General features: G+C 39.8%; 1 long non-coding RNA gene across 1 annotated transcript, besides 5 other annotated features; it reads right to left on the reverse strand.

Annotated features, from left to right (window-relative positions):
- Positions 3,450-3,499: an enhancer, noted in NCBI's record as "active region_24873". NCBI's record gives its function as "activates an Ori minimal core promoter by ATAC-STARR-seq in GM12878 lymphoblastoid cells {active_cell/tissue: GM12878}" and the evidence as "EXISTENCE:reporter gene assay evidence [ECO:0000049][PMID:35858748]".
- Positions 13,227-14,426: an enhancer, noted in NCBI's record as "MED14-independent group 3 enhancer chr6:106048698-106049897 (GRCh37/hg19 assembly coordinates)". NCBI's record gives its function as "activates an origin of replication core promoter dependent on BRD2, BRD4, P300/CBP and CDK7 cofactors, and independent of MED14, by STARR-seq in HCT116 cells {active_cell/tissue: HCT116}" and the evidence as "EXISTENCE:reporter gene assay evidence [ECO:0000049][PMID:35650434]".
- Positions 13,798-14,377: an enhancer, noted in NCBI's record as "active region_24874". NCBI's record gives its function as "activates an Ori minimal core promoter by ATAC-STARR-seq in GM12878 lymphoblastoid cells {active_cell/tissue: GM12878}" and the evidence as "EXISTENCE:reporter gene assay evidence [ECO:0000049][PMID:35858748]".
- On the reverse strand, positions 24,915-44,733 carry LINC02836 (long intergenic non-protein coding RNA 2836). The gene is made up of 6 exons (XR_942833.3): positions 44,540-44,733; positions 42,305-42,432; positions 35,135-35,192; positions 33,892-33,978; positions 31,738-31,866; positions 24,915-25,196 (listed from the first exon to the last, which is right to left on the reverse strand). It is a non-coding gene; the product is annotated as a long intergenic non-protein coding RNA 2836 (long non-coding RNA).
- Positions 56,408-56,647: an enhancer, noted in NCBI's record as "active region_24875". NCBI's record gives its function as "activates an Ori minimal core promoter by ATAC-STARR-seq in GM12878 lymphoblastoid cells {active_cell/tissue: GM12878}" and the evidence as "EXISTENCE:reporter gene assay evidence [ECO:0000049][PMID:35858748]".
- Positions 59,215-59,404: an enhancer, noted in NCBI's record as "active region_24876". NCBI's record gives its function as "activates an Ori minimal core promoter by ATAC-STARR-seq in GM12878 lymphoblastoid cells {active_cell/tissue: GM12878}" and the evidence as "EXISTENCE:reporter gene assay evidence [ECO:0000049][PMID:35858748]".

The following is a 72,089-nucleotide window of genomic DNA, read 5'->3' on the forward strand; positions in this document are numbered from 1 at the left end:
AGCGGGCTGTGATTCACTCGGGAGGAGGAAGGCCTCGGAGGGCAGCCAATCGAAGACGGACCCAGGGAAAAGTCGCTGGGTTCTTACAGGAAGCGATCTAATTATGTTACTGTAATCCTCAAGCTCGCATTTTTCAGCCACCTCAACACGAACTCACAGACTTCAACGATTATGTAATTACGGAAAACTTCACAACAAACATGAAGATTCCTTCTGGAGGCCACATTGAAGACCGGGATGTGCATTAGAGCGTGGGAGGGAAGCACGCAGCTCACAAAAGGAAGAGCAAAGAGATGTATTGAACTTAAAAGGTTACATTTGAAAAGGGGCCCCTACCAGACCTCCCCTTTTGTGTGCACATTTTTTGCACCTGCAACTGTTTGCGGGCTCGAAAGCAATAGCCCTCCCCCTTCTCCCAAGAGGCCACGCTTTCATGCCTTGGCCCCAAATGTGTCATTTTCCTGCCAGGGGGAGAAATCAAAAGAAACCAAGTTTTTAGAACTTTGCTGTAAAGAAAATAATAGTTTTGAAAAGGATTGGAGCCACATTTTCAGGTTAGACACAGTTGTTAGAGAAATGTCAGAAGGAAAACGTTCCTCTTCACTTTCTTTCCTAGCTCGTTGAAGTTCTTCATTTCACTGGGTTCTGGGTGACATCTGTAGCATCCATTTCAGCGCAGTCTGCAGCAGGCTTTTGACTCCACAGCATGTAACTGTCCTCAGACCACCGTGTTCAAAGTCGAGATTCCAAATGGACCTTCCTGACTCTTCACAGAGAAGATGCCATATAAATCATTTCCATTAAAACAAACCTTTGATACCACCAGCGAATTGTGGAATTTTGATAATGATGCTTGTGAATGAAGTGCTGACAAATGGTCTTGCTTTAGATGGTGTTTGTGGGTGGGGCTTGGGTTAGAGCCAGGATCAACCTTGATTTTGGCCACTGATCCATTTCCTCTCTCCCCACCACCCACCTCATATGTTGAGATGAAAGTTACAGCAGAAAGCCTCTTTTGAACCATTATGAACAATTCTATTCAAAGCAGCATCTGTGAATTTTTATAAGACTGGCCAAGATTGGCTCAATTATTTCTCCATTCTCTCCAGGGGATAGAAAGTTTCCAATCAAGGGTTACAATGGAAGCAAAAATGTTATGTTCATGGGAGGTAGAATGCATTGCTAAATAGATGGAAGACAAAATAAAGTTCCTCAGTATACATAATAGCTCAAGGATGAACTTGGTTGAACAGATTAGAGGAACAGATGCAGATAAAATAAACTTCTCTCTCTTTGGTTTAACTTGGGAGACTGAGGATTTTCTATATGGTACAAACCTTGATGAATGTTGAGGATATAGGGGTTCTCATATATCTTATAATATACTAGTGAGTCATCTGGTGAGATGGCTGGAAGTTTTTTTTTTAAGTAGATATAATCTCATAAGTGAGGAGAAAATAAATCATTGTCTCAGCTAGAGAGAGTGATCCTTTTGAACCCTTATATGGTTCAATCTCATTTTAACATTTTTGAAGCAGGTAGGTTTGGGATTTCTGGTTCCTGTAAAGCAAAGCCCATGATGGTTCTTTGATTCAGTTGTCTCCTGGGGAAAATGAGGGAAGAAGGTTTAAGTGGTTTGTTATCAGTGGCTACTGAATTACACCTTTTACACCATTACTTTTTTTATTTATATTTATTTATTTTTATTTTTTGAGATGGAGTTTTGCTCTTGTTGCCCAGGCTGGAGTGCAATGGCACGATCTCGGCTCAGCACAACCTCCGCCTCCCAGGTTCAAGCGATTCTCCTGCCTCAGCCTCCCGAGAAGTTGGGATTACATACACCATTACTTTTAACGACAAAACCAGCAACTACTTTTGCACCAGTCCAATATATGGAGGGATTTACTGATGTATGAAATATGGGTTGGGGGTGATTAGAAGAGAGAGATGGAAAAGCTGGGATATCAAGAATAAAGCTTGTAGGATTAGAAAAAACAGAAGGAGGAAAGATGAGATAAGGTAAACTCAGAGCAAAGCATGAAATAGGAATTATGTTGGGCTACTCAGTGGGAGAAGTGACACGTGTCTCTTAAACATATGCTGGCCTGACCTTACTGGGGTCAAAGGGACAGTCAAGGAACCTGCCCTGAAAATGCCAAGAGGAGGCTGAGAGCCAAAGAAAGCAAGGGTCAGCCTCCTAGGAGGCCGCCTATCTACACAAATGAGTTTCCCAAGAAAGTCTCATTTATTTTAGGTCTCTTCTGTGGAATAAAACAATTCCCTCTTTGATGGGATTATATTTGTGGGAGGGAAAGGAGCAGGAGAAAATTCAGTGTCAAGGGCAAAAGTCCACTAAGATGATTCACCTGGGAGATATTTTTTGGAAGGTCTGATACCCTTAGGAGCTAGAAATCAATATTCAAAGATCTCCCATTCCAATGTCATTTAGGCTGCAAGTATGCAGATTTCAGGGCCTGTAGGGGGAATTTATCCGGTAGTGGAATCCTAACACATCTTTTCACTTTGTGAAGCTTGTTCTATGGGTAAATTTCATACCGCCTTGACTTGTACGAGTACAGAATAGGGGAAAGAGCAGTGGAATAAAACCTCAACATCCCAGAAATAGTTTAATTACAGTTTCATTTAGAGGAGAAAAGGAACAGACACTTTTTTATTTTCTATTTTATTTTTCTTCATTCTTTGAGAAAGCATGTCATTCATTTGGTTTTGTCTACTTCAGTATTCAAAATTCCCCTCTGGCCAGTACTGGGAGGCTTCTCTTCCAAGGAGAGGGCTCTCCCACTTCCTGGGAACAGGCTTTGTGCGCAGAAGCCCTGGAGAGTTCAGCAGCTGGTGCTGGGAAAGTTGGGGATTCAGGAACCCTGGAGCATCAGCAGTAAGTTCAACAAATAAGGTGTACCAAGGGTTTAAAATGTGCTCACCTTCACTTCCAAGCATAAGAAGAGGAGGCATAGGCCGGGCATGGTGGCTTATGCCTGTAACCCCAGCACTTTGGGAGGCTGAGGCAGGCAGATCACCTGAGGTGCGGAATTCAAGACCAGCCTGGCCAAACATGGTGAAACCCCGTCTCTACTAGAAATACAAAAATTAGCCAAGCATGGGCACATGCCTGTAATCCCAGCTACTTGGGAGGTTGAGGCGGGAGAGTCGCTTGAACCCAGGAGGCGGAGGTTACGGTGAGCTGAGATCGTGCCACTGCACTCCAGCCTGGACAACAGAGTGAGACTCTGTCTCAAAAAAAATAAAATAAATAAATAAATAAATAGTGGAGGCATTAAAAAAGATTAGAATAAAGAGATGCTAGAAGAAGCTATCTCTTCTTTCCATTTTGTAGATGCCATCAACCTGTTCTTGAATTGCATTCTTTTTGTCTTTGGGTCATTTCTTTCTCCCTTTATCCCAGCATGAAAGGGAGAAAGGGTGGTGGGTTTTAAGAACTAAAGTTTCTTTTGTAGGTATCTCTAGTCTCCCTCCAGCCTTGTGAATCTCTCAGCAATCCTGAGATGCTACTTAGGACCCGCCCCCAATGCCCCCTTCTGAAGAATGGCCTGATTTATAGACACTCCCTAACATAGTCAGAGGCTATTAGCAACTCTTCAGTTGCCCCACCTTCTAGATTATCTGTCTGCAGTTGGGAAATTCCACTAGCCACTTCCTGAAAACAAACTTTCTACTCTTAAGTCTGTAGATGACAGCTATTGAGTGCCTGGACAACTTGTCTGCCCCATATGCAGTTGTAGAGAAACACCTGAGCCTTTTGGGCCAGCAAAATCCCTCATTCCTTCTCTGCCCTTACCTAGTCCCGGTCTGTTTCATGGATTTTTCAGCACTTCCCCTATCAACTTGGCTATTCCCTGTTATTTGTAAAAGCCAAGTTGATAATCCCTCAAATTTTGCCAGTAAATTGATGCAAAATAAAAAAGTGAATCATTATGGATATACAGTTCAAGTTTTGCTAATCTATCCACAGTATTTATGGAGTGACCAATGTGTCCAGGAAGGGCCTGGTAGAAGAGGTTTTTTGGAGGCTATAAAACAACAACAACAACCACCAACAGATTAGATGCCTGTTGCAAAATTCAAGACAATCAGGAATCAACTAATACAACATCTATATGGCATAAGAAGTCTTCAAAACACCTCATTAATATATTAACTCACCACAAGTCAGTTTATATTCCAGAGTATAGTTTAATCAAATATTGTTTTGATGTAGCTACACACATATCAAATTTAAAAAATATACATTATGACTTGGTATTCATTTATTTGCCACCAAAACTAAGCTCTTGAAAACTCGGTATACTAAATATGTGTATTTTAAAAAGATGTTGCTTCTCCATCACATTAATAGAAATAATTACACTTGAAGAGACATAAATTATATTAGTTTTTTATATTGATGTTTCCGAATCAGAAAAAAAGAGTAATTGAATTAAATCTAATGTAAGGGAACAGCCTTAAACTCTTGGACTGGGGGGTAAAACCAGCAGGCAGATCCAGAAGGAAGGTTTGCAGAGTGTTGCTCAGGCAAACAAGATACAAAGGAAAGAAAGTCCTGGATGTTGTTAGGTAGAGCAGGATATTAATACCTAAGAACATTAGGTCTGAGGAAAGAGTCTTTTTCAAACACAACTACCTTGGAGAAAATTTGAACTGCCATCTCTCAGTGATTCCTTTTAGGATAATTTCCTGTTTGCATGTTTACCATGTGCAATAAAGAAATAGTTCTGTTAGACTTATAAGAAAAGGGGCTACACAGCTGACTACTGAGACCTACCAGCCCTTCCTAGTCTTGAAACCAAACCTGGCCTGACTCAGAAAGAACTCAGTATTAAGGCATCCCTAAAACTCATCTGGCCAAGATCTCAACTTCTTGATTTATGGGTTTCTGCCTTGTAAGACCTGGCCCCTACCCAGGGATGCCTGAGTCACTCCCAGTAACCTGCCTGTTCCCAGGATTCCTCCTGGCCACTTGGTTGTCCTCCCGGTGAGTGGAGAACCGCCTCCCTCTGTTTCTCATGCCTAGTACTTTGTGTTGGGTTGTGTGCCACTGTCTGCCTCCCTAAACCTCTACCTATCCCCTGGATGCTCTTTCTGCATCTAATAATCATAATTCCCACTTATTGAACATTCAGTGTGTATAGCAGGCACCTTGCTGGGCATTTCACGTATATTGTCTGAACTAAACCTCCAAACAAGGCCATGAGTCATATTATGATTCCCATTTTATAGAAGTGGAATCTGAGGCTTTGCAGGATTAACATGCTAGAAAATGTTGAAACTGGGACTCAAACCCAGATCTGTGTATTCCAGAGGTAGTGCTCTTGGTGGCTTTGCTATCTGCTCTGTCTTCAGTTAGGTGGAAATCTGCAGTGGGTCTCTCTCCCCTCAGCAGTGGGCAAGCTTATTCTGGGTCTTTCTCACTGCATCTGTGTTCTGATATATTACAGGCTCCTTCTGACTCGTCCATGTATTTTATAAATAAATGTGCTTTTGTTCATCACAACAGTCCCTCAAAAGACGTCATAAAAGGAAAAGAATGGAAAATTTTGGAAAGGAAGTTTTCTGAGACCATTTACGTGACAAAGAAGTCAGGAAAATGTGGCATTGTTGTGATTATCTTCATCATTTCAGGATCTGAAGTGGTTTAGAAAGAAAGACACTCTGAAAGGAAGATGGGCTTCCAAGGGATGTGACTCATGAGGAGGAATATAAAAGACAGGAGAAAAGTGACTTGTCAGATGGACAATGGGCTTTTATTTGAAGCATATGAAGCCATATGGAAGAATACACCAAGGTGGAAGTTAGGAAGGGAACAAAGAAGATATAAGAAGATGTTGCCAGCTGGGGCCGGGTGAGGGGGTGGGGAGGGGTGGGGAGACAGAGAAAAGGAAATGAGTGAGGAAAGACACAAAGACAGGAGACCTTTGTGTACAAAGTAGAGAAACAAATGCCCTACTTTTAGCATCTTGAAAAGATGAATGAAAACATGAATGAAAATAAACTTCTCTTAATGCTATTTTCCAAAAAACTCAAAGAGCTTCAGAAACTTTCTGTAATGCTGTATATTACCCAGGAGAAAATCTTAATCTTCTCTTCTTTGATAGGCAAAAGATAGCAGAAAAGAGTTTCCAGTCTCATAAAGGGATGATTTCTGGAAAAAGACATGAAAAATGGGTTTCCTAAAAGAGATACCAAAAGTTTATCTCTTTGAGCTTGTATATTACCTCAGTAAGCCTCAAGTAGGCCAAAGAAAACAAATCTAGGCAGAAGAAGGGAATTGGCTTCCTTTTCTGGTTCATTTCACCACATCTCTACAAGGACATGGTCATTTGTGTGTAGCCTTCTTTGGTGCCACTTATCAGCCCTCACATAAAAATCTGCGGGTGACTTTTCCTCTGTCTCTGAGGAAATGCCTATATCAAAAATCTCTGTTTATAATACCAAGTACCTCAGAAAATGCCATCTGGTGCTCTTGGACTTAACGTTCTTATACAAATTTATCCTGATGAAATCCTTGGCATTTTCCCGAGGCTTTTCTTGCCTTCCTGCCAAATGTTAATTGGTACCTGTTCCTGTAAGTCTTGAATTCTCCTTTTCCAGCTGCAGAGATCAGCCTTAAGGGCTTTTTTCCTTTACTTCTAAACCTTTTCCCCAAAACTGCATCCTGGTTCCCAGCCCTGACTCAAGCCTTTTCTCTAGGCTCTGCATGTTTGGGGTTCTTTCATTGAAGCCCTTACACTGTATTCTTAGTTTGGAAACTTGCTTAGTTTCCAATTTCTCTGAAGTGACTTCCAGTTAACAGAGCTGACCTGCCACGCTGGTTTTTTAAAGGTTTGCAAAATACCTTCAGTAGGTCCTGCTGTCAGTCACCATATGTGCCTGAACCTCCTACAGTATTGCCATCCAGCTCCTCCTAGATTAAAAACCCACACATATTCTTCCTTTAACATCATTCATTTTCATTTCTATTGCTTTTTATGTAACAACTTAGGCCTGTGAAATAGCAAAATGGAGGGGAAAAATCATTGATTTTGTTGTAGAGAGATCTAATTTAAAAAATTCAAGTCCTGGTTTCCTTCCTTATTTTTTATTTTTATTTTTGGCTCATGGAACTTTGGCAAGTGACCTAACTTCTTATTTCTTTCTCTTTAAAATGAGAGTTTTAAAGATGAAATGAGATCATATATTTAGGTGGCTAGCACACAGTCAAGTGTACCAAAAACACTTGTTGGATAAAAGAATGAATAAATTAATGACAGGAGCAGCCAAAAGAGATTTTATGGTTTTTGCGTATCCACAGTGAGCTAGCTCTATGGCAACATTCTCTCTGTTTAGTAAGGGGTAACAGATACTTACGCACAAAATGACCAAGCAATGCAGTAGATGCAAATGATGAAGGAATGTGCAGGAGCTCTGGCGTACAGAAAAAAGGCACCTAACCCAGTCTTAAGATGGAGAAGAACCAGGAAGGAATTCATGACTCACATCTCCTATTAGATCTGTGTCTTTTGGACAATAGCTTTGCCTGCCTATTGTATACTTACCAATGTATTAATATTTGCAGAACAAAATTTTATGTAAGATAGGGTACGATGATTCCATGTTGTATATCACACCACAGAAATTCAACCACCTTGGGTGGTGATGTGTGTGGTGAGGTGACAGCTGGGGAATATTAAGTGTGTCTTAGGAAAGATCGACTTTCTTTCCAGGGCCCACAAAAGGTGTATTTTGAAGACTTGATATGAAATATCAAGTGTGGGGATTTGCATACAATTATGGAACACAGGAAAACAGAACTTGCTCCTTGTTTTATTTCCTATGCTGTGTAGCATCTATTAAGGCAAAGCCCTAATTTCCACATTACTTAGTTTTGCAGGAACCAGAATTGCTAGTGTCATATGAGACAGTGTTAATGATGTGAGGTACAAATACTCTTGGAAATGTCTCCAAAGTTAGCCATTTTCTATAGATAGATAGATTCCTAATCCTGACAGTTATGTGTTACTTCAATACCGCAAAAAGCATGCTTTTCTTTTCTATGAATTTTTAAATGATACATTTTTATATTAAAATAAAGACTTTTCTCCTAAATGAAAGTGCCAAAAATGCTAGAACTGACTCCACAAATATTTCACCCCCAACATAAAATATTTTGATTTAATAATATAGTATCACTTTCTACTGGTAAACATTTTCTTCCTAAAGATAGAGAAAGGCCCTGTGTTGTAGATCAGTACTGTTCCTCTATTTCACAGATGGGAACATTGAGGTATGGGTGTAGCATATCATTTGCCTCAACTTTCACAGCATCTCAGGGGAAGACAGGAAATCTGGTCCACAATGCCTGTATATTTAAGTCTGCTGCTTAGTCATGAGACATAAAGCATCTCAAAAACTACCAATATCATTAAAAATGTCAGTGGAGATCAGTGGTTCCATTCTCAGGATGTGAAATGTGATAAACTGCAGGGAGGAAGATAGATCAACTCAGAACAAAAAAACTACATTTGAAAGCAGCGGAATCTCAACCTCAACTTTGAATATTGTTATTCAAGAACTGGAAATTGATATGAGATTACTGCACTACATTTGGCCACCTTTCAGTAATGCCTATGCTATTCAAATATACTTGTGCAAACTCAGTTTCCAAAAGTTATGAGGGGACTTTTTGTTTAGCAAATTGTTCTTGTAAAACTTGTCTGCTGTTAAACTGTAGACACAGCTCCAAGGAATCTCTTACTAGAAAGCACTGCATTATTCCAACATGAATCACAGATGAAATTGACTATTTTCCCAGGATGTTATAACTGACTGTGGTTCTCAGCTGAGAACTAGGATACTTTACTATGTCTGTGATTGAAATGCCCATTGAATAACAGTTTAACAAAGCTGGATTTAGTATGAGTTTGTTGTATGTGACGGGTACTCAGTGGAATGTGGTTAGGGCAACTTCCAATTCAACAGACTATGAATTAGAATGTGCGTAGGGGACATTGAATACCACACACTTAAAATCACATTTAAAGTAAATCTATCAAACACTTCTAGGACATTCTGCCTTTTGCCATCTGGATGGCACGTGCAATTAAAATTCCAACGTGGAAACAGGAAGTCCCTCTAGGATAAAGACTTATGAGAATGAATTTTTTGTGTGTAGGAAAGTGGATTATGAGCATCATATAAGACTCATTAAGTTCCCAGGTGGCCATTGCACTATAATTGGCAGTGTGTAGATCAGGAATACACTTGAAAAATATTATTGTGTATATTTAAGATATACAACCTGTATATACATACATATATATATATATATATATATATATATATATATATATATATATATTTTTTTTTTTTTTTTTTGAGATGGAGTTTCGCTCTTTTTGCCCAGGCTGGAGTGCAATGGTGCCATCTCGGCTCACTGCAACCTCCGCCTCCCAGGTTCAAGCGATTCTCCTGCCTCAGCCTCCCAAGTAGCTGGAATTACAGGGATGCGCCACCACCCTGGCTAATTTTGTATTTTTAGTAGAGACAGGGTTTCTCCATGTTGGTCAGGCTGGTGTTGAACTCCTGACCTCAAGTGATCCACCCTTCTCCGCCTCCCAAAGTGCTGGGATTACAGATGTGAGCCACCGTGCCCGGCCTCTATATATTTTGATATACATATAAACTGGAATGATAACTACAAGTCGAGCCAATTAACATGTCTATCACCTCACATATTACTTGTGTATGTGTGTGTGTGGTAAAAGCACCTAAAATCTACTCTTTTAGCAAATTTTCAGTATACAATGCAATATTATTAGCTATAGTCCTCATGCTGTACATTTGATCTCTAGACTTCCTCATGTAACTGCAACTTCATACCCTCTGACCAACATCTCCCCATTCCACCCCCTTTCCCACAACCCTTGCCACCTCTAGTAATCACTGTTCTATTCTGTCTTCTATGTATTTGACTTTTTTTATTTTTTAAGATTCTACATGTAAGAAAGATTATGCCATATTTTTCTATGTCTGGTTTCTTTCACTTAGTATAATGTCTTCCAGTTTCACACATGTTGCAAATGGCAGGATCTCCTTTTTAAAGGAATTCCTTTCAAAAATAATATTCTATTACATCTATATATCTATATACCTATCTATCTATCTATACCTATATCCATCTCTATCTGTATGCCACATTTTCTTTATCCATTCATTTGTCAAGGGACACTCAGGTTGTTTCCATATTGTGCCTATTGTAAATAACACTGCAAAGAACATAGGAGTGCAGATATCTCTACAAGGTGCTGGTTTCATTTACTTTGGGCATGTACTCAGAAGAGGGATTCCTGGGTCATATGGTAGTTTGGTTTCTTTGTTTTTGAGACGGGGTTTTGCTTTGTTGCCTAGGCTACAGTACAGTGGCATGACCGCAGCTTACTGCAGCCTCCTCTGCTCAAGTAGTCCTCCTGCCTCAGCCTCCTGAGTAGTTGGGACTACAGGTACATGCCACCACACCCAGTTAGTTTTTTTGTTTTGTTTTGTTTTTGTAGAGACTGTGTCTTGCTATGTTATACAGGCTGATCATGCACTCCTGACCTCAAGCAATCCTGCCACCTTGGCCTCCCAAAGTGTTGGGAATAAAGGTGTAAACCACTCTGCCCAGCCTTTATGGTAGTTTTATTTTTAATTTTTTGAGGGGCCTCCACACTGGTTTCCACCACGGCTATACCAGTCTACATTTCCACCAACAGGATACAAAGGTTCTTCTTTCTCCCCATCCTCCCCAACACTTGTTATCTCTCGTCTTTTTCATAGTAGCCATCCCAACAGGTATGAGGTGACAGGTCCTTGTGGTTTTGATTTGCATTTCTCTGATGATTAGTGCTGTTGAGCACCTTTGCAAACACCTGTTGACCATTTTTATGTCTTCTTGCAAATGTACTTTTACTTCCAATCTTACCCTCATTTTTATTGATAGCAAATGTGAGAGAAGGAAATCCGAAGTAAGTGCCATATTTTTTCATGAAACTACCTAGCATTCAAACAGTGCTTTGTTCTTTGAAGATAGTTTTACACATCCCATTTTCCTCTCACAAAAACTGAGTGCAGTAGTTAAAAGGCATTATCATCTCCACTTTTAAAATAAGGTAACTGAGACCCAGAGGAAGCATGCAAGACATTTGCCTAAGATCAGATAATAAGTTGGCAGCAGAACTTAGACTAAAACCCAGATTTCCTTTTTTTTCATTTTAGTAGTTATTTGATTTTTTAAATCCTATTGTACAATTTTTCTTTAGGTACTTTTAAATAGACTTGATTATTTTATGATCAAGACTTGATTTTATTCAAACAGCAAATATTTGGCAGTCACTCCACATGAATAACTTCTGTCTTGGTTCTAGGAATGGAATACTCATGGCAAACTTTTTATTATGGAGAAACAATACAATGATCTTTATTTCATGGATCCATGAAGTGAAATAGCATTTTTTTCTACAGAAACGTGAAGCTCCCTTTATTGATTTGTCTTTGTTTTAAAAGTTAAAAGATATAGAAAGGTGTAGTAGATAATATAACAAATATGAGTGTACATCCCACACAATTGACCAGTATGGACACATTCTATTTTTGCATTATATATATTAATAAATATGAAGCTGATATATCTCTTCATTTATTCATCTTTTGTGTACTTTAATAACATAAAATTCAGATCTTTTGATCCAGAAGCCAGAGATTGTGAGGTCACACAGACCACATGGGAACAGAAAGCTTAAAGGTCTGACAGGAAAAGTTTACCTTACCAAGCTCCTTCCCCAAGTAAAACAGAACCAGCAGACCCCCAAAATAATGCTGCTGGGCGTTCCCTGAGGCAACTGTTGGGTCATTATGTGCTGTGTTTTTCTAGAAGCTTTCTTCTAAAGTTTTAGGCAGCACCTTGGCCCACACCTGGCTCTCTAAGAGGCTTTGAGTCATTATTTCTTAAAATGTATTTATTTATTTACTAGCTCCCAGTGAAAGGGAAAGGGGAAAGGGCCTCGGGCAAGGGGAGCAACTGTAGCTGTTATTTGTGTAAAGCAGAAATACAATTGGCTGTTTTTTCTTGTCTATTCAAGTTCCCCAGATCAGCTATTAGAAAGGGAGAGAGCTGACTTAGTACATTTAGACACGTAAAGGAAAACTGAGGTAATGTGAGACCTCAGGGGCTTTTCGTTGTTGTTGAAAGATAAATACTATTTTACACTCAAGTCCTGTAATACATGTGGCATAGGAACTGATGAATGACTCATTTGTTGTTGGAAAGTGAACAAACTTGCCTAATGATATAGTTTTCTTTTCACTGTGTGTGTGTGTGTGTGTGTGTGTGTGTGTGTGTGTGTGTGTTGCATATGTGTGTCTGTTCTTTCTGGGCAATGCCTCCCTTTGACTCATCTCATATTTTGAATTATGGCATTTTTTAAAAATTGGCAAATTCATTTCATTCACTGGTTGCTTCTAATTTTAAATATGTGTCTAAAGCAACAGAACTACAAATGAAACCCCAGTCTTTGATTGTTAGGGACTTTGGGGTAGAGAAGGCAAATCAGAACAATGCCAAAGGGATATTTCTGAAAATCCATACTTCAGAGTAGATTGATTTTTCAAAGAATCATGTGCCAAAAAAAAATTAAGGGATATTGATAAAATTGCTATGCTTTATCTCTTTGGTTATAAAAATTAAATACACAGACACACGCTATAAAATTATATCAAATTTATTGTGATGATTCTTTGTATGATTCCTTTGTACTGATAGAACTATTTATTTTTCTTCTATTTGGGCTCCACCTTTTTTCCTGTTTGTGTAATTCACGTCAATGCTTTGCTCGAGATTAAGTCAGAGATGAATTATGGGTTCTGGAATGTGAAATCCTCTGTTTCAGTACATACGTATTCAACCGGGGACAGCACCTTCTTGACTGGTAGATGGGAAAGAGCAACCCAGTCACTAAGCACTGGGCTACTTTTTGTGGGTGTTCTTATGCTTGTATGCATTCCTTTTCATCAGTCTTCTCTCAGAATAACTTGGATTTCCAGGTCTCCCAAAGCGTTTTGGAATTCCATTCTGTGTTCTCCTTTGTCATGTGTATTCCAATCCCTATCTGTGCTTCTTTCTACCTTTTTGAGGTGCTATCTATCGACTCCTCATCAGGTGAAGCAATGTGAGATGACAAACTGTGAAAAGCTTTAAGAACACCCTCTTAAATTGTAGCTCTTGAGTCCCAGAGTTCAGAAGGAGTGGGAAAACCATTCTATAAATAAAAATATCTGGAGATACTCAGGAGAAGACTGGCTGTTCTAAAAGCGAATGCTAGTTAACATGGCCAGACAGTTTTTTTGCATCTTTACTTGGAAAAGAGAATCTATGACACCCTCTAAAATATCAAGCAGTCTTAAGTGGATAATGTTGCTCTAGTTGGTTTCACTGTCAAAGCCATTTAAAACTTCAGCAACTTATGAGATAACGTATCCTAAGGGTCTGATTTCTGAACATGAATTTAAGGGTCCCTCTGATGCCTGTGCTCTAAATACTTCATTAATAACATAAATGATGTCCTCAGTACAATTAAAACAATACTTTAGCTATTGATATTTGTCCCTTTAGGGATTCTTGATTTTATGTGCATGCTTATTATTTGCCCTCATATAAGCACTCACATGATATTGTCAGTAACTGAGAGTTGGATAACCGGCTTGTTTTTCAGGGTACCAATTACTCTTCCCGGCTTACATCTTGTGTGGGCTTTTGGCAGACATCAGCTTCTAGCACCTAGAAGGCACTTCCTTCTCCAGAGTAACTTTATGGAAACAAGGACTTTGTTGCAACTGGCTGAGGTTGAAATGAACACCTCCTCTCTCTGCTTTACAAAATAAGTGGAGACTAACTAACTGGCCTAGGCAAGTTTTCTGTATTCTTGGATTGATTAGTCCTTGCATTCTCTTTGCCTCTTCTCAGACTGTCTCTAAATTTAGCAATGCGATATGGTACAAACAGTCTTTCACATATGCTGTGTCACCAAGGGGATTTCAGGATTGTTTCATTGGTCTGCCTTGGCAAAGCTGACGCAATCTCCCATTGGTCTGTGCTCAGGAATCTGGGTGGGAAGTGAAAGTACAGACAAGCCTGCCAAGGCGAACTCCATCATGCAAGAGCTTGCTGCTGTGTGTGGGACTGAGACCCAGATTCGGGCCAATTCAAAATGAAAACCTTCAAATGAGTGCTCTGAGAGTAAAATGAAACTGAATCTGCTTGCTACATGTCGATGAGGTTCAAAAGATGGCAACAGTTTTGGGGTGCAAGGTCAAGCTGAAGAGTTAAAAACAGAAAGGAACCTTCTTTCCTCAGCCTAAATAAATATCCTTTCCTAGAGGTATCACTGGGAAGGTGGCACAGAGGAAGGTCAAGTGATCCCCTCTCTGGGGTCCACATGCCCGCTGCTGGGCCACACCTCACCCAGGCCCTTCCCTTGTGAACACCTCACAGAGGGACTGGCTCCAAACTGACCCTGAAGAATTATGTGAAATCCTTCTCGTTTAGAGCTTTAAAGGGTGTAAGAGAATCATGAGGATTTGGAAAAACTAGGACTGGGTCCATGTTTATGCTTGCAGCCTTTTACCAACAAATACATATGTACATATATGTACATATATATATATATATTTTCTCTTTAATGTTTCATAAGATATTTTTATCACCTAAATGAAGATAAATTAGCTGAGCTTGTTTGGCATAGAACATATCGCAATATTTTTTATTTTTAAAAATTTGTTTTTTTCTGATTATCAATTCATACTCATTGAAAAAATAGTCAAATGTTACAGAAATGTGTAATAGAAAACAAGAGGGTTTCCCTTTCATCACAACCCCAGGAATAACTTTCATTAGCAATTTGCTTTATATCCTCAGTTTTCTCCCCACAGATGCTCGCTCTATCTATCTATCTATCTATCTATCTATCTATCTATCTATCTATCTATCTAACTATCTATGTATCTATTTTTTATGAGAATAGAATCTCCTTGATATACTAATAAATTGCTTTTTTATTCTACTCAACTACTTTTCCATGTTTGTTTATAAAGATATCATGTTTAGTTTTTAAAACTAGACTTTAAAAATTATATAGGTTTACACAGAATAAAGAACACAGAGAACTCTTTATTAAAAATAAAAGTGCTTTCCTTCTGTCCTCCACCCCACAGTAACACTGTGGTCTTTGGAATCTTGCAAAAACATACACAAGGGTACGCATATGTACTTGTTTACTTCTGTGTATTTTTTTTTTTTTTACATAAATGGAATTGCACTATATAGTTCTGTAGCTCAGTTTTTAAAATTTGGTATTAAAATGTTCTTTCAGTTAGGGCCAAAGGGCATTTAACTTCAAGGTAAGACCCATTCCAGGACGGCAGAGATCATGTCTGTCTTGCGTATCCCTGTGTGAATTTTGCCTGACATGTTGCAAACACTCCGTATGGAAGTCTTGAGGGTCTTCTGCCCCAGTCAGAAAACCTCTGGGAGAACAGTTATCCCCAGACCTCAGACGCTCGACGGATACATGAGAAGCTTTCTTTGATGGATTCGATGTCAGGATCTCCATGTGAACTTCCACTTAGAGGTGTCATGCTATGGTGAGTCCCATTCCTAAGCATGGTAAAAATTTGGTGCCCCAAAGTCTATAGGGGAGTGCACGTACATGGCTGGGGAGGGAATAAAGAGGCCAAAGAGGTCAGCAGCCCTTGGTGCTGCTGAAATTCTCCCTAAACCAGCAATCAATAAAATACATCTTATCTTCTTTGGATTAGAAAATTCAACTTTGATAGCAGAACAAGTATTCTTAGTAATTAGTAAGATTATTAATAAAGAATCTTAGATTCTTAGGGGATTCTTTTAGTGAACTACAAAACTAGTTGTGTGCATGCATGTGTAAGCTGAAATATATCAGTAACAGTATTAAATAATGTGTGTATTTGAGTTCTAATATATCAAATTACAATTTATTTAAGATATGCATCCTATAATACTCTTCCTCACCAAACAGTTTCTAATGTGATAGTTGGTTTTTAATTCTCTAGTGCTAGAAAAAGAAAGTGATTCATGTCACTGAATTTGAGCATCATTTCAGGGCATTAAAAAACCCAAATAACATTTCAGAAGACTTTTGATCATAATTTTGGGGTTAATAGAAATTAAAATCAATATATGGTAGCTTTGAGTAAGAGACAAAACCTATCTACTGGAGAGACTTCAAAGGTCAACGGATCCCAGAAAGGCTCTAACTTATTAGAGACATTTATCATGCATTGCCTTTGGGACATTAAAATGTCACCCTCAGGATTTATGGTTTTTGCAAAATGTGTACAATTTCTGTGGGGAATTTTTCTTATCCCAAAGGACAGGGATAATAGAAAGGAAGCCTTTTATTAGGGCTTACTTTTAAAATGTTCTGAAAGCACTAAAGAGTCAGGATGACTGTTGTCCAGCTGGCTACAGGCAGTTGGCACATAAATCACAAGGAATTGGCCATAGTGAGACTCTGCACAGAACAGCTTGCACAAATTGGCAACTGATCATTCCCTCTCCTTTATTTCTGTATAAACTGTTTACAGAAAACTATGCGGCAGAGTGTCTGAGAATAGTGACTTTCTAATCCCTAGTAATTCCTAGGAAATGTAATTGTAGGAACAAATTTCATAAAGTATCTTCAGTCTTACATAAATCTGTGTAAATCACAGATCCCTTTAAATGCCGTTTGGATAGCAGAGCTCTAGCTGGAACTGCAACCTGACTTCCCTCTGGAGCTTCCTGAAGGCAGCTTGCTGATTCCCTGGTGGAACCCTTGCCTTCCCAGACTGACCAACCCTTGCCAACAGCCATCAGTTCTTTCCAGATAATTCGGGACAATGTCACCCCCTTTGCTGTGTCAAGAACTTGCCCCTTGAATTTTAAAAGCATCTGCCTTTCATAAGAAAACTCAATTTTCTGCTGCTGACTTATTTACACACAGAGTTGCAGATGCCTAAATTGAAGTGACTTGTTGCTATTCTTGGCTGTGAACAGGCTCTCTCTGTTGAAAACTGAAAACCTGTGTGGTGGATGGCACGAGTCCTGTTGAATGGTGCAAACGTCCCCTGCACAAAAGCACTATTAGGATGAATGAGAAATGACAAAGTGAGAACTGGACATAATTTGTTAACAGCTTCCGAAGTTGATGAGGATCAATGAAGATCCTCTTGGAATGCAGGGTATCCATGTTCTTCTTTCAACTTGCACATCATAATAAAATAATAGTTTGTGTTTGTACAAATGTATAAAATAAGTAAGTATCATGTTAAAGACATAGATCTGTGAACACAGAGCTGGTAAAGTTTTCTTTCTGCTGTTCACATGGGGAAAATCAGATGGCCCAATGTAGAAATGGACACTGAATTTGGTTGTCATCCAAATGGGTCCATGTCACTCTTCAAAATGTATCTCCAGTCCTGCCCCCTTCTCCATTTGTGCTGTCACTGACCCACCCTAGGCCTCTAGGATCTCTCACCTGGATGATGTCTGTACCCTGCTAAATTGTCCCTCTCATTGGCTTCCATTAATTTATCTTTTTGGACCATTGTCAAATTGTGATCCATATATTACCCATACCTATTATGTCATTCCCGTTTATAACCTTTTGGAGTTTTTTCTCACCTTACAGAATGAAGTCCAACTAAGACTCTCAGTGTCACCTCTGCCTGTTGCTCCAGGCTCAGTCCCACGCTTCTGTGGGCATCCTATGCTAATAGGTTTGCATTCCTCATGCTAAATGATCTCTGTCACCTCTGTGCCTTCGTTTCTGTTGCCCTCTCTACCTGAGACATTTTCCCCTTTCTCTTGGCTGGCCTAACTATTGATTATCCATTAAAATTCAACTCCTATACTGCCTTCTCCAAACATCCTTCCCTGGCACACTGTCCATCAGGGTAGGTAAGCTGCCCAGCCCCTTGTGGGCCCCCTAGTCCTGCAGGCTTTGCTCTCACTGCACTTGAATATTGGAGCATAGTAACTGCAATGTTTGGAGTGTTTTTCTCCCCTGCAAAGTTCACATCTAACCCCCAAATTGATGATATTAAGAGGTAAGGCCTTTGAGAGGTGATTAGGTCATGAAGCCTCCAACCTCATTAATGGAATTAGTGTCTTTATAAAAGAGGCCCAAGGGGACTTGTTCACCCCTTCGGCCATCTGTGAGTTGGAGAGCTAGCCCTCAAGAGACACTGAATCTGGTGACAACTTGATTTTGGACTTCCCAGCCTCCAGAACTGTGGAGATAAATTTCTGTTGTTTATGAATTATCTGACCTAAGATACTTTGTTATAGCAATCTCAATGAACTAAGACAGTAATCTAATTATGCATCCTCTGGTCTATGACATGCTTGAACACATAAACTGTAACTTATTCATTGTTGTGTTCTCACCCAAATACAGCACCACATCTGACATATAGTTGGTACCTCATAAATGTCTGATGAATGAATAAATGAGGCTGGATAGGCAACATGAGGTAAAAGAAGAGTTTATATTTTCATACTAGGTTTATGGGGTTTATAGTAGGTTTTAGATAAGATTTATGGTAGGTTTTACATAAGTTTATATAAGGCTTATAAGAAATATATGCTTATTTATAAATAAGTAGAATAATTAAAAATAATTTATAGAGCTTAAAAACACATTAGAGAGCATCTAGTCCTATGCTTTTCTTTTACAAATGGGCAACCAGAAGCCCAGAGAAGTTATGACCTGTCCAAGGCCCCACAGTAAGGTAATAACCTCTGAACAGATCCACATATAGTATTTGTGGGGCCCACTGTATGAATTGAGGTCTGTACAATATATGCTTTAATATTTATGTTCAAGTAAAGAATATCACGATTCCCTAATGGCACATTTAACCATACATATGTACAAATTAAAGAACACAAAGTGCTTAATATTGTAAACTGTTCCTCAGCCGCCATGTGAAACTAAGGTAAATACCACACTAACTCTTAAATATTTCTGGAACCACCAATTCAAAGTTGAAGAGGAGCAAGAAAATTGCAGCTCAGCACTACTGGGAAGTGATACTTGGTTTTGCGATTTGAAAGGACTTGACAAGTTAATTAATTTGTCTTTTTCTTTACCAAAGTGCTCCTGCGACCTAATACTCCCCATATCCCAAAGCATCGCCCATCTCAGCTGTCAGCAGTGGCACAGCCTGCAAGACTTCATGGCATTTGGTCACAGTCCTTCTGTCCTGATGACATCAGGCGAAAGAAGTGCCACAGTGTTTCCCTGGGGCCTGAAGAGTATTAATCACACAGTCAGATGTTGGGCTGTGTGATACCAGGACTGAGTATCCATTTGTTGGTTAATAAGTGTGTGTGCTTATGATATGGGAAGTCCTCTAAAGCCAAGGGCCCAGGGCAAGAGTCCCTCTTGCCTCACTCTATGAGCAATATTAAATGGGAAAGAAATTCATACACAGTAACTATCAAGCTCGCCATTAAAATGCCCTATTAAGGTATTATCTGAGAATTTAGAAGAAGGTAATAGTGCCTTAGGGTACCTAATACAGGTTTTTTTACATTCTTATGGCATTGCATTTAGGATCATCTAAAGTATAAAGGCCTAAGGGGAAAGAACAAGAAACTGGGAATTTGCAGTCCTGGATTGTTTTCTTAAATCTACTAATTACCTACTGGGTAACTTTGAGAAAACACAACCTGTTAATGGTTAGCCATTTCAGTTTCTCTACCCATAAAATAAGCCATAAATTATCTACACCCATGCAAAAGTGCTGGGAGAAGAAATGTTCAAATGAAAGGTATTGTAAAATTATAACATGGTTTTACAAAGTTTAAAAGCTGCTCTGACCTCCACTTAAATTTACATGATGTCAGACTTCCACAGAGAGGGTCTCCAATAGAACTAGTCTTAGATGCAGTCGTGTGTTTTCTTTTAGCTACTCAAAATGAGTAACTAAGAAAGGTGTTTTATAAATCCAATCTATTTTCTTGAGAAAATGAATGGTTTACGTGTAACATATACCTATCATGTTAAAAGACTTTATTGTGAAGATAAGAATGTTGACTGAGAGCCTCTTCCTTTCTATTTATATCCCATCTCTTGTCAGCATGGTGCCTGTCCCCTTCTGGGCTGCCAGAGACTCCCTGCTTCTCCTTGACTGGTTATAAAACTGCCAGTCTTTTGCCTTCCCGGGCCACATTTAAGCTGTTCTGAGTTCTTGAATCTGCCAGAACAACCTGTGATTTGGATTAAGGTTGTATCAAGAAACTCAAAGACCCTGAGACAAATGTGGTTAAAAGCAGATATTTTCTTGATGTAGGATTGGGGACCAACATCACAAGCTTTATTGAGGAGGCATTCCAAGAGAGCTGACCACACCAAAACAGTCTCATGTGTTCTGAAGGGCTATGGTTTCCCTGCTGCATGGCTGGAGTCATTCTTCCCTCACAAAGCACATTGTGCTTTATAGATGCAGAGAGAATACACTTTGACCTCTAATTCAGGCATGGAAACAAGCAGTGCTGAGCTGGTCTCTGGTGACTCCCAGGGTCTGGAACCACTGGACAGAGCAAGGTTGGGGTGGGCTTTGATGACCTCTTTCTGAGGTTCTAGGCTAACAAACTAATCACAAGGAATGGGCGACTCGTAGTGCTGCCTGGGAGGCAGATGATACACTTGCATTTTCCTTTTTCCATGGTGAGGCAGTTCCTCACTTTGAGAGAACCATGATTCTCATGGCATGTATTTCTTATTTTCTTTAGCTCCCTGTGCCAAACTCTCTCCTCAGAACCTGTCACAGCCTTAGCCACTATAGATGCTCAACAAATATTTGTTGAATAAACAAATAAAACATCGCTTCCTTATTCTTCTGTTGGTATTCCATTAAAAAATGGATACCCCACTTACAAGAACTTCAGAAGAACTTTCCCATTCTAAAGTTCCCAGAAATCCAAATGGACAAAATATTTCCATTTTAATTTTTAAAGATCAGAAGAATGCAGTGACCACAGTTTATATTTTCCCTCCTATTCTCCTCAGGGCCTGTGTTGCTCATTTAAATGCAATTTGACGTATGTTTGGGTCAGTGGCCTCAGTCCGGAGGCTCTTACAGTAACTTGGCACTGTGGAAATCCCAGAACTTCGGCCAGGGTCTGGAGGAGACGCGTGGGGTTGGGGGCACTGAGGGCCACTCTCATTAAGCCTCAGGCAGTGGTCCGGCCTGCCTTGGGCAGGAGATCTCTGGACTAGTTAGCTTGGTTTAGCATGGAAACAGTCAGCAATGCCTGAGAAAGCCACGAGGCTGGTCAAGATGACTAGGAAGATTATAAACCAGAAAACTTCCGCCTTGGTATTTGAAAACCACATGGAATTTTACAACATTCTTGCCTATTAACTGCTGGGAAGGGCACTACCTTATTGCCTTGTGCATAATGGAACCAATCTTTCCCCTCAGAGGCCCCCGTGTTGCTTTGATCAAGTTCAAAAGATGAGGGGAATGATGACTAAGGGCCTTGGGAACCAGACTGAAGAATCTCACAGACATACTCCAGGGTTTTTTGGGGATTGTTTGTTTTCTTTTCTGACGCATCATTTTGGTAAACAATTCCTATAGTCTGTGCACTTATCAAATTCCTTACCCAAATATTTGCTATTTATAAAATAATCAAGGAAACAGACTTGTGTTTATTATTCCTAAATCAGCCACAGTTTGATGAATTAAAAACAGTCTTACTTTTTCCTCCTTCCTCTCCCTTTACCAGCCTCTTGTAAAAGTGCCAGCATTATACACCCAACTCTCTCTTTAGACAGTAAAAATGAAAAATAAAAGTGACCTTCGTGAACTGTGCATTGCCTCTGCATAGTCTGTTAGACTTCGGGCCAGCAGCCAACCCCCCTTAGCACCAGAGGTAGATCTTTGGAAGCGATTGAGTTGGAAAGGGATACAGTAAATGTCTGTTTCCGGTTCACAGGGGCCTCAGCGTCACCACATCGTTTGGACGTCTGACCAGTTTCCTGACTTTGAGAGTCTCTTACTTTAAACATGAGGGATCAGCCCTAGAAAGGAAAGGAAAGACACACGCAAGAGTCTGCCTCTGACTCCACCGGCGGCCACTCTCAGGATGGGTCCTCCAGACGGGATTTAAACAGAACTGTTTTGATAGGGACAGTGCTTTCTGTTGCTGTCCTGGGGCAGGGTGATGGCGAGGACACAGGGTGCTTTCAGATCCTCTGCGTGGACAAGACCAGCTCTGGGCCAGCTTCCAGGAAGCCCCACTGGTAGCGACAGAACATGTCCAATTCAGAAAGCCCTTCAGGGCTGGTTCAACTGGATATCGTATTTAAATGGATCTATTTATATTTCATATGTGTGAAAGAAAGGCTTTGTTGGATGAACACATTTACACTTTTCTTTTTTTTTTTTTTTTTACTGATTAAAATTTTATTATTTTGGCCAGGTGTGGTGGCTCACACCTGTAATCTCAGCACTTTGAAAGGCCAAGGTGGGTGGATCACTTGAACTCAGGAGTTCAAGACGAGCCTGAGCAACGTAGGAAGTCCCATCTCTACCAAAAAAAAAAAAAAGTAGTGGGCTGTGGTGGCACATGCGTGTAGCCCCAGCAACTCACAAGACTGAGGCAGGAGGATTGCTTGATTCTGGGAGATGGAGGTTGCAGTGAGCTGAGATCACGCCACTGCACTACAGCCTGGGTGACAGAGTGAGACCCTGTCTCAAAAAAAATTATTTTTTCTAATTTGCAAATTGTAATGTTTTATTTTTTATTTTTTGTAGGTACATAGTAGGTGTATATATTTATGGGATACGTGAGATGTTTTGATACAGGCATGCAATGTGAAATAAGCACATCATGGAGAATGAGGTATCCATCCCCTTGAGCATTTATCCAATCACACTCTTTAAGTTATGTTAAAATGTACAATTAAGTTATTATTGACTATAGTCACCCTATTGTGCTATCAAATAGGTCTCACTCATTCTTTCTATTCTTTTGTACCCATTAACCCCACTTAAACTTTTCTTTCTGAAAGAGACAAACTTGCTAAATTATCATGAGAGAACCAAAGAATTCTAATGAATCATTTTATTTAAAAAATAACTACAGTTATCCTTTACCAAACTAAAATTCCAGGTCTGCAACAACTTCGATTTGGCACAGAGTTGCTGCAAAGCTTAATGTGTATATTTACACACTTCAGCCCTCTTAAAAGCCATCCTACTATTGATGTCCCCATCGAGTCCTTAGTTTCCTATGTTTCTATGTTTCTAAGTGGAACAGCAAGTCTCACCTACCTTTAGAGTCCACGCTCTAATTGCTTTCATTCCTTTATAATATGCTGAGCTCACTTAAAAGCTGGTTTCGGCCGGCTGTGGTGGCTCACGCCTGTAATCCCAGCACTTTGGGAGGCTGAGGCAGGTAGATCACCTGAGGTCAGGAGTTCGAGACCAGCCTGGCCAACATGGTGAAACCCTGTCTCTACTAAAAATATAAAAATTAGCCAGGTGTGGTGGCGGATGCCTGTAATCCCAGCTACTTGGGAGACTGAGGGAGGACAATCACTTAACCCAGGAGGCAGAGGCTGCAGTGAGCCAAGATTGTGCCATTGCACTCCAGCTTGGGCAATGGAGCAAGACTCCATCTCAAAAAGAAAAAGAAGTAAAAAAAAAAAAGCTGGTTCCTACTCTGCCAAGGTGAAACTGTTGGTTGCTAACTTTTGAGGAGAATGGGCTCTGTTTGGCATGATTTGGCTGAGAGAGGCAAAAGCATGCAGCCTCCCACAGGAAACGGTGGGAGAAACACCAGCAGCAGATGTAGGCAGATGTTTATGGAAAATGGTGCACAACATATTCAGAAGTAAAAATTTCATATTCGTGAATACAAATTTCATTTACCATTATGAAAATAAACATTTCAGTAAATCATTTCATAACTAGAGGGATCCCAGAGGCAGGAGTCATCTCACCTTCCAAAATAATAGCAGCCAGCCAGGGTATGGCAGTGGCAGCAATGACACTTCTACCTCTAGCTGCCAGTCATAGGCATCCTAGCAACCTCCGTCAGGAGAAGAGTGGGAGGGAAAATGTTTTTTTTTCCTCCAAGCATTATGAAACAACTAGGGAGGCTAGTCTCTGAGGATTTGATCTAAGGCTTGCCCAAATTACTTTCTCTCAGGAACTTTTGCCTTGAACCAATTTTAGGCACCAAACTAGTTCTCTCTTGCTGGAAGAACGTGATTGTATTGTCTGAAATTGTGCATGCTTCCTTGTAGGATGCCAGTGGAAAACCCCAACCATGCCCTTTCCCACTAAATTATTAGGATTTCACTTTCCAGTAAATGCAAAAAGAACATGCAAGCATGGCTAAGAGGTTTTTTTCTAATTAAAAAGCTACACTTTTTATCTTAACATTTCTACTTCTGTAAGCTTTATGTGGGCATGAGACCATACCATTTGTCTTTACATCCCCACAATACCCAGTAATATTTATGTACATAATTGGAGATGAATAATGATTCTCTTAGATAAAGAAACTTGTCCACCCACCTCTACCACAAATGAAAATCCTTTTTCTTATAGAACTTTTTGGCCAAGCAAAGGCTCATGATATCTGTAATATCTGTGATAGAGAAGCAGTGAGGATAGTTCTTATTCCACAGTCCAGCATGAAATTCTAGAATGATGATTGGCCTTTTCTGTTCACTTTCACTCTCTTGGAGGGAAGGAGGAATGTGAATAATTGAAAAACGAGTTACAACTCAAACAAAACACATATGAATTTGGCTTTGCTCTGTGGTGAATCCCACAACTCGATAGTGCCCTCCACTCTTTTCTGTCTATCCTTAACTCAAACCTCTGTCTAGTTGACCAAGACCCAGCTGGGAGGAGGATCCAGGAAAAGGTTCCAGAGTGGGGATGGGAGAAGGTGCTGGAATGAAGGACTCAAGAGACGCATATGAAGCTCATTTTGACGCTTTATCACTTTGTATTGTTGAGAAATGCTTGTTCTGTCTTCATGCCTGAGGTTTCTTCTTGTCAACTTGGATGAATGGACTATAGAATGTACACATTTCCTGCTTGCACTGTGATTGAAAGTCCCATATAAATAAAAATTAGTTGACCTTTGCATTGTTGCGGTATTATGCCAAATGCAGAAAAGCTTAAGGGTATAATAATAAAAGCTAAAATGGATAAACTAAGTCTGACTTAGAGAATTATCAAAATCTCAAAGCATTTCAGGGACAAAAAATGATTTTTAAAAAGTAAACATTTATATACTTTTAACTCTATATTTTATCACTGTTTCCTCCTACAGCTTATTTAAATGCACATTCCAGTTATAATAATTTTGAGTAAATCCCCCAGTTGACTTGAATGTGTACAAACTTGCTCCTGGCCATTTGAATCTGATGCAATTCAGCAAATTTTGAAATTTGTATTCCAGTTATTCAAGTAAATGAATAGTGTCATTTGATTATTTGACGTGATTTTTTTTTAAAAGCAGTTTTGAAAAACTGCTTCTGGGTATCAATACTAAAATGAAAACACTGGCTAAAATCATAAAAGCAGGAAAATTAATTTCAGGGCATTTTAAGCCTCCTCTGCTTCCTGGGCTCACAGGGCTTCAGAAGTGGAGAATCATTCTCTGATGTCACTGTTCTCTGAAAGCTGATCCATTCAAACCCATATGGTGGACATCTTTGAATCACACACTGGTTACATTTTTCAGTGCCTCAGAAAGCAGAATTTCCCCCCTTTTAATTCTCAAAAGCAAATTTGAATGAACTGTTTTACCCACCTGCAGCTTCCTCTGAGGAATATAACTCTTTAATTCAATTCATAATGTCCTCATATTCTACAACCTCCAAATTATCCTAAATTATTAAATCTTAATTATTTGGGTTTAAAATTAAAATAAACAGTTTTAGTTTTAAATCTAAACCATTGTTACTGATTCTGAGGTGGGAAAATGGAGGACTTTTTTACAGAAGCATCATAAAGATATTACACAAAGCCAGAAAATGTCCCATTTCTTTCTTTCTCTTTTTTTTTCTTTTTTTTTTTTTTTTTCTGAGATGGAGTTTCACCGTTGTTGCCCAGGCTGGAGTACAATGGCACGATCTTGGCTCACTGCAACCTCCACCTCCCAGGTTCAAGTGATTCTTCTGCCTCTGCCTCCCGAGTAGCTGGGATTACAGGCATGTGCCGTCACGCCTGGCTAATTTTGTATTTTTAGTAGAGACGGGGTTTCTCCATGTTGGTCAGGCTGGTCTCGAACTCCCGAACTCAGGTTATCCGCCCACCTTGGCCTCCCAAACTGTTGGAATTACAGGCGTGAGCGACCACGCCAGGCAACTTCCCATTTCTTTAATTCTCTACTGCAATCTACATCTTTGCTAATCAATAGAAAGTCAACATGGTTCCACAGATTTTGGAAATGCAAAAACTTTTGGCTTTTAAAAGCCCCCTTCAAGCAGAAAAATCTATCTGCTGAACAATAAAGACCACATAAGAGAAAATGGAGTGTGGGCCCTCCCTACTGGTTTATGCCTCAGATAGAGGTCCCTGGTGGTAGGGGCCTAGATAGAGAGACAGTGTAATAGAATTGCATTAACACAGTGTCCAAGAGTGCAGAATCCACAAATGGTTGATGGGCAGGCCTCTCCTGGTCTTTGTCTCCACCCTGTCTGGCTCACAACTCTACATTTCTATGGTTGCTTCGCTCCAATTAAACTTCAAGCTCAGCTTCCATCCTATGCAAACACCCTTTAATGTTTCTAGATCTCTTTCCTACCTGCACACATCCTTGTTTTGCATCTTTGTCTTGGAAGGACAAATAGCATGGTTCAGATAATGAAGGTTGTGCAGGAGAGGAAGGTTGAGGAAAAGGTGGAGGATCGTCAGATTCAGAAAATTGTGGTAACTGTAGGGGCTGTCTCGGGATTGGTATGTCATCAGGACAGCACGTACTAAGGCCCAGTCACCCCAAATAGTTACGGGAACATAATTTCCTGTGGAGACCAGTTCCCTGAATGTTGTACCAACAAGATCCCATAGTTCTACATCTAAGGTTCCTTTTTCAGGAAACCAAGGACAGTATTTTTCTACTGACCTGAATAGAGTGAGCATATTTTCCATAGGCACTTAACACCACCCTGTTTTAACAGGAGTTTAATATAGCAGAGATAAGCATGATGCTTACACTCTGCATGATCCATAGTTAACCCAGACCTTACACAGACTACTGACCACTCGTCGGGGAGTCGAACACGCATATCTGTGGACCAAGCCGATTGACGTTTCACTGCACGTACCAAAGGGAATCGGGTTCCCTCATGCATTTAGGAAAAAAGAAAGACCACGTGGGTGCCAGATATCGGGGAACCTGCCCCGATATTCATGTAGGTTCTTTTCTATTTTCCTTAAGCGTCGGCCGGCTTAAGAAATAAAGGGACAGAGTACAAAAGAGCAATTTTAAAGCTGGGCGTCCAGGGGAGACAACACATGTCGGTGGGTTCCATGATGCCCCATAAGCTGCAAAACCCACCAAGTTTTTATTAGGGAGTTTCAAAAGGGGAGGAAGTGTGCGAATAGGTGTGGGTCACAGACATCAAGTACTTTACAAGGTAATAGAATATCACAAGGCAAATGGAGGCAGGGCGAGATCACAGGACCACAGGACCGGGGCAAAATTAAAATTGCTAATGAAGTTTCGGGCACCATAGTCATTGATAACATCTTATCAGGAGACAGCGTTTTGAGATCAACCGGTCTGACGAAAATTTATTAGGCGGGAATTTCCTCTTCCTAATAAGCCTGGGAGCGCTATGGGAGACTGGAGTCTATTTCACCCCCGCAGTCTCAACCATAAGAGATGGCCATGCCCAGGGGAGCCAGTTCAGAGACCCACCCCTAGGTGCGCATTCTCTTTCTCAGGGATGTTCCTTGCTGAGAAAAAGAATTCAGCGATATTTCTCCCATTTGCTTTTGAAAGAAGAGAAATATGGCTCTGTTCCGCCAGGCTCACCAGTGGTCAGTTTAAGGTTATCTCTCTTGTTTCCTAAACATTGCTGTTATCCCATTCTTTTTTCAAGGTGCCCAAATTTCATATTGCTCAAACACACATGCTGTACAATTTGTGCAGTTAATGCAATTATTACAGGGTCCTGAGTCGATATACATCCTCCTCAGCTGACAGGATTAAGAGATTAAAGTAAAGACAGGCATAGGAAATCACAAGGGTATTGATTGGGGAAGTGATAAGTGTCCATGAAATCTTTACAATTTATGTTTAGAGATTGCAGTAAAGACAGGCATAAGAAATTATAAAATTATTAATTTGGGGAACTAATAAATGTCCATGAAATCTTCACAATCCATGTTCTTCTGCCATGGCTTCAGCCGGTCCATCCATTTGGGGTCCCTGACTTCCCGCAACAAACATGGTTCCACAGATTTTGGAAATGCAAAAACTTTTGGCTTTTAAAAGCCCCCTTCAAGCAGAAAAATCTATCTGCTGAACAATAAAGACCACATAAGAGAAAATGGAGTGTGGGCCCTCCCTACTGGTTTATGCCTCACATAGAGGTCCCTGGTGGTAGGGGCCTAGATGGAGAGACAGTGTAATAGAATTGCATTAACACAGTGTCCAAGAGTGCAGAATCCACAAATGGTTGATGGGCAGGCCTCTCCTGGTCTTTGTCTCTACCCTGTCTGGCTTACAACCCTATATTTCTATGGTTGCTTCGCTCCAATTAAACTTCAAGCTCAGCTTCCATCCTATGCAAACACCCTTTAATGTTTCTAGATCTCTTTCCTACCTGCACACATCCTTGTTTTGCATCTTTGTCTTGGAAGGACAAATAGCATGGTAGAATTTTTGGACTGAAATTAAGATGTGGTTCTAAAAGTACATAATGTCACCATGTACTCATGAGCTTTTGATTCATGCCTCATTCCATCTGTGGGGACAGCCCACTGTTTGCACCAGGCTAATTGCTACATATCCTGTAAGACCTGGTGATGCCTCATATGCCCTGTGGAGCCTTTCCAACTCTCCCTTCCTCTGGGCTTCCCACATATCCTGGGCAACTTCCACCATAGCTTTTGATAGACTGTTATGTGCTACATTGTGTCTCTTCCAAATTACTATGTTGAAGGACCCCCAAGACCTCAGTGTCACTGTATTTGAAGATAAGGTCTTTAAAGAGGTGACAAAGTTAAAATAAGGCTGTTAACATGGGCTCTAACCTAATATGGTTGGTGCCCTTACAAGAAGAGGGAGAGACACCAGAGCTGCTCCCTCATAAGGAAAGACCACGTGAGGACACAGAGAGAAGCCAACTATCTGCAAGCCGAGGAGCAAGACCTCAGGAGAAACCAAAGCCCAAACCTGCTGACACCTGGATGGGGCTTCCAGCCTCCAGAACTTGTGAGAAAATACATATCTGCTTGTTTAAGCTGCCCAATCTGTGGTATTTTGTTATGGCAGCCCTGGCAAACTCATATACAATCCTATGAATTGTTGCCTTATCTATCTCTACTTCTGTATTGTGAATACTCTCTCTCTCTCTCTTTTTTAATGAGACAGAGTCTTACTCTGTCCCCCAGGCTGGAGTGCAGTGGTATGATCTCGACTCACTGCAACTTCTGCCTCCCAGGTTCAAGCGATACTTGTGCCTCAGCCTCCCGAATAGCTGGGACTACAGGTGCACACCACCAGACTCTGCCAATTTTTTTTGTATTTTTAGTAGAGACAGGGTTTCACTTTGTTGGCCAGGCTGGTCTGTAACTCTTGGCCTCAAGTGATCTGCCCGTCTCACTTTCCCAAAGTGCTGGGATGTATTGTGAATACTCTTAAAAGGCATTTCTCTATTTACAAAACTTAGCAGAATGCCTGGCACATGTCAAGAAACGTTTGTTGAATGAATAAATAAAGAAGCATCTTCCTGACTCTGATCAGCATCTAATCACTTGCTCCCTTATTTTCCTCCCTACTTGTATCTATTCTTTACCATCCTAATACTAACAGTTTGAACACTTGTCTGTATCTCACACCTAAGTCCTTAATGCTGTTGGGTTTATTCCTAGCCTTCAGAGGTGTCACAGGAGACATCAGTGGTATCTGGAGCCACTCTCCAGACACGGGACATCCACACAGAACTTGGGCTCTGTGGTTTCACATCATGGCAATATACTGAGCCAACAGATTCCAATGAGTACAACCAGCAAAATCATGGTCCATATGCCCCTTTCCTAGAAGCCAAGCTAGCAACTCAACCTTGAGGCAGCTGAAACTGCTCCTAAGAAGAGCCTCTTGTGGCTGCTAGTTCTCAAGTAGGTGATTAAAATGAGAGAGGAGGTAGCCTGGTTACTGACCAAGTAAATATCAAAAAAAGGGTTGAAAGTCAGCTCTGCAGAAAATTGGGAGCTGCCTCACATTCTGAAGTCATTACTCCAAGAAAGTCCTCTTACATCCAGAGTTTTCTTTCTTCTCAAATTATGGGATACCTACATATAACCACTCAGAAAGATCACATTTGTGAGAATAAAACATGATTATACCTCAAAAACATTTCCTTTCAGGATCACTCTGCTCAAGTCTCCTGGGCCCCAGTGAATTCTGATTGAAGAAGAGCCCTGGAGTAGTTACACATCCATAAAGGCTCTATTTGTTTTTATATGTACTTACCCTCTGCCTGACTCTGCCATTCTTGCTTAAGAAACATTATGTTGAAATGGAATGATATTTTATGTGAGCGAGGGTGTGGGGTGAGTCCTCTTGTAAAAGGGTGGCCTTGTCTTGATACAAGTAGACTCAGGATGACCCAGGCTCTGGATCTTGGTTAGCAAAGTTTGCAGTGGACAGTGTTTGAATCCAGTGTTTGAAGGAATATTTCCTCCTGTAACATGGTTTTGTAATGGAAAGTCATTTTATTTTCAGGTCCCATTTTGTTTTGTAGGTTTTTTTTTTTTTTTTAATCCCAGCTTAAATAGTAAGTCTAACAATCACAAATTCTTTTCCATGGATGTTTAAGAGTAGAGTTCTTTTAATGTTCCAATGATACTGAAATACTTTGTACCAGTTTCTTTTGCATTCCCAAGAAGTGTTATAATGCAGACTGCACGCTTAAAAGAAGGAATGTTCTAAGTTTTAGTCCAAGATGCCCTGAGGTGAGAAATCAAGAACAAGGATCTCGTCTATGACTTGAGATAATAATGAGGATCCTTCAATAAATTCCTAGGGCTGTCTCTTATAGGGACTCAATCAAGTCAACTCCATATTAAATGTCTGTTGTTGTGCAAGGCATAATATGAGTGCCTTGAGAGCCATAAAGAACAAAAATCTTTGAAATGTTTCTAACCCTCAGGAGTTTACAGCAAAGTTAGGAACAAAAATTTGAATCACGATCAAGCTTTTAATAAATCTAAATAAAAATAAAATATTTCAATAGCAGCTCAAAATAAAAAGAGACAACAGCTTTCACAAGGCTGTCCATGGTTAATTGCCAAGTGAATTCTACAAGCAGAAAGTGCCCAGACCTCAAAGAGGGCAGGCCCAGGAAGGCATCTTTCAGGACAGGCAGAATGTAGGTAGGCTGGCAGGAGGCAAAACAAACCCACCTGCTTCTTGTTGGGTTGTGAGGTCAGGCTGATCTGAGCTCACCTCCACCAAGGGTGACCTGGGACAAGTTCTCTTCCACTCTGAGTTTGTCTTCTCACAAGAAAACAGGTAATAAACTCCGCGCCTACCTTTGAGTTGTTGTGAGGAGTAGATGAGAGCTGTGTAAGTAAATTATTGGCATAGAGTCTCACACATATTACATCTTTTTTGTTTTTGTTTTTGTTTTTGGGACAGAGTCCAGGCTGGAGTGCAGTGGCGCTATCTCGGCTCACTGCAAGCTCCGCCTCCCAGGTTCACGCCATTCTCCTGCCTCAGCCTCCCTAGTAGCTGGGACTACAGGCGCCCACCACTGCGCCTGGCTAATTTTTTGTATTTTTAGTAGAGGTGGGGTTTCACCGTGTTAGCCAGGATGGTCTTGATCTCCTGACCTCGTGATCCGCCCGCCTCAGCCTCCCAAAGTGCTGGGATTACAGGCGTGAGCCACCTCGCCCAGCCACACATTACATCTTATGATACCAGACATCATATTATGTATTGATTATGTCTTTTAGTTTATTGTCTGTTTTTCCTACTCCAAAATAAACTCATGGAGGGTAGGTATTTAGTATTGTTCCACTCTTGGATCCATACTGTCTATGTTACTAGCTGGCACACAATAAATACCTAGTACATATCTGTTGAATGAATAAAATCAATGAATAATTAATTTAAACCAAAAAAAAAACAGCAAAGCTCATATAATTGTCCAACCATATCTTTTTCATATTTTTTTCTCATCTCTGTCCATTTTCTTCAACTTCGTGAGCAATAAGAGATGTTGCAAGCAACAGGCTAAGTTCCAAAAGGAGCAAGATCATTTGGAAGTTGTCCCTATGAGTTAATGGCTACTAAAACTCGGATTATTTGCCTTGAGAAGAGTAGATAATGCAATGGGAAAATAGTTTGTCTTCCCATTTCCTCCTCCTGCATTTGCTCCTCCCCATTGGCTCCTGATCATACCTGTGCCCCATAGGCCCCTCTTACCATCAATGTCTAAAAATAAGGGACAGAGACAAATTGTGGGGAGAAAACAAATGGTTTCCCATGTAGACCTTCTAAGTCCCACGGAGAGAGGGTTGGAATGTTACTTCCTTTTTCTCTAACGTACCTCAATGCCCTATTTTTAAGCCTGAGGATGAGTGAGTTAGCCAAGCCATGCCAAATGAAGCATGACGGTTACAAAATGTTATGTTTTCCGTGACATTAGGTCAAGCAGCAGTGACGTTCTGCTGGAGATCACTTGGCTGTACGTAAAAGTCCCTGTCACCATCACTGGAGACAGACTTATTTTGACCTAATTTTTTGTCCCATTATAATTTTGTAAGCTTAATTAAATTTGGTATGTTTCAAGAACATGGACTATCACTAGCGCTGGGGGGAGGAGATGAACAATCAACTTTTTATTATCTCACGTTGGTGTGTGACCAGCTAAAGAATCTCATTAAAATCTTATTTGCAGGAAATGGACTCATTTATAGCTCCCCACTTGGTAGTATGTTTGTTACTAGAGCAGAGGGGAGGTAAAGTGAGTCACAAAATGTCAATGCTGGATCGTGTGAGCATCCTCCCAGACTGCAGATTGCTGACACCTCATTGTGTTCTGTGTGTGTGACACAAAGCTCTGATCCATGTACACTCTAACCCCTCAGATAAAATCCTGTCCCCAGACCTGCAAAACCCATTATTGCCTAAGAAAAGCCAGAATTACTGAATGTTTTCCTTTCTTCTGACTTAAAATGCACGTCATCAACCACGTAAAGGAAAAGAACAATGCATGAAGTATCCTCTGGGGTTTCTCACCCTTTCTAAGATATTTTCATAATGAGTTTCTGCTTAAAAATTGTTTCATCAGAGGATATTGATGCTCCTGTGTGAGACCTTCTAGAGCTTCAAAGAAATAAAATCCAAACATCTCTGGGACATCTTGTGGGGAGATTGATTAAAAAACTTGGGTGTTTTTGTTTTTCATGTGAAAAATATCTTAGAGTCTACATGAGGATCTTTCTGGACTTTATGTAAATATTTTATAATATTATATATTAGTCAGGATCCTGGCAAGAACAAAATCCACCCCAGAAGTTTCCATAAAGACAGTTTGATAAATGCCTACTTACAGGTTACAAGCAGGTTAAAGAAACAAACAAGGGATGTTGAGGCACCCAGAGACTAGCGACAGTGGGAAGCTGTTCTTGTACTTCGGCCTAAAGAACAAGAGGAGGAAATAGTGCTGCTTGAATCCAGTGTAAGCTAGTAGAGGCTACAGCCACTGTCAGAGACCCACCCAGGGAAGGTAGGAGCCCTGGAAGAAATACTCTGATTGCTATCTCCTTCCACCCCGATCTCCTGCTGGTGCTGCTCATTGGACAAATTTCAATGTAAGCCAGTGTCACGGGACCCTGGGTAACAAAGCCTATAGGGTTCAGCTTCCCAGGACAGACCAGCAGGGAGAAAGGCCAAATATTAATCTGTTTAGCATAGTACTCTTTATACTCAATGATCTTGTTCAAAATTATGTCATTATTTGCCAGGGCTTATGATAAATTTGCAGCCCATTATCCTGGCGCTTTCTCTTTATCCTGACCTCCTTTGTGACTCTGTGATCTGCACATATATTCTCGGTCCTGAACAGTTTTCTCTGTGCAATGCTAACTCTTCTCTGTTGAGATTAATCCCGATCTCCATATCAACTAAATAAATTTTAAAGTTATGAAAACTGTGAAAGTCCTTCTTCACTCTCATGAAATTTTAAATTCATAATCTCTTGGCTTGGCATAGTTTCATTACTTCAAGGACATTAAAACATTTTACTTTCATTATCTCATAGATTTTTTTACCATATCTCTCTTGGGTAGGCATCTTGGTATAGTACCTAGTACAGTGATACATGAAAATAGACGTTTAATAAATGCTTGCTAAAGGGATGATCACCATCAAATGCCCCTTATGCAGATACGGGAGCTCATGCTGAAAAGTTAAGCAACCTGGCCAATATCTCGTGATGTGCCAATAGGGATATAAACCAAGTCAGAGGGCTTACCCTGAATATGCTCTCTCCAAACTGAGATTTTGCTAAGCAGGGCAGGAATTTGAAGAAGGGTTCATTTTCTTCCTGTACTTTGACCCAATGTTAACAACAGTTGAGATAGACAGGGCATGGTTTTTCAACTGATTTGTTTACTAGATTGTCAAAGAAATATATGCCCATTACTTTTTCTTAATCATTAGACATGAAATGTCATCAACAGGAACAAAAAGTTGAGCTATACACGTATAGGAATTGAACTGAACTGTGATGGTTTTTTATTTCCGGGATGAGTAAAAGGAAAAATAAAGTGGGGATTTAAACCTAAGATTTACCTGGAAATCAGTTACAGACAGCTTTTTCTTATCAATGGAAATAAAGGACAGGAAGGAGCTGAAAAAGTAAATGTTTACAGTTTTATCTCCACAGCTGTTATAAACTCATCTTCAACCAAACCTCCCACTGTGTTCCAAAGTTCTCAATGATGATTTTTCTTGCATGTCACTGTCTTACTAAATATCTGGTGGAGGATTCATATAGAGAAGGAAAAGCTGAGGGACCTGGATTCACTGCCCGCCAGATCAAATCTTTGTGGAATAATACCAATCAGGTAGATTAAGTTTTGTAAATAGGGTAAGTCATCCATTGCCATGAAAACATTTGCAGATGAGGTGGGTCTGTATTTTTGGAAGCACCCTCGGTGCCTTCCTTTGGAGAGTGTGCTACCAGCCGACATAATTTGTAGATGGTGTCTTGTGTGCACAGCTTCGTGGTGGGTGTGATATTATAAGAGAAACCAACTGAGACCACCGTTTTCAGAATCACATTGATTTTAAATCAGTTATACCCAGTTTCTAAATAACTTATGTTCTTTGACTGGGTATTATCTTTATTTTCTTCCTCTTTCTCTTCATACTCAGAATCACATGGAATCCTATTTCCTACATAGGAAATATTCCTGTCTCTTGAATGTGACCTTTATCCTCACCATCTCCTTTGCTTAAACCGGGTTACTATCTACCAGTTCTCATGTGGGCCATCACAGGCCATATTCTTAATTAGCCTCTCTCTCTCCACATTCCCACCTCAACCTCCTTCACAAGGCAAACATCTTTGTTGTTTAAAAATACAAATATATTCAAGTCCACCATTGCTAGCTTAAAATGCTTCAGAGGTTTCCCATGGCCTTGAAATTCAAACCTTAACATCATTCTCTTCATGCTTTTTAGCTTTCCCTCACACTATTCTGTACCTCAAATTCCCTTTTGTCCGCAAAATAAAGCCCAAAACTCAAGGCCTGTCATAATCTGATCACAGCCTGTTTCTTCAGCTTCATTTTGTACTACTCTCTTCTTTACCATCTATATCCAGGGGTGAAATCATTGAGGCTCCAGGGAAATATCTTTGTGGCATGTGAGTAAGAGGAAATTATAGAAGACATTAGTTACAACTGAGCTACCAAACTAGATAATACACTTCCTAAAACTGATGATATTGAAAGGGCCAAAGCTAAACATTCTTTCTAGGAAGATGTTATTTACCAAATTAATGATGAATTTCCTTAAAGCCTTATTTGAATCTTCCAATATTCTTTGTTTTTCCAAAACACAAAAACTAATCTACAAACTACTCTAGATGGGTTGAGAATGAAGTGAAATAAAACCCGAGTCAGATAGCAAACTTAATTGTGGGGCTACATTCCATCCAGAGAAGAATAATAAAAACTAGCAACAAAATTTCTTGGAACTAACATTTCAGGTCTCTGCCACTTCAGATGACCCCTTTATCTTTCATAGACAGATAAGACATTATTGCAAAAAGGAGGACGCTTTGTCTTCCAGATGGAACCCTAAGAACTAAGGTCCTGCTTGCCAAAGAATCATGGCTCAACATGTTGAGTAACCAAGACTTCTTATCTCTTATCTCTTCTCCAAAGATAGTACTTTTATTGCTACAATTTATGCAAAAACTTTCAGGCTAAAATATATATGTGCATATACTTATATGCGTGCATATGTATATATGTATAAAGATAGAGACTCAAGGGAAAATATTGATAGAGAAAGAGATAGATAGATAGATAGATATAAATGGAAATTTAATATGGAAGGTCAACTATTAAATGACTTGTCTATACCCAGCCTTTGCCACATTATTCTAAGCATAGGGAATAAAGGACAAGGTTCTGTTCCTAGGAAAGTTTACAATATTTGATGGAAGTTGGGCCTGAGGGAAGGAGAAGCATTATGGGCAAATGTTGGAGGGGGTGAGGTGGGGAGGTGGCTCAGATTTGCCAACTGCCTACTATGAACAGATGCTGTGATTAGATCTGTTATATGAGGGTATCTCATTTAATTCTTACCAAATCAGTGCATGAAAGTGATATCTCTGTTTTCCAGATGAGGAAACTGAGGGTTGGAGGAAGAGCCCAATGAAAGGGCAGTCCCATTGAGTAGCTGTCAGAGAATCGTTTAAAAGAGACTTAAGACATTTTGCAATTAATCAGGAATGTGGTGTTTGTTAACTTAAAATAATTTTATTGCATGGTTGCTTACATAACTGGTAAAGTGTAAATTGGTCCCCTTCTGCTCAGCACATGTATTACTCTCTTACGTGAATTTAACCATACAACAGAAAGAAGTTTACACGTATATTTTAACAATTTCCTCACTGCCTTTTAAGGAAGATAGAGTCTGGTACTGAGCGTTGGTTCTTTGATTTGTTGAGTTCAACAAAATTGATATTCTCAGGAAAATGGTCTTTGACATAGCTGAAGGTTTATATCATTCTGCGAAGGAGATTCCAAGCTTAGAGAGAGAGGCTGAGGTAAGATTAAGTTGCTCTGCCAAGAAAGGGAGAGAGATTTCAGGAGGTGTAAGACCTGAGAATACGGTGTCAGAGTTGGGAAGGTTGAGGCCTGAAAGAGAAAAGGGAAGGGGGGGGGGGGGAAAGAGAGAGAGAGAGAGAGAGACTTGGGCAAGGGGTCTATTCAAAGGGGCTTCTCAAGTTGCAGGCTGTGTGGGAGGGCTGGTTCAGGGTTTTCTTCTCTTGTGTCTCCCACGGGGCCAATGCAGTGCCGAAAAATATATAATGTCAATAAACGCTGAATTGGATTGAATCAAGATTGCCAAAGAAGAGGAAATAAAAGAGAAAAATCAAAGTGACCAATGAGAAGCAGGGTATTTGCAGTGTGATCATCCTCCATACTTCTGGAAGCAGTAGATTTTGTTAAAGTCTTCACCAAATATATGAGTCTACAAGGGTCATTAATGTTTTTGACTTGGGGAAACTGGAGTCATAGGACAAGAAGGTGGACATACTGTTCAAAACAAAGGAATGTGGAATTTTTGTTATTAGAAAGTCAGTCTCTCCAATTCTCACTAAATAAAGATAAGTATCTAAAACCTATCCATTTGAAGGGGAAGCTGGTCATCATCCTGCCCGATGCACTGATGTCTCTGTCAGGTCTTATCTCTGGCAAAACAACCAAGCCAGGCAGGCAACCATTGGCAGAGAGGCCTCATACCCAGCCCTGATTTCTTTCACCACACACGACCTCTTGTACCATGGGAACAATTCAGAACTTGGAGAGGGGAAACTTAGTTTTAAATCTCAGCTCTACTACTTACTAGGGTTTAAATTAGTATAACTGAATCTAAATTAGGCTCTCTGGGTCTGCTGCCCCTATCTGTGAACTGTGAATAATCAAACATTTCAGTCTATCTCACAGGTCACTTTCAAGACTCATATGAAATAACAAATGAGAAAGTATTTTGTAGACCATACAGAACTTTAAGCGACTGGGCCAGCTAATCCTGCAGAAATACCTGAACAATCATGAACATACTTGCTCTGAAAGGAGAGATCCTGGGTCCGCATAAACTGATGTTACCGAAGAGTATTAGTCACTTGGCAAATGCCGAAATTACCACTATGAAAATAAAACAAAAAAATCCAAAGCAAAACAACCAAAAACAAACAAACAAAAAAGCAAGACAAAAACCAAACATACACATCCAAGAGATTAGGCCTCTTGTTTTTACAGTTAGCATTAAAGTTTAGTTTAGTCATGTGACTTGGTAAATAGTTCAGTATTCTCTTTTTGACTCAGTTTGGTTCCTGGAACTGTGGCAGGAAGAAACAAAATGGGATTCAATAGAGTGTTTAGCATGAAGTTCATTAGGTAGTACCTTTCTCCTAATAATGCTGGGCATTCTGGAAGTCATTTTGAACAACCTGAATGGCAAGTATTGCTGTGAAAGCCTTCCTGGTTTCTTGTGTGTCTGAAGTAAGAAGGATTGAGTTTGGTGCTTTGAGCCAGTGACAAGAAGTCCTCAGTCTTATCATTACTCCCATCTTGGTACCTGCAGACCCAATGTAAACTCTCTTGACCTTGACTGAGATGGCATGATCTTTTTCCTTCTATTTCAGAAGACTTTTTTAGGTGTAAAAATACAAGTACTCTATGAAATCTGATTTCTATTCCTCAAGATAGAGAGGAACAGTGAGTCTCACTACAAATTTGTTTCAAGGCTCTTCCCACTCATATCGCTTTTTTTTTCAGACATGAGAGACTGCTGAGTCAAACCAATAACTAGGTTAGCATTTCTCTTCTTTAACCAGCCAATAAAATAAAAGCAATTAAGCAATAGAAGGTATGGAGAAACTTCAGGCAACATAGCAGGTTTTTAAAGTTATATCTTGTGGATTTCTTATCCCTAGAGCACAGGAAATATTAGTGCCAGGAAAATCTACATTTATGTCTCCCTTAGGCATGTATTCCTATAATAGCCAATTTAAGATTTTCGAAAAATTGTGCTTTTCCTAAAACATATGAAAAATGAATCAGCTGTGGTACCACTCCTGGGGATTGTGTTTGTCATAAGAAAGGATTTGTATTACACCATCAGACACTTTAATTTCCATGCCTAATATATTTTGTCACATTTTCACTACCTCCTAATTGAAATGAGGCTGAGCAACTGTCAATTTGGATGGCTTTTAAAGGCTGGAGGATAATCATCAACCTGTTTCCAAAGCACTTCAATGAGTGAGTGCATGTAGACCATGTCAACACAAGCCTTGGAGAACACACTCTCAGAGGGCTGAGACAGGGTTTTCCTTCTCTTATATTTCCCATAGGGTTGACGCAGCACCAAAAATATAAGATGTCAATAAATGCTGAACTGGATTGAATCAAGACTGCAAAAGGAGACAAAATACAAGAGACAAATCAAAGTGACAAATGGGAAACAGGGCATTGAGGAAACAAAAAGACAGAAGCCAAACCATTCTTTAAATAGGAAGTACAAAGGGTACCAATCAAAAGTCAACCCCATTGAGGCCTTTTGGATAAGTTCCTTTTCCTTTTCCTATTGACCTCCCTATGGATCTGTTCTTCCACTGATATCATTGACCTTGATCAACTATCAAATTCCAACCCATCCTTTAAAACCTATCTCAAAATCACCTTCCCTGGGAAGGCTTTCTTGATGTCCCCAGAAAAAGTGAGTTGCTTCCTTTCCTGTGAAGTTTCTACCTTCCTAGGACTTTGTCCTTGATTTTGTCTCAGGACTTATATGTTTACAGTTTCTTTACACATCTGTCTCTTCCATCCTCTTTGCCTCCAGACTCAGGTTATAACTTTACTGAAGATCTAACTTTCTTTTTCCTATCTGCATCAACTATCTATGTAACCAATCCCTAACCCAGTCTCTGGCCCACAGGAAGTGCTCCATAAATGTTTACTGAACAATGCACAAGGTAGCTTCCATTTGTAGGCTCTATTAGATGTATCAAAATGCAAAAGGAGCTTTTTGAGTGTCTGCTTGAACCCCAAGAAGGCTACAGCTCTTTCTCAACAGGCAAGAAGAGAAACATGTTAGACGCAGAAGAGTGACCTACATAGGCTTCATTCTTATCTCAATGTGTGAGCCACAACCCAGCACACCAAATGGTTCACATCCCTGTAGAACAAATGAAACCAATAGACACTCGTGATAGGGAAGTTCTTTCAAAAGACTCACTGTCCTGCTTACATCAAGATGCAATATGGGATCACTCTCTACACTGCTTTCTCAAGGGCCTGGTTTAATTTGGTTTTAAAATAACCACTACAGAGAGGGTTCCATGAATTCCCTAAGATGGCTGTCTCCTAAATTAGTGGACTTCTAGGGATCTCTTGTATAAATAAACAGTTTGTGACACTGAAACAGGGCTAGGCCACTTTGGTATTTGTCTGTGCGCAGCTTAACTGAAACATAGCTGGACTTGGAACGTGTTTATACAAACTAGCTAATCCTACTAGGTCATCATGACCTGCAATCACCCTGCTCTTCCCAGCCCATATTCGTCGTGTGCCCACCAAGGCAGTAGCTTCATAATGAGGAGGAGTTTCCATTACAGAGGCAGGTAGGACCCCTGCACTGCTTTCCTTTCACTCAAGCAACCCACGCCTCCCTGTATCTAAAACTCCCACTCTCCTTGATAAAGAAAAAACACAAAGAGCACCAACTTCCGAAGGGCTGCTGTGCTGAACTTGAGAGAAATCTTCTCTTTGTTACCAGTTGGGTCAGACTTAGAAACTCTTAAACCGGAGGTCTACTGCACTGTGTGGTGGCAGTCACTTTGCTTAAGTAGAGCTTTGTGGCCACTCATGATAATTCCAGTTACTAAATAGTTCACTTATACAAATGTCAATGATACTCCAATATTGTGATACTCCAATAGGCTTGCAAAGTCATACTTTGAAATCACGGCATATCTTAAAATATTCTGCATTTAGAATCTGACAGAACCTAAACTATATTTTCTTCAAATGTCTCTTGTAAATTTTTGAACAGCCTGAGGATTCTGAGGGGATATTAATGCATGTGTTTTTGATTCATTTACTCTCATACCATTAAAATCCTGTATTATAAGAACTAGCTGATGTTCAAGAAACTAGTTAAAATTTTAAATAATCTTTGTAAAGGCTTTCTTCTTAACAACAGGAAGATGTGTTTGCCAAAAGAAAATGAACTCAAACACTAGAAAATCTGGGTTTGATTCAAAACTAACCCGGGAGGTTTAAAAGGGCCATAAATTTGGTGAGTGAGATGAGTTGAGTTTCCATATACTACATATCCATATGCCGTGTTGATACTCGGTGTGCACATGCTATCTCACACGTGCTGATGTATAGTGTTAACATTTGAAAGGTCAGAGACAGTTGGCAGGTTAGGTTGGAACAGGGTTCTAATGAGGTCAAGATTCCAGACCTGAGCATGGAGTGCCACTTCTCTTAAACCAACCACTTGCCATTAATGAGCTCAGCAGCCTTGGGCTACTCTGATTCAGTCCAATCTAAGTTTATTGAGGCCTACAAAGCGCTGGCACTGTACTTGGCACTGGGGCTACTACAAGGGCTACAACCTAATCCCTACACTCAAAGAGCTCACAGTCCGCCAAGAGAAACAAACAAGTAAATGCACAAAGGCAGCACATAAGAAAGAGGGAGGACTTACCAATCCTTGAGGGTCGATGAAGGCTTCATGGAGCCAGTGTTTCCTCCTCTTTCAAGCCTCAGCACAAGCATTTCCCTCTTCTGTATGGATTTCTCTAGGCAGATGTAGCTGTTCCTTTCTCTACAGTCCTAATGTACATGAAATAGACCTCCCTTATGAGCAATCAAGAAAATCTGGTGAATAGATAGCAAGGATTATACAGAATTATAGAGTTTGGAGAGGAGAAAAGCATACCAAAGGAATTGGGAGAGGACATTGGAAGGAAGGACTAGTGGATGAAGAAATAGCAGGAAATAAGGCCAGGTAGGTAGAACACTAGAATGTAACTCTTGAAGATTTTACTATGGGAAAAGTTTGGATTTCATTTGGTAGCCCGTGGGGACTTGTTGAGGCTTTTAAGAACTGGACCTGTGTTTTAGCGAGACCCACTTGATGGGCTGTTTGGATGGGAAAGAAATGAATCTAGAGGCCATGAGACCAATTGGAAATCTAGTGCCACTATCTAGGCAGAAGCCAAGGATAGCCTGAACTTAAGGAATAGCGGGAAGGATGGAGAGGAGAGAGTGGATCCAAGAGACGGCTAAAGGGCACAACCAGTGAGGTTTGAAGGATGATTGGATGTGGGGTGAGGGAAGAAGGAGTCCTCCTTCTCCTTTGGGACACTAGGTGAATGGTGGGATTACCAGTCAGCACAGGCAGTGTGGAAGAAATTGCAAAACTGAGTGGGAGGAAATGTAAGAAGTTCAATTTCAGAAGTAATGAATTTCAGTTTGTAATGGACATTCATTGAAGACAATGTCCATTGTGTAATAAGAGATAAGGTGCTTCTTCAGGAGCTTGGGGAACTGAGATATGAGATTAGAGATGGAGATGGAGAGGAAGATGGACATGGAGGTGGACAACGGTGTCTAGCTAGAGCAGAGAGAGTGAGAAGAGAATAGGAATGCAGCAGGAAAACACTCAAGCATCCCAACATTTAAGAGGTGGACAGAGAAATTGATTCAGTGAGGATTCTGAGAGAGAATGTTCAGAGAGGTAGAAGATGAACCAAGAGAAGGTACTGCTAGAGGAGATAAAGAAGGAGGGAGGGAGTGGTCAGTCATGTCAAATGTGACCTAGGAAGGTCAAGAAGGGAAGGGACTGAGAGGAGTCCACCGAATTTTGTATGGGGGGTAATCAACAACTTTACTGAGAGCAGGTGTCAGAAGCAAAGACATGTTTTCAGAGGAATGAGAAAGAAGAGAGAACTGTGCCTTTCGTTGAGAAGTTTGAAGACAATAGAATGGAGAGTGATGAGGGGTCAAAACTTGGAGGGTTTTTCCTTCATGTAGAATGGGTAAGATCTAGAAATGTTTAGAGGCTGAAGAAAGAAAGAGTAAACACAATGTCTCCAGGATGGAGAGAATGAGCACAGCAGAGGGGCTGGTCTACCCAGGAGCCTGACACCTCAGCCACCCAGGAGAAATTTCTTCCTCAGCTTTTGGAGTAATGAATTATGGTGTTTTCATGCCAAACATTTTATTCCATTATTCATCTAAAGTCTTCCCATTTCCCCACTTAAAAACATCTTTAACTTTGTTTTTAGATGTGATGCCAACTCTCTGTGAAATGATGTGGAATTGGGGGCATGGTCATGGTGCAGTTAAATGAGTCTTTGGGGAGGACTTGGGTAGAGTCCCAGCTCTATCACCTATATATTACCTGGCCTCCCTGGGTCTCATTTCCTCCTGTTTACTCAACCTATCCAACAGGGTTACTAAAGGATCAGATGAGACAAGGTCTATGAAATCCCTTGGTAAACTAGTGCAAGACAGTGTTAGCAATTGCATTCCATTTTGTGGCACATGGTCTGTCTTCTCCTGTCTTACTGCCAGGGCTGGTTTAAGTAAGGTAATACATTTGCATAAAGCCCTTGAACAAGGCTTGGCACAAATAAGTTCAAAATAAAACTGAAAGATCATCAAGCCCTCTCCCCTATTTCCACCATGCCTCAGAAGCCATCCAGATGCCATGCTGCCTTCTGTAGTGATCCATGCGACACATCTTCTGCACTTTTGCCCTGCCCAGAATGAATACTCATTGGTCTCGTGTCACATTTCCTCAGACCCACCCTTCTTAGCAGTTATTACCGTGAAACACAACGATTTAGCTAATTCTCACTACAGCAGAGATGACTGATAATAATATAAGTGATTACTCCTCCAAAGAATATTTACAGTTTAGAATGGCACAAACCTTTAGCCAAGAGAGAAACCCGCTAATGGTAAAATATCAGGTAATATGTTAGGCACACTGCAAATTAAATGGAATTCAAGCGTGGTATATTTGAGATGACTAGCATTTTCCAGCATAGATGGAAAATCAAAGCTGAATGTTGCTTGGGAGTATTCTATGTTAGAATTCTCATTATTCGTAGTCACATTAACCATTTGTTTATATCACAGCCCTTCCTGAAAAGGACTTGAGTCATCTTACAATAAAATACAAGTATACAAAGAGTTTAATAAAATCAAAATAGAAAATCAAGACTATGGAAAGGGAAAAATATATAGAAAATATTTTAAATGTAGAAACATAAGAAAAAATCCTAATATTCATATGGAACCACAAAAGACCCCAAATAGCCACAGCAATCTTGAAAAAGAAGAACAGGCCTGGAGGTATCATATTCCCTGATTTCAAACTCTATTATACAGCTACATTAATTAAAATAGTATGGTACTGGCATAAAAACAGACATACGAACCAATGGAACAGAATAGAAATTCCAGAAATAAACCCATGCATCTGTGGTCAACTAATCTTCAGCAAAGGGGCTAAGAACACATAATGGGGAAAGGAAGTAATCCCAGCTCTTTGGGAGGCTTAGGCAGGCAGATCATGAGGTCAAGAGATCAAGACCATCCTGGCCAGCACGGTGAAACCCCATCTCTACTAAAAATACAAAAATTAGCTGGGCATGGTGGTGTGCACCTGTAGTCGCAACTACTTGGGAGACTGAGGCAGGAGAATTGCTTGAACCCGGAAAGCAGAGGTTGCAGTGAACCGAGAACATGCCACTGCACTCCAGCCTAGCGGCAGAGTGAGACTCTACCTAAAAAAAGAAAGAAAGAAAGAAAAAGAAGAAAATGGACACTTATCTTGTACCATTCACAAAAATCAACACAAAATAGGTTACAGATTTAAACATAAAACCTGAAAGTGTAAAACTTCTAGAATAAATCACAGGGGAATGGTTCATGACATTTGTCTTGGCAATGATTTCTTGCATATGATACTAAAAGCACAAGCAACAAAAGCAAAAATAGACAGGTGGGACAATATCAAACATTAAAAAAAAGCTTCTGAAGCAAACAAAAATAATCAACAGACTGAGAAGGCAGCCTACAGAATGGAGAAAATATTTGCAAACCATGTGTCTCATAAGGGGTTAATATATCCCAAATATATAAGGAATACTTGTAACTCTGTAGAAAAAAAAAAAAACAGGTAACATAATTTAGAAATGGGCTAAGGACCTGAATAGACACTTATTCAAGGAAGACATACAAATGGCCCAAAAGTATATGAAAAGTTGCCGAAATCACTAATCATCAGGGAAATGCAAATCAAAACCACAATGAGATATCACCTCACATCTGCTAGGATGGCTATCATTAAAAAAATGAAATATCATATGTCTTTGAGGATGTGGAGAAATTGAAACTCTTGTACACTGTTGATAAGAATGTAAATTGGTGCACCCCCTATGGAAAACAGTTTGGAGGTTTCTCAAAAAACTGAAAACAGAACTACCACATGACCCAGGAAACCCACTTCTAAGTATGTATCCAAAAGAATTGAAATCGAGATCTGAAGAGGTATCTGCATTCCCATTTCTTGACAGCATTATTCCCAAGCACGAATGTGTACATATATGTACATGAATGAAACAAATTTGACTTTGAGCTTCCTGACTTCCCAGGACAAAAGAAAAACAAGATTATTTGATTCTATAGTGGAAATTGCAGCTGCTCACCAAGGCCTACTTCTTTCTAAAAATGATGTTTCAAATTTTCCTTACAGCTAAGCCTAGTCATGCAGTTAACCTCTGGCCAACAGGATATGAGTAGAATTGATAGGTGCAACTCACAGGCCATACCTTTTAGTGTAATGGATGTGCTGAGATGCAGGTGTGATGGTAGGAGCTGGGGCAGGTATTTGGAACCCAGAGAGGCTGTGTGGTAAGGATGGCAGAATCTGTCTACTGGCCCTGGACTGCTGACCTTTGGGCTATTCCTTTGCTGAAGCTACTGTAGTTTGGGATATTTTGTTTTATCAGCTTAGACTGTACTCTACCAATATAAAAGCTGGTGTCTAGAAGTGGAATCCTATAGGAAAAACAGAAACCCTAAAATAGACAACAGTGCCTTAATATCAGGCAACAGGCATTGAGGACAAAGATACTGAAATTTGTAAAGATATTGATAGTTGTCATGTCATGGTAAACATTTGGTAAAACTACTACCAGTGATAGATGACTGGTAATTGCCAATTTTAGCAAAAACTTATGAGAGTGGTGAACTCGGGTGATAGAAGTTTGCAAGCAGACCTCTGCTCAGAAAGGCTCTCTCTTGCCTGAAGCCTGCATGTAAATTTAATGAAAATCTGGTAATTCGTAGGTTTGAAAAAAAGTACTGCTTTTGTACCACTAAATACACTGAAAGATGAAACTGTAACCTCAAGTCTTCTTCAGACCTAATACTATGTGCTCTCTACTAGACAATAGGCCACTCCTAAGGTAAAGATTAAGTGTGTTGCCTTCTCACTCAAATCTATTGTTTCTGATGACCTCTAGGGAGTCTCTGGCAATATGAAAGAAAGAGGTATGTTGAGCATGGAGACCAGGAAATGAAAGAACAGAATCTTGTGGCTGATGATTTATTGATAGATGAGAACTTCAGCAGTGGTTACTGGCATCTGGAACTGACGGAAAGCAACTGGATTTTAAGTCTATTAGGTTTTAAGGGAATTGTATTGCCAAAGAAACCATAAGCCTGGCCTGCAAAACTTTGTAGCTATCTGAACCCTAAACTAATCCCCAGCCTTCTAAACCTTCACCAGCAGGCAATAGGTTATGCCCACTTCATGTGTGGCCATGAAGAATAAAAGACAAGGAAAATCCTTCTAAAGGGCCAGGGAGAACAATAGATGCCCAAGGGAGTTGTTCCCAGAGTCGGGATCTAACCAAGGAGCCTGCACTGCCAGAGCATAGGGTCTGCAATTCCTGCCCAGTGGGGTTTGACAGCTTCTCTGCACCAGTGGCTGCTGTCTGTTCATCATTTTTCACTTTTTTGAATAGTTTTTATTGTGGTTATCCACAATAAAATGATCATAAAGCTTTGTTTATTGTGGTATTTTGGGTGGAAAGTGGGGTTGAAGATAACTTGTCTCTTATTTTCTAGGTCACCAGATCATAGGAGTTAGATGTAGACTTAATGAAGAGGATTGTACATTGTGTGGATTTTGGACTTTAAGCCTGATGGAGAATGTCCTACATGTGGGAAGAAGGGTGCATGTGGATACTTACATGGCCAGAGGGGAAGATTCCAGCAGAGACTCTAGCTATCCTCCAATATCTATTCTCCTTTTCTCCTTTAAATCAAGCATTTCTCATCCTCCTGTGTAGACAGGATGGCCATGAGGCTAACATCTGGCTAGTAGGAAGTAAATGGAAACAAGTCCCTTCCAGTTTCCTTTGCTCCTTGCCTTGGACCAATCACTTTGAATGCACAGAAGCCTTTTTATTTATCCTGGCTCTCAAACCAAAATGAAGATGTTCAAGTAGAACCTTATACTCTGTGTCCTGTAGACAATATCCTTGACAACATTACAACAAATCCACAGCAGTTTGCTATCCTCTACTTTTCCCTTCTTCAAGTGCTAAAATCAAAGGCACAACTTTGCAGAGCAGCAGTGAGCAGCTCTTTATAGGCCTCCCCACTACTGGAGTACTTCAGACAGAGTCTTCCAGGGGAAAACCAAAACTTGATTCAAGGATAGATCTTAAGACCTATGGAGTAGCAGAATACATAGAGTGTTTCTCACTCTAAGCAATCTAAAATCTCTCTAGTTAACTCCAGCAATGGCAAGGAGGGCTGAGAGGGTATGCGTTGAATGTCACTTTGGAGATCCGCAGAGCGGGTGGAGTGGTTGACGTTCTATCAGAAAGCCAGAGAAGGATGACCAATGTTCTTTTGTGCATTGAATCCAACCCTTCCTCACTTGAAGGGGACCAAAAAGCTTCCCCTGAACCATGAGTCAGGGATTTCCTCACAATGGGCTCAAGCACAAGTACCAAAGCTTCACTGGAGACTTGTATCCATGAAGAGGCATCGCACCACACTATGGGACCACAAGCACCACAAAAAGTGGGCCCCGCGCTTTTTCCATCTTCTCAAAATAAATCTCAGTGGCCAGGGAAAACACACAGAAAACAGAACAGTTCATTTTTGCAGCACTGGTGCTTGGCATGTGGCTTCCAAATATACATGCAAAAGCCAATAACGTCTGTCATTGTCATGAGAAATCACTTTACATTTTATAGTAAAGCAACATAAAATGCATTTAAGTCTATCTTCTTCTTCTTCTTTTTTTTTTTTTTTTTTTTTTTTTTGAGACGGAGTCTTGCTCTGTCACCCAGGCTGGAATGCAGTGGCGCGATCTTGGCTCACTGCAACCTCCATCTCCCAGTTCAAGCAATTCTCCTGCCTCAGCCTCCCAAGTAGCTGGGACTATAGGCACGTGCCACCATGCCCAACTAATTTTTTGTATTTTTAGTAGAGACAAGTTTTCACCATGTTAGCCAGGATGGTCTCAATCTCCTGACCATGTGATCTGCCCACTTCGGCCTCCCAAAGTGCTGGAATTACAGATGTGAGCCACCACGCTCGGTCTAAATCTATCTTCTTAATTGGTCTATGGAATTATTAATTTGCAAGATAAATTAACATGAGTTAAGAAAAATCCTCTAGAGGATCTGGAGAGACTTCTTCTTATGGGCGCAGAGAAGCCTACAGTTCTACAACCACAGCAGGACACAGCTGATTCAGGCCTGGAATATTTTCAAGACAGATGTTACTAGGACATTGGCTTTACCCACAGAAATCTTCTGCAGTATGTCTATGGATTCTCAATTCCATGGCCAAACAATGACCCTCTGGGTGTCTGAACATGTTGGCTTGCGGTATGGGGTTATTTGGTTTCCTGCAATTTAAATATACAGATTATCTGTCAGCGTCACTGACTTTGGTTTCAGCATAATATTGAGCTACGTTTTTTTGGTTCTATATTTGATATCCATATTGCTTAGCTTCTTTGGGCCACTGCTACCTCATGATCATAAAACCATTGCCAAGGAGGTTATTTGTTTCCTGTTTGTTGCATAGCACGAGTGCATCTAAACAGGTCATGAGTTGAAGCTAACTGAAAAAAGTTGACTATGAAACTGCACATTGTGCGTAAACATTTGGAAGGTGGAAGTGTGGATAATTTTCAGTTTTTTCATAGTACATATTTTTATTCTTGAAATAAACACACATTACTTACATATTCAGAAAAAAATACTTTAAAAAATATTCCCCTCTAATCTTCCAGGATTTTATAAAAGAGGAATTGGGCTGATAGTTATCTAAACCCACTGGCCTGGCCAGTATTAGTATCTTTAAAAGTATGCCAGCCAGACAGTACATGTTTCTTGATACAAGGCAAAAGGACACACACAGCATCTAGCCATAAAGTATTCCTGCTCTCTTCCTGCCTAAAGGAAACCCTCAGACCTCAATATCTAATTGCTACTTTGCAGATAAAGCAACTATAAAGACATTTTTGAGTAACTGGAGAAATCTGAATATCAAGTGGGAATTGGATCTATATTAAGAAATTAATATGAAATGTTGACTGAGAAAGTAAAGTGCCAAGGAAAATAAATATCAACCTAATTAAACTGTCCTTTGAGAGGAAAGATAAAATAAAGATATTTTTAGTCAAATAACTTTCCCTCTTCCCAAATGCATGGCATTAGGGTGAAAATTAAGAGTATAAGCAGATTAAATTTAGTTTTTTTTTTATATGTAATGAGTCTGTCATATAATCTTGCAACTTCTGTTTTGCTGTAATTCTTGCAGAGGGATTAAAATCCAAGTTTCATAGCAGCTATCGCCAATAATCAATGTAAAGTAGAAAAGACATGGTTCCCACAATGACGGCTAATGTCCAAAACAACCATAGGAAATAGCACAGATAAATACTATAATAAAATGATAAAACTGAAAACCAACTCCTGTTATCATGGACACAGTTTCCTTAAGGTGGAAGAGAATGTAATTTAGTTAATATATCAATATGCCTGAATTCCAACTATTCCTCAATTACGATTTTGGACTGAGAGATAAAACCTGCATTTGTTAGAAGAACACTAATTTGAAGCTTAGAATTCCTCAACCTGTTCCCTATGGAGGGGCAGAGACTACCGAGAAGCAGCTAGAAGGTCAGCCCCACAATGGTAAGGAATTTTGTGTTGTTTGATGATGTGCCCTAAGTATCCAGAGCAGAGTCTGGCATACAGTAGGTGCTCAATATATTTTGGTCAATGTTTAAAATGTTTAAAATGTGCACCATAATGGAACACAGAAAAGAGAGACCATGAAAGTCATCCTGGGCCTTCCAGACCTCACTTAGCAAAAAGGAGACTGGAGGAAGAATCACTGAGGGCTCCACACTAAGGCAGGCAGGTCTACTCTGGAGATAAGAAACATGGGAATAAGTTGGAGGGAAGTAATGTAAAGATGAGGGCTTTGGGTATTAGTTGACTTTCTGGGTAGAGACTTTAGGCCACCATAACAGATTCTTACTCTTCCTTCCGGAGATGAGGTCAAGGATTACAGGAAAAGGTCCTCAACTTACTCCATTTTATGGATTGATTGATTGATGATTGATTGATTTTAGGAGGTTGAGGTTCATGGTCAGTAAGTGGAGTGGTAAGATTCCTATTTTGATGGAAATACAGGGATTCAGAGCAGCCCAAGGTGGATAATGAGTATTTTTTATTTTGTGCCAATAGCCCCAGTAGGAATACTTCTCTCTGTCCTAAAAACTATCTATGTCCTAGCCAGTATTGTACCCATGGTGATAAAGGAAAGGCATATTTACAGACATGTTTTGATTACCATCATATGTACATTCAACCTGCATCTGCAGACCCTTAGACCACATGTGTATTCCATCCAAGCCCATTTATTTATACTGAGATTAGCATATTTCACAGGGAAATCCACAGATAGGTAGATCTCTTCTTAAACAGTACCATCCTACCCAATCAATTCAACTTGGGAAGCTTAGCACAAAAACTCCTAGGGACTTAGGAGATATTCTGACTCCGGCCATGACTCAGCACCCCAACAGTCCCATTGTCAGCTTATCGCTGATACTTTAGCAATTTATGAAGGATTTCAAAGATGTTGGAAAACAGCTAGCATGGACTTGTTAATCATAAAAACTCTCTTCTCCATTAATGAGAAAGCTTTTGTACAAACACCATGGTCATAACAATGGCTATTAAATTAAATACCATTAATTTTCATATGTATTTAGTAGTTCAGTTTGTACTAACTTAAAGGGGGGGAAATCCTTTATAGCCCGGTACATTCAAACTAATCATTCTACCTTGATTCTCCCTAGCGTGTGCCAAAGGAGATTTTGTTCTAATGGGTATAGAATGAAAAGATGAGGGGAGTGCTCCTCTGCAGTTCTTGGAATGTTTTTGTCATTAAGTTTCCGTCAATGTCTTGATTGTACTTTCATGTTAATAGTCTGCTCTGAATTAGGAGGAAATTTTATTTCATAACACTTGTCACCAAAGACAAGCACATCTCATAGGCCATCCATAACATGTATAAACATATGAAAAATCAAAGACAGGTGTGCAGTTAAACCTGAGATCCTAAGATGGAACAGGTTAAACTGGAAGGAAATTTTGTAGGGCTTTGATATTCCTATTTCACAAAGTTTAAGTAAGGGCCTGTTTCCTCGATATTCCAGTAAAGAAAAAATTACATATAAATTTGCAAGTATAGTTAAGCAATTTTTAAAAAATCAGAATAACATTGGGCGAGGAGAAAACACATCTTATCAGTGAGGTGAAAACACATCCTATCAGATAGCATGACATTATAAGGCCATAGTAACTAAATACACATAAGTGTTTAAGGACAAAAAGATAAATGAATTGAATGGAGAGTTCAGAAGTATATGGAGAAAATGTAAAGTTTGAGAGAAAGTGAGAAAATGAATGAGTCAGATATGTAAAATATGACCCCCAAAGAAGTAGATTATCAAAAATCTACAATCATTCATTGATTTAGCTGACCCCATTCATTCTTTTCTTCACATTCAGGTGTCATTCAAGGATGGGGATGAGCTTGTTGAAAATGTGTGTTTATTGATAATGATACTAGGAGCACTAATAATAGTAGCAGAGTTACTGACTGGAGCCAATGTAGATTCTTTTGATTAGTGACTTCCGCTTGGAGGCTTAGAGCTTCCAACTACTACCCAGTGGCATTGAAAACCATATAATGTGTCACTCAAACTGTGATACTTTGGAGAACAAAAGAGGCATCATTAATAATTGTGCTTAGATAACACACATAAACCGGCACCATACTGGGAAAATCAGGATATATAGTCACTCTATCCACAGACGTATAATACCAGAGACTCCATATTAATTCTAAAGACCTCAGGAGCACTGTAATTTTCAAAGTTGCCCTCACAGATCCAGACCTGGCTTAGCGTGAATTGGTACATTCTGTCTTGGCCCAGGTAGTATAGACGTATTTGTCCCAGAATCACATCATTCTTTTCCTTCCCACCATGCTCCAACATCTTTAAGTTCTTTCAGTTTGGGGTTCTGACCTATGGAAAGGAACTGGAGTGCATTTCTCAGGTAGAAAGATGTGTTTTTGATCTCCTTGTAGCCTTCACAATGCCAACACTTTCCAGAACAACCCATTCTACTGTGACTTGAGCTAACCTCGTGACAAGATAGCTATAAACTACATTTCCTACGTATGTTACTTGGTTCTATCATTTTGAGGCCAAGATGTTTCAAATCTGGGAAGACACCTGGAAGTATAATGAAAAAGTGAAGGGAGTGGGTGGGAAATTCACATTTTCTGAGTACCTAGGAATGTACCTCATGGTACTAGAGGTACTAGACCTCATGGTAACTCTATAAGATCGGTATTATATACACATTTTTAAGATGGAAAAATTAAGCCTCAAAGATAAGTAATTTACCTAATGTCACAGAGCTAGTAAGAGCTAGTTAAAGGAATGCTTGTTACCCTATGCTTTTCCATTTCCATCTGAGCCTCTTGGTGATAGTGATGAAAACTTTAAGATACAGCCAATGGAGACAGATCCAATGGAGAGGAAGGTGGGCTCTCTCAGCAGTGGGAAGGCAGAAACACCATCACATGGTCATGTAAAAGAAACAAATGACTTAAAGAAAGATTCATAAAATTTAGCTTTATTTCCCAGAGGTCAATTGGACCTAAATGGGCGTTTTCTACACTGACAATATACTTTTCTCTACCGTGGCTATAGCATATGTTCTGAGTGCTCAGAAACCATCATTTTTCTGTTCACTCTTTAGGGTCTCTGTCACTCTTGGGGGTGAGTCCTGTGCTTAGAAAGCTGATGCTTCCCCAGCATCAGATGTGCTGTGTACATGTGACCACATTGGTCTCTTTGATTCTCAGTTTCCTGTACATCTGGATGAAGAATGGCCAGCTGGGGAGTTGTAGGCATACAGTTGTGCATCATGTCATAGCACACAGTAGCATGCTGGGTTATATATACTGAGCTTTTAGATTACAGTTTAAGAATCACTTCACATTTGGTATCAGCTCATTTGGTAAGAATCACTTCACATTTGGTATCACCTATGTTGTATTTGGGTACCCCTGAGTCAGGCAAGTAAGTTCCTGTCCTTTTTTTTCCTGGTAGTACATCATCTCGTCTTTCAGTCCATACCTTTTCTCTCTCTCCCTCTGTCTCTCTCTCAGGCTTGATCTCATAAAAAATCATAAACTTCCAACATGCTTATGGTTAAAAAAAAATTCTAGAAAAGGATACACATGGTTCATCCAGATTTTTAGCACAACTCCTCCTCCAACAAACACTGAAAAATTAGAAAGCAATTTGAGAAAAATTGTTTTGAAAGGTATGTAGGTTTGACTTTTCGGTGTGGGCATACCCATATTTAAATTACAGGGTTATCCGTTGTGCTCAGAAATTACAATAAACAGGATACCTGACAAACAAGGATAGTGGAATCATAGAATTGCATCATTGTTCATTAGAAAAAACAAGTACCCTTATGATACTGTGACTGTACAGAATTACATTATCATCTATTCCACACACAAGCACAAATATGGAACAGAAGATCTAATGAGTCGAGATGTCATCTGAATTTCCATGTGTTACATTTACAGCTTAGAGTTGTAGCTTTATTGAATGGCGCCAAAACATTCTTACTTCATAATAGCATTAGTGACATTTCACTTGGATAATCCTATTTGTTTTCATTTATTTTAATGAGGTAGTTTGGGATGGTAACCTGCAGCAGAAAGCTTGGCAACAGGTGACAGCATGACTTGAAATGCCTATTGAACTGAAAGGTAGTTAAAAGCTAAATGAAATGCTTAGATGCACAGTGGTTTCCCAGCACCATATATTTTACTCTAAAAACAGTAAGGCTAAAGTGCCAATTGTAAGAACCTAAGACTTTATTACCTTTTAAAACTTTCCTGCGTGGATGAGTGGATAATAAGGACTAATTTGCTGCATTTTTGTGGCCTGTTTCCACATGTTTGCATTTCCCAATGACGCTTTCTTTATGGAAAAGAGTGCTGGGCACAACACATTTTTTTCCATGCAGCGATCATATGTCTATGATTCATTTAATCCTTCAATACAGATACACAGTCAGTAGTGATGCAGACGGCTAACAGACATGCATATTTGCCAAGCCTTAAGTGTCCCAGCTTACAAAAGGAGTTTCTAATGTTGAGAACTTCAATTATGTCACTTAAACCCATCAATCTTTTTCCCTTGCCTCATGCTACAAATCTTTCAGATCTATTATTTTCATAACATCTGATGCCTGGAGTGACAAGTGCCCTCTGACATTTTAGTTTTCCATGGAGACTTAGAATGAGAAAATGGCGCCTCATTAAGTCTTTCTTATCAATTAAAAAGGAAACACCTTTTCCTGTTCCATCTTATGCAACAGCTAACTCAGGTATTAAGTAAGCTGCCAACATCTTTCTAGAACCCAGAGTAAGAATTCATAATCGACCCTGGTCTTTTAGGCCCAGGGAATAAATAGGAACAAGAAATTCCCATCCAAAGAACACCATGTTGACTTTAGCTATATCTTGTAAGATCTAGTCAATGTCCATCTGAAAGCTGTGAGATTAAGGAAAGGACTCCTATTTTATCAATCCAGGTCCAGACAAGAGACAAATTACACCAATGGAGATAATTTAATATAAACAATATAAAGAAGTACTTACTAGGTACTGAATGATTGAATATGCAAAAAGAGAACAATAAGTTATCATGGAAATAGGACACATTTACCACTTGCAGGGCTGGGGAACAAAGGGATGAGATGGGAACCATCAAAATAGATCCCAATGAATGCTACACTCAGATGTCTGAGGAGAGGGCACTGCTCTGAAGTTGCTGGTGCTTCAGACCTTGGGTAGGGGGGTAGACTCAGATCTCCCAGGGAGGTGGCAGCTGGCTGGTGCTGGTGTACCTAAGTAGGGAGTAGACTCAGATCCCCCAGGGGAAGTGGCAGCTGGTGGCCTGTGCTGATGTACCTAATGCCAGTGTGGGGCCACAGGGTTGGCCCAAACTTCCAAAAAGGTGATACTGCCAGCTAAGACAGTGCATCTGAGGGGTGTACCATGAGACTGGTTCTGCAACTATTGGAAAAATTGTAAACTGGGCTGGGCATGATGGCTTATGCATATAATCCCAGCACTTTGGGAGGCTAAGGCAAGTGGATCACCTGAGCCCGGGAGTTCGACACCAGCCTGGGCAGCACAGTGAAAACCCATCTCTACAAAAAAATACAAAAATTAGCTGGGTATGGTGCACACCTGTGGTCCTAGCTACTTGGAAGGCTGACGTGGGAGGATCACCTGAGCTGTGATCACACCACTGCACTCCAGCCTGAGCGACAGAATGAGATCCTGTGTCAAGAAAAAAAAAATGCAAACTAGTATAAACAGCTGTTACTGAAGTAAAATGCCACTGTTTGGGTGAAGAAGTGTTGCTGGGTGACACTGAAAGAAATAGGAAGCAAAACTGGAGTCAGAGGTAGCAGAGAGGAAAATAAACTTTCTCCTTTCCCAGACTTGCAGTCTTTCTCTAGCATCCCCTGTTGGCAGAGCCTAACAGGGAATTATCAGCAACACAGAAATAAATGTGTATTGCAGAGGTCCAGCATCACACAGCAGAGTGTAGGAGGATGGGCTTGATGCCGCGAGACAATAGCTTAATGATGGGCCCAACCCACTGACATGTAAAAAATATATTCACCAAGCATGAGGGAAAACCAAAAATTCTAAGTGGTATTCTTGTAACTGATCTTGCACTTGACTTTCTACTTCCTTTCCATTCACCCCCACGTCAGCTCCTCTGGCTAAGAATATTTGCTGTTGAAACTTGAGCAAGATTTTTCTAACTTTGATGCACTTTTACATCAGAACCAATATGGAATCAAGCAGAGAATGTCTTTTGTAAAGGTTATCTAGATGATGCCTACTTCAGAGAGTTGTTTACTACTCTGAGAAAGGATTTTTTTTTTTAAAGACTACTCTTACTTAAGGAGGAAGAGCAAATTCTACCTGGGAAATGATTTACCACAGAGGTCTTATTCATGAGCAGAGGCAGTAGTAAAACTGCACTCATCACGCCTTGGTCTTGAGAAATTCCTGGTCGGGGGGTGCTTCCTGAGTATGGGACAGAATCCATAATGCTCATAGTAGCCCCTTTCAAAACCTTTAGGCTTCACTATGGGCCTTCTTGACGGTTCTGAGTTGATGTAGATAATGAGAAATTGAGGTAATGAAAAATGTCCATTTGTTTTTTCTTTTAAACTGTCGAACCCAATCCATTATTGACACAAGTTTTTCTCCTGAAGTGTATAGAGATCTATACTCTATAGACAAATAGAAAAGTAGAACACTAGTTGGATTTTGCTGTGGACATGGACTTTGGTTGCTGAAACAAGTATCTGTTTTATGTAAAGAATGTTCCATCAGCAGCCACTTTTTTTAAAAAGAGCACTTGGCAAATCTCTGGAAGCCGGCTTATGTAACTAACTGCCTCTTATGGTAGTATGTGAAGGCAGCACAGAACATATTGTTTCCCACTGTTTCTCTTTGAGAAATTAGTTTGGTGCCTGGCAAGAGGAGAGATGTGCAAGGGCAATATTCCTAGAAATAACTACCTGTGTACTTGCTGGAATTCCACACTGGATGGAGGCTCCTTTGTGAAAGGCAGGTGTTGATTTCTAGGCTGAGAGAGTACTAGCAGGGAGCTCCTCAAAGGAACTTGGAAAGAATTACTTAGGTCTCATTTCACACCCTGCATCTGATTTTTTAACTAAGTCCCTAAGAGAAAAGTGGCTACAGGTGTTGTAAACGACCCTTCCTTCAGTAAACTGATTGAAACTGAACACTGATCACAATTTCTTTGCATGAGAAAGATAACTGGGCATGGAAAATTTTGATCTGAGAATATCTGAAAATTACATAAATAACATTAACAAGTGTTAGAGTGACAGAAACAATGAGGCCAGATTTGTTCTAACTTGAAAATGTAAGGGCTATTTAATGTATTTTAGGATGGAGGGAGTGCTAAGGATCGTTTATTTTTAGCTCCCATAAAAACTCAATTTCCTTCATAGTGGAATCAGTCCAAATTGAAGATTTGCTCTTGCACAGACACTGGACTCTCCCCAAAATTTTCAGATTAGCAGTCATACCCCAAAGAATAAACCTGGGCTAAAGCTGCAGGTTCTAGCACTGAGACAGAGATCATCTGCATTCCTGTTACCTAGTCAAGTGTCCTGGATAAATCACAAAAACATCGAAGTCTTAGGTCACGTCACCAAGTCTCACGTTCCAAGAACTGTCAAGAGATTGCTTATGTAGCCACAGGCCAGACAGACAGGGGCTTTGTGAGACTATCCCTCAGGGGTGCTGGGGGTGTTTGCATTGTTAGCCTGGAAAAAGCTAGCCAGACCAACATAGTCACAGCAATTGAAAATCCTGAAGGCCCATCTATGACCAAATGTATTAATAAATAAAAAGACCTATAAGAAACCTTCCCACCAGCATTAACCACACCAAAAGCAAGTCAAACCCAGGCTTCTCATAACTGGTTCTTGTTCCAACACAAGAGTGAGAAGAGCATCTTGCTGCGGCCAACGGTTACTATAGCTCTCCTTTTGTAGAAAGCCACCGTCTTCGAAGAGCTTACTAGGTGTCTCCACTAAAGAACAAAAAACATGGGTAAGACTGGTTTCCTCTCAAGTTATGACTCAGCTTTGATCACCACACTTCCACTTGAGCCTATTAACGTTCAGTGGACAGAATGTCACTCTTTTTCAATCAGCTGCTACAGCAAACAATAGCCTTGCTGCATTTCAGTCATATAGAAAGCCACAGAATATTTCCTTTTGACTCTCTTCTCTCCACATCAGACCCACAGTCAGGCTCATGCTGAGGTCTATCTTCTCACAATCTACTAGAAAGTGGCCTGCCTCTACATGCTTACCCTGCTAAAATGAGAAGCAAGAAATAAACAACTTCATGTTAATTATAAATAGGAGGCACTGGATATTAAACCTGCCCATAGAATAATGGAGAAGGAAAGCATTGCGCTCCCTTTCTCCTTGAGTCGGGAGCCATATCCCTTGCCAGAACAGTGAACTCTCACTGGGTAGCAGGAGAGGCCACTATGATAAGGACCCAAGCAGAAGCCTGGGGGTGGGGTTCTCACGACCACTCACAGACCCCTGAACCTGGGGGGAGTAGCAGAGAACAGCCAAGAGCGACATGGACTGTCTTGCATTTTCCTCATCTCTTTATTCTAGAAAAAAAAAGAGGAAGGAAGAAAAAATGAAAGAAAAATGCTATAATTTTCTTTTCTCCATCTTTCTTGGAGATCAGAAAACAGTAGGTTCTGAAGATCTCCTCTGTGCTCATGGGCACGTGAAAAATTTCATGATGCTTACTTGGCTTTGAGATTTTATTACCATTATTATTGTTATTTTATATTAATATAAAAATAATAAAGATGTATTGAGCTCCTTCTATGTGCCCAACACTATAAGCATAATAAATACTTTATCTCTTAATCCCCACAGCTCCCTATGAATTAGATACTATTGATACTAATATTATCCCAAATTAAAAATTAGGAGCCTGAGGCATGAAAACGTGAACTCATTGGAGATCACACCACTCACAAATGGCAGAGCCAGGGTGCAGCCCTAGGTCCAGTGTCCCCAGAGCCCATTCTGCCATTCACTTCAGGTCATTCTCTTCCCATTTAGAACACTGAACTTTTTATATCCTCAACAGACATAAATGCTCAGCTTCAAGAGCCAAACAAAAATAATTGTTACAAATTCCACTGTTTGTTTTCCCAGGGGGTGCATCTTAGAGTTATTAAATGTAATCCTCTGTTCCCCTTACTCCAGTAGTTTCTTTACCCCTTTGGGAGTGTCCTACCATTCTTCCCCATTTCTTCACATTCCCTCCTCCCCCCACCCTTACCCAGGCTGTCTGAATTCTATTCCGCCTTAAAGATGTAACTCAACTTCCACCTCTCCCAAAAAGGGCTTCTTCAACTCCTGTCACCTCCATCTCTGAATTTTTATAGCATTTAATGTTAATGCTATTTACTTGGCATTTGTGTTTTTTGTGTTTTACTTTTTACTGTTAGTTCTATTTGAGAATAATTCATCTTGAGGCAGAATTCATTCTATCCCATTTTTTCATTGAGATGAAACCCTTGAAGGCAAGGAACAAGTGTTCAAACATGTTTATGTATTCACACACTCCACGCTCAGCATCTTGGACATAACAGACACTCAATAAATCACCTTTGAGAGCTAGGTTAGAAAGCCTATTGAAGCCTGTGATTTGAAACAGGCTGGGCTGGTAGAGAAAAAAGCTAGCCTGTCTTCTTAGAGCTCTAGAAAGTACTGTGGAATACATTTAAGAGTCTACGGAGTCCCTTCACGGGCAGAAAAGAGTCCTCTGACTCCTCGATTCCTAACCTCCCATGTCCCAACTTATCTCAGTGTTCCCCTTAAACTCCTAAATTTTGAACCTAAAGTATGCAGAACATCAGATCCTGAAAAACAACGCCAACTTTTACTTGACGGTTTCACTTACCCTCACACCTGTGGTTTTGAAGGTGTCAAGTTTCCTCTGAAGTCTTTCTGTGAAGCTTTATCCCCCTCATTTTTCCACCCTGCCAGTCAACCCTGTCAACAGTGACAATCTCCTTGTCAAGCAGAAGCCACTCAAGCTATCAGTTTTCATTAGCCGTTTAGTTGGGATAATCCCTTTTTCCTACCAAACTGTTTCCTTCTAGGAACTGCTGATTCCTTTTATTTGGGGTTTTTCAGACTTCTCTAACTAAAGCCCCTCCACCCAGATGATTTCTCACTTTTCTGAAGATCTCCTTCAGCTAAAAAGATTTCCTATAACCTCATTTTCTATAGTTTGTATTATGAAAAAATGTGGTATATAACTTTTTTTTTCAAGCAACATATGGCAACTAAGAGTTTAGTATGCTCTAGAAAGGGGTATTTCCTCTGGGGAAATTTTTTATTATTTTTTGTTTTCAATATGACCTGCTTCTTTACCTCTTCCATTTCCTATTTAGAGCCCACCCATCCTTTGGTGACTTAAGTAAAAAACAAAACAAAACAAAACAAAAAACCTTTATCAACTTCAAAATTGTGTCATCTATTTTCATTCATATTGTTAAATTCACTAACCGAGAGGAAAGCTGTAAGATGGTAAATGTAACCATGCACAAGGTCCCCATTCATCAAGCTTGTGGAAGTGTTAATTTTGGAGACAAGTAAATAAGTAAATGTTCTAAACCTATTTTATCTCTTTCCTCCCATGACCATTTCTCCATTTTCTACCCATCAATTACTTGTCCTTATTGTCAATGTTTTAGAAAGTTTGAGTTTTAGGAAAGGCTAAGTAGCTCTTCAACTTCCTGTGAAGTTGAACTGTGGCCTGAGCTTAGCATCTCTCCAACACCTGCTCACACTTACCATCCACCGCCCATCCCTCCCTTCTTTTCTGTTCCTGTATACTACTATGTTCTGTGAATGAGATATCACTACAAACTTATGTCCACAGAAAGAGAAAGCATGAGGTAAGAAATAACAGAATGACTCCCTATAAGTGACTTAAGACATCTGATGAAGGTCTAAAAGCAGGTCCTTCTTCCCTCTCAGGCTAAGTCTTCACCTGGCCAAAATTCATGCAAAAGAAGCAGGTGACTAGAGTAGTGTGGACCAATGTATTTTTGTCAACCACTTTAAAGCAAACTGCTAGAAATATTGTCTTTCTTTCTTATCTTCTGATTTCCCTGAAAACAGCCAATAGCAAAGCAGAAGTTCTATCTTCCTTTCTAAAGGACAGAACAATCATTGCCCAAGAATCAGAAGATGCAGGTTCAAGTTCGACATCGACAAGATACCAGCCATATAGCCTGGGGCAAGTGATTTAGCCTCCCCAAATATCAGTTTCCTCAGACATAAAACACAGGTTTTCCTCCAAGAGAGATGTTGTGAGGATAGACTGAGTTAAGATAAAAACACTTTGTAAACTTTAAAGCTCTACATAAATATAACTCAACATCATATTACATTTCTATTTTTATTTTCCCATTAATAATTCTGGGTTTGCTGTCATTTCTCAAATCCACATTTTTTTTTTTTTTTTTGAGACAGAGTCTCACTCTGTTGCCCAGGCTGGAGTACAGTGGTGCGATCTTGGTTCACTGCAACCTCCTTCTCCCGGGTTCAAGTGATTCTCGTGCCTCAGCCTCCCAAGTAGCGGGGACTACAGGTATGTGCCACTACACCCAGCTAATTTTTTGTATTTTTAGTAGAGGCAGAGTTTCACCATGTTGGCTAGGCTGGTCTCAAATGCCTGACCTCAGGTGATCCACCCGCCTTGGCCTCTCAAAGTGCTGGGATTACAGGCATGAGCAATTGTACTCGGCCTCAAATCTGCTCTTTCAATATACCAATGATTCTTTCTGAAATATTGAAAAACTCCTTTTTTGTAGTTTAAACTACATTTCTAATCCTCTGCAAAATAAAATAAAACCAGCTATTTTTTGAACTACTTCTGAATAAATATTCAGAAGTTCTTCTCTTTCAATTTTTTTGAATAGTGAAGGAAATGGTTTTCTTTTGACAATTTTTAAAAGCATTCTAAGCCCACAAGAAAGAGATTGAGATCTCTTTAAATCTGACTCTGAGAACACAGAAGCTTTCAATAACAATCCAGATTACACTATTATAACATCAACATCTACCTTTCATCTGCAGATCTCAGGAAACATTATAAACACTGTCGCCTCAACCTTTGCATCAGTATTAATATACTCATTTTTAAAGCTGAAAAAAAATGATTTAGGGAGTTTGTAAAAGCCAAACATGAAATTCTACTCTTCTGTTTAAATGTGCAAAATAAATGGATAAATGACAATGTTTTGGCTAAAAAAGAGGCAGGGCCTTTAGCTTGAAGAAGCAAAATTGGAGGAGGCAGGACACTGTGACTGAACTCATTACTCTCATTTGATGACATCTGAAAAACATAACTTTTACAGTGCATTTTTCTCACCTCTACTATTGTACCAGTTTAGTAGAATAGCGATCCTTGAATCAGCAAGAATAGCATGTTACCACCTCAAACTTATCCTAATTAAACTTTCACAAATATTTAATAAAATGTTTATTGTTTACTAAGAAAGTGACCTTTGGTCTGTTGGTACAGCCAAGGTAGATATTCTGAAAAACCTTTGCCTTATAAATGTTTGCGGAACCTCATGATAAAGGTTTCTGAAATGGCATGATAACACCTAGATAAATATTTCAATACATTTGAGGGTGTTTTAAGTAACCATATATTTCCTAAATGATCATTTAACATCTAAGTAACTTGCTTTTCTGTGAACACTATTCATTTAGGTGTAGATTCTCACATCATCTTTGAGAGGAAGATAAGCATTATTAGTCACTGAGAATTCAGTTAACTTCATTGATTCATCTTTCAAAAATAAAATGCTGAATAATTGAAGAGACCAGAGGCCAACAACAGTGTCAAGGTAATTAAAATTACGTAGTTCTTCTTTGTTTAGAGATAGAAAGGAAGAAACAAATTTGAGTAGAAAGAATACAGAAAAGATGAAGGTCTAGTTAAGAAAAAGACAGGATAAGAAAACAAGAAAAATGATAATTCATAAATACTTCAATTTCAGTGGGAAATAAAATCTATAAGCTCTGATGGCATCCTGAATGTTTGTTCTCATTTGCATTTTGGGGTAGTTTTTGAAGGGAAAACTTTTAGAAGAATTCGGGATATTACCCCAATTCTGATTTTCCAAGCATAAAGAGATTTTCTCTTCTCTTAGAGGCTTAAAATACCTGAAAGTGCAGAATTATTCATTTCAGAGATTCCTTTGCTTTTTCTAGAAGCCAAAATGTAAGATAAGCATCTGCACAGTGGGCTGGGACCTGTAGTGATCCCTATCCTTCTCCATACACCAACACCTGAGGGTGTGAACATTCCCATCAGTAACAGAGGTTTCCTGTGGACCAGATTCACAGAGGACCCAGGGCTGAGATGAGTGGCAGCACTTTGTCCAAATGGTATCTGTGCAGGTAAAAATGAGAAAAAGGTAGCACTCACTCAATTCCCTCCAGGATAGCCAACTGACCAGGCTCAGAAGGGGTCCCATCCTGCTCCTCAAAAAAGAGGAAATCAGCTCATCACATCAAGAATATTCTCTCTTCTTTTGATCACCACTGTGAGCACACTCATAAGACACTGGCACCAGAAAGCAAGAGAGTTGACACAGAAGTGGCTGACCACACACCAAGCCACAAGGGCACAGCCGTGAGTCTTACAGCCCCTCTCAGAGACAGGGAAAAGGAGGAGATAATAACGACTTGGGTGGAATAGAGGCTTTGAACATGCTAGGAGCAGCTAAACCCAACTGATGAATAACAGAAGCACCAAGAAAGAGTCAAAAAGCAAGCTTCTGCCCACATTTTCCAGGATGAGCCTATTAAGTCTTATTATGTAGTTACACCAGTACAGAGAGTTCTGGATTTTAAAAATTGAGGCCAGGTGTGGTGGCTCACGCCTATAATCCCAACACTTTGAGAGGCAGAGGCGGGCGGATCACGAGGTCAGGAGTTTGAGACCAGCCTGACCAACATGGCGAAACCCCATCTCTACTAAAAATACAAAAATTAGCTAGGCATGGTGGTGTGCTCCTGTAATCTAAGCTACTCAGGAGGCGGAGGCAGGAGAATCGCTTGAACCTGGGAGGCGAAGGTTGCAGTGAGCTGAGATCGTGCCACTGCACTCCAGCCTAGGCGACACAGTGAGACTCTGTCTCAAAACAAAACAAAACAAAATTGAGATATAATTCACATACCATAAAATTCACTCTTTAAAAGTGTCTGATTGAATGGGGACTGTTTCTTAGTATATTTTCAAGGTTATGAAATCATCATCATTATCTAATTTCACAACATTTTTACCACCTCACAGAAATCTCATATCCAATAGCAGTCACTCCTGATTTCCCCCACCCCTAAGCCCCTGGAAACCACTATCTTTTTGTCACTATGGATATGCCTTTTATGGACATTTCAAATAAATAGAATCATACACTATGTGGCCTTATGTGTCTGGCTTCTTTTACTTAGTGTAATTTTTTCAAGGTTCATCCATATTGTGGCAAGTATCAATAATTCTTTTTTAACGGCTAAATAATATCCCATTGTATGAAATTATCAAATTTTGTTTGTACATTCATCAGTTTTTAGACATTGAGTTGATCTGGGATGTTTCCACTTTTTGGCTATTATGAATAGTGCTGCTATGAATATTGGTGCACAAGTTTTTGTGTGAACATAAGTCTTCAGTTCTTGAATATATACCTAGAAGTGGGTCATACGGTAACTCTATGTTCAACTTTTTAAAGAAATGCCAAGCTCTTTTTCAAAATGGCTGCACCATTTTAGATTTCTGTCAGCAATGTATGAGGGGTTCCAATATCTCCACAACCTCCTCAACACTTATTTTCCATTTCTTTGATTGTAGCTATTTTCATGGGTGTGAATTGGTGTCTCGTTGTGGTTTTGATTTGCATTTTCCTAATGACTAATGATGCTGAATATCTTTTCATGTACTTATTGGGCATTTTATATATTCTTTGAAGAAAATATCTGTTCAAATGCTTTGCTCATTTTAAAATTGAGTTGCCTGTTTATTGATGAATTTATGGCTCTTTAATTTAGTTCTTTCTGGACAAGAAATACTTATAAGACAAATGATTTACAAATATTTTCTCCATCTCTGTGGGCTGTTTTTTTTTTTTAATTTTCTTGGCAGTGTCCCTTGAAATACAAAACTTTAGTTTTAAAGTCCAATTTATCTATACATGTCTTTTGGTTGCTTGTGCCTTTCATGTTATAGCTAAGAAACCACTGTCAGTCTAAGGTCACAAAGATTTACACCTATGTTTTCTTTAAGGGTTTTACAGTTCTAGCACTTACATTTAGGTCTTGGATTGATTTTTAGTTAATTATTGTGTATGGTATGAAATAGGTATCCAATTTCATTCTTTTACATATGAATATCCATTCTCTTCAGCATCATTTGTAGAAAAGAATATTTTTCCCCCTTGAATAGTCTTGGCAGCCTGCTGAAGCCCAATGTATTTTTAGACCCTTCACTCTATTCCATTTATCTATATATCTATCCTTAAGCCAGAAGCATACTGTCTTGAGATAAGTTTAAAATGAAGAAGTCCTTCAACTTTTTCTTTGTAAGATTGTTTTGGTTATTCTTGGTTCCTACATTTTCATATGAATTTTGGGATCAGTTTGTCAACTGTGTCAGAAAAGCAGCTGGAATTTTGATAAGGACTGCATTAAATCTATAGATTATTTGGGGGAGCACTGAATCTTAACAATATTAATTCTTCAAATCCATGAACATGGGATGTCTTTCCATTTATTTAGAAATTTTAAAATTTTCTTCAATGAGATTTTATAGTTTTCAGAGTATAAGTTTTGCATTTCCTTGTTAAATTTACTATTTCATCTTTTTTGATTATTGTAAATAGAATTGTTTCCTTAATTACATTTTTAGTTTACTCATTGCTACTGTATACAAATACAGATTTTTGTGTATTAATCTGGTATCCTGTAACTTTGCTAAACTCATTTATTTGTTCTAACAGTTCTTTAGTGTATTCAAAAGACTTCCTATAAACATGCTCCTATACACATGAACATATCATCTACAAATAAAAATAGTTTTACTACTTTCCAATTTGTATGCTTTTAATTTTATTTTCTTGCTTAATTGCCCTGGCTAGAACCTTCAGTACAATGTTGAATACAAGTGACAGAGTGAAAATTTTTATTTTGTTCCTGATATTAGAGGGAAAACATATTATTTTTCACCATTAAATGTAAAGTTGGCTGTGGGTATTTCACAGATTTATCAGGTTGAGGATGTTCTCTTCTATTCCTAGCTGTTGAATGTTTTTATTACAAATGTATGTTGAATTTTGTCAAGTGCTTTTTTCTCATCTATTGTGATAACTGTGTGGTTTTTGTTCTTTAATCTGTTGATGTAGTTTAATACATTAATTAATTTGTCGATGTTAGACTAATGTTGCATTCCTAGGATAAATTTCAGTTGGTTATCATCTTAGTTGGCTCAGACTGTTGTAACAAAATACCACAGATTGGTGGCTTTAACAACAGAAATTAATTTTTTGACAGTTCTAGAGGTAGGAAGTCTGAGTTCAGGACTAGTTTCAAATGGGACCCAGAACAAGAGAAGTCTCTGCAATAAATCCAAGCTGCATGTACTCTGACACTTGGGCCACATGATCCAGCAGATCCATGGTGCTTGAAGCAGGAGTAGGGATATGTTTTGGAGGAGCTGGCAGGCCCCTATAGTTGACTCATGGTGCAGACCATTAGGATTTTGGAGCAAAGTCCTGCCATCTTCTATGGATAACTAATTCTCCTTTGAGAATCAGCTCTTGTCCTGGTACTGGGCCTTAGTAGAGACTGAAGGCTTAACCATGGGCCATCAAGTTACCATGCAACCTGAACTGCCCATTGTGAACTGGGTATTATCTGACCTACAATGCCATAAAGTTGAACATACACAGCAGCACTCCATCCTCACGTCCTCACCACCTCAAGCGGTATATGTGAGATCAGTCCTGAGAAGGACCTAAAGGCACAAGTAAGTTACATGAAAAAATGACCAAAAGGTCTATGGTTTTTACGCCTGCTACATGCTACATTGCCTTCATTCTCCCAGCCTGTAACTATGGCCTCATAGGAAGTTTCCTACAATCAGCTGAGAAAGGAAGAAAAGACTCAGGCCTGGTTTACTGATGGTTTTGCACTGTATGCAGGCACCACCACCTGAAAGTGGACAGCTGCAGCACTACAGACACTAAAAGGCAGTGGTGAAGGGAATTCATCCTGGAAGTGCATCTGATTGTTCACTTTCTTTGAAGAGAGAAATGGCCAGTCATGTGATTATATACCATTTCAGGGACTCTGGCCAATGGTTTAGCTGGATGTTCAGGGCCTTGGAAGGAACATGATTGGAAAGTTGGTGACAAGGAAATTTGGGTAAGACATATGCAGATAGACCTCTTCAAATGGGCAAAAAGATGTGGAGATATTTGTGTCCCATGTGTATATTCACCAAAGGGTGGCTTCAGCAGACGAGGATTTTAATAATCAATTGGATAGAATGATGTGTCCTGTGGGTACCAGTCAGCTTCTTTCCCCAGCTACCCTTTCATTGCCCAGGGAGCTTATGAACAAAGTAGCCATGGTCACAGGAATGGAGGTTATGCCTGGGCTCAGCAACATGGACTTCACTTACAAAGGCTAATCTGCTTATGGCCACTGATGGGTGCACAATGTGCCCACAGCAGAGACCAACATTGTTTTCCGAATATGGCACTATTTCCTGGGGTGATCAGCCAACTACCTAGAGGCAGACTGATTACAATGGACTACATCCATCATGGAAAGGGCAGCATTTTTTCTTTACTGGAATAAATATTTACCCTGAATATGGATTTGCCTTCCTTGTACACAGGCTTCTGTCAAAACTACCATACATGGACTTACAGAATGCCTTATTCATTAGCACAGTATTCCACGCACACTTCTTTGGATCAAGGAACTCATTTCATGGCAAAAGAAATGCAGCAATGGGTTCATGCTCACGGAACTTACCAGTCTTACCATGTTCCTTACCGTCTGGAAGCAGCTAGTAGCTTGATAAAATAGTGAGATGGCCTTTGGAATATATAATACTCAGATATAATACCAGCTAGGTGTCAATACCTTAAAGAGCCTGGGCAATGTTCTCTAGAAGACTGTATATGCTTTGAATTGGCATCAAATACGTGGTGCTGTTTCCCCCATAGCCAGGGCTCATTGTTCTAGGAATCAAGAGACAGACACGGGAGTGGCACCACTCACTATTACCCCTAGTTCACTATTACCCCTCGTGACCCACTAGTAAAATTTTTGCTTCTTGTTCCCATGACCTTATAACTTGCTGGCCTAGATATCCTACTTTCAAAGGGAGCAAAGAGGAGACACAAAAATGGTATCATTGAACTGGAAATCTGGCCACTTTGGATTCTTCATGCCTCTGAATCCATAGTTATAGAAGGGAGTTACTTGCTGGCTGGGGTAATTGATTCTGACTACCAAGGGCAAATTTGACTACTACTCCACAATGGAAGTAAAGAGGAGTATGTCTGTAATACAGGACATCCCTTAGGGTGTCTCTTTGTATTACAGTGGACTGCTGCCCTCAGGCATTATGGAATGCAGGACTTAAGAACGATGAATTAGGATATCTGGAAGAAGAAATATCTAAGTAGCAAAGCATTCAAGCTGCTGAGTGGCTACTTTTAACACATACAGTGAGATGTGAGAAGATAGAGAAAACTTAAAGACAGAATTTAAAATTAAAAGAGAAGCAGAATGAAAAGTCTTGAAAAATTTACATTCTGGTCATGTAAAGAGTAAAAAAGCATATTTGGGAGAAAAGACTAAGGGTGTGGCCAATTGACTATTTGCTGAAGAGATTAATATGGCTAGAAGGAAGCCAGGTGCTATTCATCAAGACAAAGGGAGAAAGACTCCAAATGCATTTCAGGGATCTCTGAGGCTATCCCTCCCATCACAGGCCCAGAGCTCAAGGAGGTCAGAACAGTTTCAGGGGTTGGGCCTGGGGTAGCCTCTACAGACTTTTGTAGACTTGCAACCCAGAGCTGCCTTGTGTCTCTGCTCCCTGCATTCCAGAGCAGTGTTCCCACCCCTCTGCTGCTCCTGCTGTGGCTCAAGCAGGCCTAGGTGCAGCTTAACCCACCACTCCAGAAGGTGAAAGTGGTGTTGTCTGTAGGCCTGCAGAATGCAAGAGGTATACAGGCATAGCTTTCTTCACTTAGATTTTTTTAAAGGATGTTGTGGATAACCTGGGAGCCCAGGCAGAAACTTGCCACAGATGTGGAGCCACCACAGAGAGCTCCTACTAGGACAACGCTGAGTGGAAATGTGGTGTTGGAGCTTCCATGGAGAGTCCTCACAAGGGCAATGTCTAGCGGAGCTATGGCAGTGGGACCACCACGAAGACCCTAGAATTTCAGAGCTAACAGTGTGCAACATCAGCCCAGAAGAGCTGCAGACATGAGCTTCCAACCTGAGAGAGCTGACACATGGGTTGAGCCCAGCAAAGCCTTAGGGATAGGGGTGCCTGAGGTCTTGGGGGCTCAACACCCACCCCAGTGTACCCAGGTTGCAGGACATAGAGTGAAAAGAGATTATTCACTAGCTTAAGATTTAATGTTGTTTTCTCTGTTGGGTTTTGGACTTACCTAAGACCAGTTACTCTTTCTCTCTTTTTTTTCCCACCTATTGTTTCACTTTGTAATGGGAATATCTATGCTATGCCTGTCCCACCATTGTATTTTGGAAGGAGATAATTTCTTTTCATTTCAATGCTCACAGCTGAAGGGAATTTGCCTCTGGATAAATGGTTCCTTGAGTCTTAACATCCAATTTAGATGAGACTCTGGACTTTGGACTTCTGAGTTAATGCTGGAACAAGTTAAAACTTTTGGGGCTACTAGGATAGAATGAATGTATTTTGCACATGAAAAGGCCAGGGACAGAATGCTATGGTTTTAATGTGCCCTCCAAAACTCATGTTAAAATTTAATTGCCAATCTAAGAATATTGGGAAGTGGGGCCTTTAACAGGTAGTTAGGTTATGAGGCTTTGCCTTCATGAATGGATTAATGCCATTATCTCAGGAGTGGGTTCCTGATAAAAGGATAAAGTTTGGCACTCATTTCTCTCTGCGTCTCATACACTCTAACCCTCTCTCATCATGAAATTACTTCCCCCTGTTATGATGTAATGCAAAGTCCCTTGCCAGATGCTGACACCATATTCTTGGACTTCCCAACCACCAGAACCATGAGCCAAATAAACTTTTTTTCTTCGTAAATTACCCAGTCTATGGTATTCTATTATAGCAGTGGAAAATGGACTAGGACATAGTACTGTGATGTATACGCATGTTTAAATTTTAAAGAAATTGTGAAACTCCTTTTTAAAATACCATTTTACATTTCCACCAGCAGTATATGAGAGTTCCAGTTGCTCTGTATCCTCACCAAAATTTTGATACGAAGTCTTGAATTTTATTCACTCTAATGAACATCGACAGTAATATTATCGTGGTTTTACTTGGCATTTCCCCTAGTGATTAATCAAGTTGAACATCTTTTTATGTGCTTATTCCTATCTGTATATCTTCTTTGATGAACTATTCATTCAAATCTTTTGCCTGTTTTAAAAATTAGGTTGTCATTAAATTGGAAGAATTTATTACATATTCTAGATATAGGCTTTTTGTCAGATATTGCCAATATTTTCACTCAATCTGTGTCTTGCCTTTTTATTTTTGTAAGAATATTGATTGAAGGGCAAACTTTTTAAAAATGGTGCATTAAATTCCATTTATATATTAAGTTTTTTTAGTTCTTGCTTTTGCTATAGAATTTAAGAAATCTTTGCCAATCCAAAGGTGCACTATATTTTCTCCTATGTTGTCTTACAGAAGTTTTATAATTTTGTTTTACAATTATAATTCATTTTGAGTTCATTTGTGTATGTAGTGTGAGTTAATTTTTTTCATTTGACTAATTGTTTGAGCATAATTTGTTGAAAAGATTTTTCTTTCACACTGAATTGCCTTGCTATCTTTGTTAAAAATTAATTGATTATATATGTGTGGATTTATTTCTA

Source organism: Homo sapiens, chromosome 6 (genome assembly GCF_000001405.40).
Source record: "Homo sapiens chromosome 6, GRCh38.p14 Primary Assembly".
In the NCBI taxonomy this organism is placed as follows: domain Eukaryota; kingdom Metazoa; phylum Chordata; class Mammalia; order Primates; family Hominidae; genus Homo; species Homo sapiens.